Source organism: Myotis myotis, unplaced genomic scaffold (assembly GCF_014108235.1).
Source record: "Myotis myotis isolate mMyoMyo1 unplaced genomic scaffold, mMyoMyo1.p scaffold_m19_p_12, whole genome shotgun sequence".
NCBI lineage: Eukaryota > Metazoa > Chordata > Mammalia > Chiroptera > Vespertilionidae > Myotis > Myotis myotis.
Window position 1 is genome coordinate 37,074,040 of NW_023416316.1, and position 72,089 is coordinate 37,146,128.

General features: G+C 41.4%; 1 protein-coding gene across 5 annotated transcripts; it reads right to left on the bottom strand.

Annotated features, from left to right (window-relative positions):
• Positions 1–22,923: 22,923 nt before the first annotated feature.
• GCNT1 (glucosaminyl (N-acetyl) transferase 1) lies at positions 22,924–48,453 on the bottom strand. 5 transcript variants are annotated; one of them, XM_036330791.1, is made up of 5 exons: positions 48,322–48,453; positions 47,440–47,549; positions 33,828–33,998; positions 26,346–26,491; positions 22,924–24,739 (listed from the first exon to the last, which is right to left on the bottom strand). In XM_036330791.1, the coding sequence occupies exon 5, from the start codon at positions 24,588–24,590 to the stop codon at positions 23,304–23,306; it is 1,287 nt and encodes a 428-aa protein (XP_036186684.1). In that variant the 5' UTR covers positions 24,591–24,739; positions 26,346–26,491; positions 33,828–33,998; positions 47,440–47,549; positions 48,322–48,453; the 3' UTR covers positions 22,924–23,303. The 5 variants fall into 5 exon arrangements, with proteins under 5 accessions (XP_036186684.1, XP_036186683.1, XP_036186686.1 ...); XM_036330790.1 differs by lacking the exon at positions 33,828–33,998; XM_036330793.1 differs by lacking the exons at positions 26,346–26,491; positions 33,828–33,998.
• Between the last annotated feature and the right edge of the window lie 23,636 nt (positions 48,454–72,089).

Here is a 72,089-nt window from a genome sequence, read left to right on the forward strand (position 1 = left end):
GCCAGCAGGTCGTTATCTCCCGAGGGGTCCCAGACTGCAAGAGGGCACAGGCCGGGCTGAGGTACCCCCCCTCCCCCCTGAGTGCACAAATTTTTGTGCACCGGGCCTCTAATATATATATATCTTTGTTGGTGGTTAATTTGCATATCATGCTGATTAGCCAATGGGAGGCATAGCGAAGGTACAGTCAATTACCATGTTTGTCTATTATTAGATAGGATATATATATATTATACAATAAGCCTGGTTGGTGTGGTTCAGTGGTTGAGCTTCGACCCATAAACCAAGAGGTCACAGTTCTATTCCTAGTCAGAGCACATGCCTGGGTTCCTAGTTCAATCCCCAGTGGAGGGGCATGCAAGAGGCTGCCAATAGATGATTCTCATCATTGATGTTTCTATCTTTCTCTTCCTCTCCCTTCCTCTCTCTGAAATCAATAAGAAAAAAAATTTAAATTTATACAATAAAAGTAATATCATACTTCTTCATACTTTGATTTATTTTTGACTCAGTAATACATCTGTCCCACAACCACCCACACTTACAGATACATTTTGCTCATTCTCTCTTCTGAGGCCTAAAATACATCACAATTTCTCTCCTCTCATAATTCTATTAAGCCATTTGGATCTACCTCATATTCTGTATTCTCTAAGCATTTGTTGTTGTTTCTATATCATAATTCAGTAGCTAATTATACAGGAATCATTACAACATAATAGAAAGGAGGCTAAGCTTTTGAATCCAGTCATTTGTAGTATTTGGTCTCAGCTCCACTGCTAACTGGTTATGGAAGGGGTCTGTAGAAGTCCCCTTGGATGTTTTTTCAAATTTCTCTGAACTTCTTTTCTCATATAAAAGTTTAATTTTTTTAAAAAAAGGAAATACTATTATGATTTTTATCAAAATTATACATGTCTGTTATGTGCTTGTATTAATCAAGACTCTCTAAAGAAATAGCCTAATATACATATAGTTGTTCTTATGGAAAATAATTCAATAATTAATAACTAATAATATAAGAATAAACTGTGTTTCATGAACTCACAACTGTAAACCTACTTTTGCCTCACCCTATATATATGATTATCTAGCTATATATCTGAGTAAAAGAAAGAGATGGAATTTAAGGAATTGACTCATGCAGTTCTGAAGGCTGGCAGTCCAAAATCTGCAGGGTAGGCTGGCAGACTGGAGACCTAGGGAAGAGTTGCAGTTCGAATCCAAAGAGCAGTCTGCTGGCAGAATTCCTTCTTTTTCTGGTGAGAGAGGTCTTTTTATATTAATAACTTTAACTGATTGGATGAGTCCCACCCACATTATAGAGGATAATCTGCCTTACTCAAAGTCTACTGATTTAAATGTTGATGTCATCTAAAAATTACGTTCACAGAAATATCTAAAATGATGTTGAGCCAAATGTCTGGTACTATGGCCTAGCCAAGTTGACACATAAAATGAATCATCACAGTGGTTTTTAAATTTAAAAATACTGAAAAGGCACAAAGAAGCATTTTTATCCAACTCCACCCCAACTGCAAACATAAGAACAAGCAATCTCAGTCTTTAGTAACCACTATTCTCAAAATGTCTATACTGCTAGTGAGGCAAATAAAGATAGATAAAGGATAAAAAGCATATACTAAACATGCTATTTTTAAGATAAATGATTATAATTTAATATTTCTTTAATAGAAAAATTTAAGTGCAATTTTTTAAAAAAATGTTTCTTTGCAATAGGTAAGTTCATTCCTCTTCTGAGGTTCAGTAAATCCATTAAGAAACTGGAGTCACATGGCTTTCTTTACTTCTTTCTTTCTTTCTTTCTTTCTTTCTTCCTTCCTTCCTTCCTTCCTTCCTTCCTTCCTTCCTTCCTTCCTTCCTTCCTTCCTTCCTTCCCTCCCTCCCTCCCTCCTTTCTTGCTTTCTTGCTTTCTTGCTTTCTTGCTTTCTTGCTTTCTTGCTTTCTTGCTTTCTTCTTTCCATCCTCACCTGAGGATATTTTTCCATTGATTTTTTTGGGAGGGTGGAAGAGAGGGGGAAAGACAGAGAGAAATGTTGATGTGAGAGAAACACATTGATTGGTTGCCTCCTCCATGTGCCCTGACCAGAGCCTGAGCCGGGGAGGAACCTGCAACCGAGGTATATGCCCTTGACCAGAATCAAACTCAGGACCCTTCGGTCTGCAGGCTGATGCTCTATGCCAGCGGTTCTCAACCTGTGGGTCGCGACCCCTTTGGAGGTTGAACGACCCTTTCACAGGGGTCGCCTAAGACCATCGGAAAACACATATATAATTACATATTGTTTTGTGATTAATCACTATGCTTTAATTATGTTCAATTTGTAACAATGAAATTGGGGGTCACCACAACATGAGGAACTGTATTAAAGGGCTCGGCATTAGGAAGGTTGAGAATCACTGCTCTATGCCAATCTAGCTAGGGCCCTTCTTTCCTTCCTCCCTCCCTCCCTCCCTCCCTCCCTCCCTCCCTCCCTCCCTCCCTCCTTTCTTTCTTTTTCTTTCTCTCTCTCTCTCTCTCTCTCTCTCTCTCTCTCTTTCTTTCTTTCTCCCTACTTTTTTCAGTTTTTGACAGAATCTGCTTCCTATTATGAAAGGTAAAGAAATTGCCATAGTACACGATCTTCTGACTCCCTCCCACTCTCCATTTTCCAATATCCATTTGTATTTGTAAGCTAACAACATTAGCTTTACATTGTTAAGGTTTATGAAGCTTATATTATAAATTACACTGAATTTATAAATTATAAATGAATTATAAATTCCACTGTTATTTTAATTTTATACATAAATATATTCAATGCTAATTATCTTTTTTTAAAAAAAACAAATCTTTTCTATTTCTGACCTCTCAATTTTGATTCTTCTCTTGGTTGGCTAGGTTTTGATCAATGAACCTTTTATTTGCTTGTTCCCCATATAATTTTTTTTCATGAAAATTTTATAAGTGCTATGTGCACAATGACTAACCATCCTCATTTACCTGGGACTGTTGGGTTTCAGGACTGAAAGTCCTGTTTCTAGGGCAACCTCTCAGTCCCAGCCAAACAGGGACAGGTGGTCATCGTAGCCATATCCCCTAAGTTCTTGTTTTACACGCAGAGCAGCTGGGGTTCCCACTTCCTTGAGAACACAGTAACCGTTGCTTCACTGACTTCTGCTGCCAAGTGTCGATGGGCACAAGTACGCACCAGACCTACACTGTCCCCTATATACTGGTCTTGTCTTTTTCGGCTTTGAAGCCCATCCGAATCTTTCTTTAGTTTTGACTTTCAGTAACTTTTCTTCTCGTATTTTTTTTCTGAGGATGTACTCTCAGTTTGTAGCCTAATCTCTTTCAATATTTCAAGCAAGATTGTTCTTGTTTTACATCTTCCAACATTTTTTTTCTGTTTCATTTCATTCTTTTCTCATCTCCAGGAATTCCAGCTATGTGTATTCTTTCTCTGTGCTTCCTTTGAGTGAATTCCTGAGTCCTGCCATTCTTTCTTGATTCTGCCTCTTGCAACATTTCCCTAGTGAGATTATGGGACTCTCAAGAGCCATGATATTAGTAACTGAGGGGGACCAGAGTTTGTCACCACAAAATAGGCCTCTTGCGGGATGGCGATTACCTTAAACTGCTTATTTTCAAGAAATTTCAAGAAACAAAAGACTCAGGAGAAACCTTTGATCTTCTTCCTTATTGCCTAAAAGAGTTTAGATAGAGGACCTGCCCTAAGAAGGGAGCTAGTATAACTCACTATAGTTTAATCTGAGCCAGGTGTGATACACAGGGAGGAACCTAACGAGGCCCATTTGACCAAAATGCTTTCTGTGTCCCATTGTTAAAGATGGCCCAGCAAACATTTATGTTTTCCTACTGTTTGCTTTTCCATCTCCATGTGAATTGCCTTCCCGCCCTTTGAGTCCCAAACTACTACCCCTGCCTCTCTAACCTTAGTCCAGAATGGCAGAGAAGCCTTAACTACCCAATGTGTTCTCGGGCCCATATTCTTAGGGAGCCACCATATGTATTTATGTAAAAATTTGGTCATTTTCTTCTGTTAATCTGTTTCATGACAATTTGATTATTAGATTAGCCAGAAGAACTTAGAAGGATAGGAAGAAAATTATTTTTCCTGCCCCACATAACTGTCATCTACTCCATCATCCCAACTGTGAAAACAATGCTCTTATGTGTGCTATTCCATTGTATTTGATTCGTGCCCTTTGAAGCAACAAGGAAAATTGAAGGGACTTGATTCAATTCCTATTAACTAAATCACTCATTTGGCTTCTTTATTCAACACCTCCTACATGTTGAATATTATGCCAGGTATTAGAAATGCAAAAACATATAAAATAGAATCACTGCCCTCAAAGCAATTCCCGTCTGGTGGGTGGGAAACAAAATATAGACTAATAAACAAACAAATGGTCATCTTCTTTAGGAAGTGCCAAAATAGAAGAGTAAACGTAATTCTCATCAGATCACACTGCTGCGCAGGCATGTGAGTTGTTTCTGCTCAGATGAGGGAGTAAACATCAAGAAGGAGGGCTTATTCCAGGCAGAAATACCCTTGTGCTCAAAAAGTAATGAAAAACTTTGAGGTGGCTGGAGCATGAGCTACAGGAAATATCCTGGAAGACATGACTGGAGAGACAACTTAGGGCCAAATGGATTCTACTCTGTCCTAATTAACACTCTGACCCTAGAAAGTGGATGTTGATGAGTTTTAAAGTTCTTGGGAGGCTCATATAGACTCAGATCAAACTTTCTACATAGCACTGTATATATGAGGTCAGTTTTTGGTTTCTTTATTGTTCATATTTGATATTTTCAGCTGATTATAGGAGTGTCCTTCTACTTTTGGTTATCTTCATTCATCCTGTCTTCATTCATTTCCTTCTCCTTAAGAAATCAATCCAGGAATGACAGGTGTGGCTCAGTGGTTGAGCATTAACCTATGAATCAGGAGGCCATGGTTTGACTCCCAGTCAGGGCACATGGAAAATATTTGTTTTGTTCTTTCTTAAAATGATGTAAATAATTTGTATTCACCATAGAAATGTTTAAGAGCACTACAAATAAAATTTTATGTTTAAAAAAATGAAATCACGTGTGACCTCCCCCACCCACCCACCCAGTGATAACGATTGTCAACATTTTAATGTATATCTCTTCAGATCTATTTCTACACATTCATATATGAATATTCAAAAGTAGGGTCACACTATAGATAGTCTTTTGCAACCTGTGTTTATTTAACTCATAATATTGTGGACCTCTTTTCCTGTCTATAAATGTTTATCTCCTCCAGTGGGTCTCAATTTAGAGCATGCGTCAGGATCACTTCAAGAGCTTGATACAAGTTCCAGTGAACACTGATCCTCCCACTGGCCTGACCTCATGCCAAATGCAAGAGAGGCAAGGAAGGGAGGAAACTACCCCACCTTTTTTTCCTTGTTTCCAAAAACTGGTAAATAATGCTGGGAATAGTGACATGCTGGAAGCTAAATGTGCTTAGTCTAGTTTTCACATGGGTCTATCAGGCCATACAATGAGGTAAGAATTCCCAGCCATGCAAGCATTGCTCATAGCAGCTCTAAGAAAATCTCAATAGCAGATGCTCACAGTTATTAAAGGAGATTTTCTGTTGCTTTATCTACTTTGTACAAGAATCATGCATAAATTTTATAATTGGAAAAATGGTTATTATTAATTTAAAATAAGATGTTAGTCTCAGGTGGGAGTAGAAGGATCATACCTCAACATAATAAAAGCCATATATGACAGGCCCACAGCCAGCATCATACTCAATGGACAAAAACTAACACCATTTCCCCTAAGAACAGGAACAAGACAGGGATGCCCCCTCTCACCACTCCTGTTCAACATAGTACTGGAAGTGTTAGCCATTGCAATTAGGCAAGAAGAAGAAATAAAAGGCATCCAAATTGGAAAAGAGGAAGTAAAACTGTCCTTATTTGCAGACAACATGATATTATACATACAAAACCCTAGACTCCATCAAAAAGCTACTGGACTTAATACATGAATTTGGCAATGTAGCAGGATACAAAATTAACCCCAAGAAATCTGAGGCATTTCTATACACCAAGAGTGAACTTTCAGAAAGAGAGATTATAAAAACAATCCCGTTTACCATCGCACCAAAAAAATTAAGCTACCTAGGAATAAACTTAACTAAAGAGGTAAAAGACCTCTACTCAAAAACTACAGGACATTGAAAAAAGATATAGAGGAAGACATAAACAGATGGAAGAACATACCGTGTTCATGGATTGGTAGAATCAACATCATTAAAATGTCCATACTACCCAAAGCAATCTATAAATTCAACGCACTTCCCATTAAAATACCAATGGCATACTTCACAGATCTAGAACGAACTCTCCAAAAATTCATCTGGAATAAAAAAAGACCCGAATAGCTGCAGCAATCCTGAAAAAGAACAAAGTAGGTGGGATCTCAATACCAGATATCAAGATGTATTACAAAGCCACTGTTCTCAAAACTGCCTGGTACTGGCATAAGAATAGGCATATAGATCAATGGAATAGAATAGAGAGCCCAGAAATCGGCCCGAACCAATATGCTCAATTAATATTTGACAAAGGAGGCAAGAACATACAATGGAGCCAAGATAGTCTCTTCAATAAATGGTGTTGGGAAAATTGGACAGATATATGCAAGAAAATGAAACTTGACCACCAACTTACACCATTCACAAAAATAAACTCAAAATGGATAAAGGACTTAAATGTACGACAGGAAACCATAAAAATTCTAGAAGAATCCAAAGGCAACAAAATCTCAGACATATGCCGAAGCAATTTCTTCACTGATACAGCTCCTAGGGCACTTGAAACTAAAGAGAAAATGAACAAATGGGACTACATCAAAATAAAAAGCTTCTGCACAGCAAAAGAAACCATCAACAAAACAACGAGAAAACCCACTGTGTGGGAAAACATATTTGCCAATGTCATATCTGATAAGGGCCTAATCTCCAAAATTTATAGGGAACTCATACAACTTAACAAAAGGAAGATAAACAATCCAATCAAAAAATGGGCAAAGGACCTAAATAGACACCTTTCAAAAGAGGACATTCAGAAAGCCAAGAGACATATGAAAACATGCTCAAAGTCACTAATCATCCGAGAGATGCAAATCAAAACAACAATGAGGTACCATCTCACACCTGTCAGACTGGCTATCATCAACAAATCAACAAACGACAAGTGCTGGAGAGGATGTGGAGAAAAAGGAACACTTGTGCACTGCTGGTGGGAATGCAGACTGGTGCAGCCACTATGGAAGACAGTATGGAGTTTCCTCAAAAAACTGAAAATGGAACTCCCATTTGACCCTGTGATCCCACTTCTAGGAATATATCCCAAGAAACCAGAAACACCAATCAGAAAGGATATATGCACCCATATATTCATAGCAGCACAATTCACCATAGCTAAGATCTGGAAACAGCCTAAGTGCCCATCAGTAGATGAATGGATTAGAAAACTGTGGTACATCTACACGATGGAATACTATGCTGCTCTAAAAAGGAAGGAACTCTTACCATTTGCAACGTCATGGATGGAACTGGAGAGCATTATGCTAAGTGAAATAAGCCAGTCAATGAAGGAAAAATACCACATGATCTCACTCATTCATGGATAATAGAGACCATTATAAACTTTTGAACAATAATAGATACAGAGGCAGAGCTGCCTCAAACAGATTGTCAAACTGCAGCGGGAAGGCCGGGGAGGGTTGGGGGGCAGGAGGGAGGGGTGTAAGAGATCAACCAAAGGACTTGTATGCATGCATATAAGCATAACCAGTGGACATAAGACACTGGGGGATAGGGGAGGCTAGGGGACTGTCAAGGGCGGGGGGAAAAAAGGACACATATATAATACCCTTTGTAATACTTTAAGCAATAAAAAATAAAAAAAAAGATGTTAGTCTCAAAGTGCTGGTTTCTCCTTCAGTGAAATGCCTATATCATTAAAGCAAGAAGGAATAAGTCTGTTGAATGCAGATCATCTTTGCGTTAAAAGTGACTCCAGCAAAAAGCTTTTCTATGTCACCATGAAAAGCAAACCAAAGAATTCAAAAGAATAGGAATATTTAAACTTCATCTTTCCCTTTTATATTAGTGTCCTATTGCTGTTGTAACAAGTTATCACAAATTTAGTGGCTTAAAACAACACAAGTGTATTCCCTTACAATTCTGGAAGCCAGAAGTTTGAAATCAGATTTACTGAGTCAAAGTCAAGGTGACTACAGGCTGTTTCCTCCTGAGGGAAAAATTCATCTCATTCTAATTTCTACCTAGACTGCATTCCTCACATTCTTTGGCTCATGGCCCCTTCCTTATCTTCAAAACCAGCAGAGTAGCATCAAATCTCTGCTCTGTCATTACATGGCCTTCTCTCTGACTGACTTCTCCCATATGGAGACTCTGTGAGTACATCAAACCCACCCAAGAAAATCCAAAATTATCTCTCTGCAACAAGGCCCTTAATTTAAATACATCTGCAAAGTCCCTTTTATGATAAAAGGTAAAACAGTCACAGGTTCTGGGGATTAGGATGCAGACATCTTTTTTCTTGGCGGGGGGAGGAGGGGGAGTGTCACTGTTCGTTATTCATCCTACACAACCTTTTATTAAATTAACAGTATAAATCAAGAGACATTTACTTTAGATTAGTGAAAGTTTAATGAAAACATATAACATCTGGTGCTCCTTGTTGAGCTCCAGATTTTTTCTTTTACAGTTGTGTTCCCTGAAAAGTACACTAAAAGTGTTTGGTTTTTTTAAAAGTGTTTTTGTTGTTTGTTTGTTATTTTTTTAGGTACTGTTGCAGGTCAAAATCAGGTTGTTTCACAGGATCATGAGAAAAGCATTTAACAGACCCACGCACAGGAGATTGTGGTATGGCAAGGTTTATTTGAGAAAGTTGACCCTGGGTTTCCCAAGTTCCATCTCCCTCTGTCCCGCCATGAAAAAAGTCTAGCCATATCATCAGCAAGGCCAAAACCAAGGCCAGTGTCCAGAGTGTCCGTTTCATATTAAAGCTTGGTCCTTCGGAGCCCACGTGGTCTGCGGGGGTCCCAGGTAGCTGCTCAACCCGCATGGTTGCATGCTACTGGGCAAGACTCTCTTGAAAGCACAGAATGCACAGGGCGAATGGGAGAGAGAGAGAGTCAGAGAGCGGGGGAGAGGGAGAGAGAGAGGTTCTTTGATCCTCTGGGGATTATATTATGTGGGCACTCCCAGTTGAGGTGGAACAAGGCGAGGCTCTGCCTTCTTATTTCAGCTCTCATTCTATAAAGTGTACTTTTCATGATCTATTTTTCTCATTTTTTTACTTTTTCTTGGTGATTTTGTTGTTTAAAATGGCCCCCCTGTGCAGTGCTGAAGTGCCATCTAAGCTTCCTAAGGGCAAGAAGACTGGAGAAGATATGTGTTAGAGCGGTTTCTTTTGGGAATGAGTTTCAGTGTTATTGGATGTGAGTTCAATGTTGATGAATTCCCTTTGTGTCATCCAGGAAAGCAAAAGATTTGCCAATTTGTAGGTGAGGCTGCTCCTTCTAGTGCTAAAGTAACACCTATAGAGCATGAGGAAACTATGGAAAAGCACCTAAATTTGTGGAGTCATGAAATGACACATTTATAAAAAACAACAACATAGCCCTAGTTGGTTTGGCTCAATGGATAGAGTGTCAGCCTGTGGACTGAAGGGCCCCAGGTTTGATTCCAGTCAAGGGCATATGCCTGGGTTGTGGGCTCATCAGGGGATGTGCAGGAGGCAGCTGGTCAATGATTCTCTCTCATCATTGAAGTTTCTATCTCTCTCTTCCCTCTCCCTTCCTCTCTGAAATCAATAAAAAATGTATTAAAATTTTAAATAACCAACACATTATTTTGAGGCTGAAGCCAAATAAATTTATGGTCATGTTATCCAGAGTCAAGAAATGTTCATCTTTCTTCCACTAGGGCTGGCTTTCTTCCACTTGGGCTTCAAAAGACGATAAGGCACAAAATATGTTAAACTTGCAGGAGAGGCTGGTTCTGCAGATAAGGAAGCTTCAGAACAATTTTTTTAAATATCTGCTAAGTCTTTTACAGGAAAAAGGTTATGTGAAAGAGCAGATTTTTAATGCTGGTGAGACTGATTGGTTTTACAAAAAAGTTAATAGGCAAACCTATAGAGGGCCAATGGCACTTTGGTTGACAAAAAATGTTCTGACTGAAGGTTTCTGGAAACCTAACCCTGTATTTCCTCTAGGAGCAATAGTTCAGGAGTCACTAAGTTAGTGTTTGCAGTAATTTTATAGAACGTAATTACCATGAAGAACAAGAATCAACTATATCTGGTTCACCCTCATAAATTTTGCAACATAAGGTGTGGTTCAAATAAGCATTTTGTACCAAGCCTTTTCTTTGCTTCTGAAACAGTCTAGTATTTGAGAGTCATTGATATAACTAGTATCTAACTACCTACAAAAGCCCACCATATTTTCAATAGGTCTCTTTACTTTTTTATCTTTAGTAGGATTTGATGGTGGACTATTTGATCAGCCTTCGCATGAGAATTGCTTTTCCCTCCAGTGACTGGCTAGAGAGGAAGTTGTTCTGTGTGTTTTGTTTTTTTAACACTGGCTGATTCCTAAGAGAAATCATATCTAACTATTGGATGTGTCCTACATCCATCCATTCATCCTCTCGCCCCTTAGATTTAAGGTGCATCTGAATAGCAACCATGAATATTTGTTTGACCAGGGTCAATCAAATACCTAGTCAGTGATTTTCACGTAGTGGATGCTCTGCCCAGGCATTTTGATGGGAATTGAATCCTTCCTATACGTCACTGGTTCTCAAGCAAGGATAATTTTGCATCCCGGACAACATTTGGCAATATTAGAGGTATCTTTGGTTGTCACAACTGAGGAGGGGGCGTGCTACTGGTATCTGGGGCATAGGGACCAAGGATGCTGCTAAAAAGCCTACAACGCACAGAATGGCCTCTACCCCCATAACGATGAATTATATGGCCCCAAATGTCAGTAGTGCTCAGGTGGAGGAAAACCTGCTTAAATGGATGTAACAGTCACAGTGGGCAATTTCTCATCCGCAGACACTGCGCTTCTGCCAGAGTGTTGAAATGCCACAGCAGCACTGAATCGTGTCACCCTCACAGCCCACCTAACACGCCGAGGCAATGTGGAAAGATTCCTGGGGAGGGCTTTCCTTTCTCCGCTCCCGCTGGTTTGGTGTTCCTCGGCCTAAGCCAAGAATGCATGTCCGTTTTCCCCCCGAGTTTTTACACACATATCTTCCCATCCCTATTTCCTTGTTTGCACTTCAACAAAGTACAGCCCAGCTTTGTAGGAAACAGGTGCATGTTGACCCCCTTGTGGAGTTTCTATAAATGGCTTGTGGGGAGAAAATGCATCCAGAGGCCAGTGAACATGCTCTGCCTCCCCCTCCTCCTCCCTTCCCTTACCTAGAGAACGAAAGGGCCCTGGACCTACCAGAGACGCACACTGCACCGCACACACAAGGACTGTACCTGCTTTCCACTTACTTTAGTCACATGCTTCGGCAGTGAGGAAAGAACACCAGATTCCTAAAGATCAGATTTCCGGAACAGAGATATTTGTGGGCAGGGGAAAATGACAGGGAGCTTTAATTCAGGTGCAGTGTTTAGTTTTTCAGTAGCTTTGGTTTCACAGAGAGAATAAAGACAAGCTGAATATAGCCAAATGTTAGCCAGTTGTGAGTAAATCTATATATCTTTTTCCTTCTAGTGTTATGATTTCTGTCTATTTGAAAGGAAAACATATATATTAAAGGAGATTTTTTCCCTTAAGAAAGATTAATCAAGATTGAACAAATTAATTGTTTTTATCCATTTACCACCTTTTTAATGAGTACCTATTGTATATCATGCTCTGTGTTAGACTTAGAAAAACAAAAATGAAGAGGACACAGTCTCTATCCCCAAGGAGCAATGTCAGCTATTAATTTAGCAGTTTAACATGTGTTTTTCCATTAAAAAATACAGTCACAGGCTGAGAGAGGATATTGGCAAAAGACATAACTGATAAAGGACTATTATCCAAAATATACAAAGAATTCTTAAAATTCAATAAGAAAATGAAATTTTAAAATGGGTGAAAGGCCCTGACACCTCACCAAAGCAGATATAGAGATGACACATAAGCATATGAAAAGGTGCTCAACAGCATATGTTATCAAGGAATTGCAAATTAAAACAATAAGATGCCACTTATTGTTTTTGAAAACATCAAATTCTGGGAAAGATATGGAGCAACAGGAATTCTCGTTTATTGCAAAATGCTACAGACACTTTGGAAGACAGTTTGGTGATTTATTATAAAATTAAACATTCTCTTACCATATAACCCAGCAATCGTGCTCCTTGGTTTACCCAGTGGAGTTGAAAACTTGTGTCCACACAAACACCTGCACACAGAGGTTCATGGCAGCTTTATTCAGAATTGCCGAAAGTTGGCAATTGAGCTCAATCTCCCCGAAGCAATAAAAGACGGAATTTATTGGATCCTCTGAATGAACAGGCCTGGGCTCAGTTTGGATTAGGCTTCTCAGGTATCACCAGAGGATATCATCCCCTCTCTCTGCTTGGTTAGGATTCTCTCCTTAGTCAGGAGCTTCCCCTGTAGGTGGCTGGGCCTACTTGTGGCCCCCCTGTTCTTTCTTGTGCCTGTCTACAGGCCAATTTCTGAATTGTTAATGCCCAGAAAGCATCCCTTCCACTCTCAAAGCACTGATAGAGATTTTCCTTCAGATTTAAGGGGAAAGACAAAGCCAGAATGACCATTTATTCTGGCTTTGGCGCTCAAAATCCAGTGTCCCAGGAACCTCTCCAGTCTTGGGCAAATTGGAATGGTTGGTCACCTGAGACCAAGAAGGTTAAGCCTCCCTTCAGAATCTCCCTTGCCCTCAAGCTCTTTTCATAGGTTCCTGGTTCCCCCCCACTGCCCTACCCCAACAGTTTGGGGGTTTTTTTTGTGGTCTTTTGAGCTGGTACCTCCTCCCCTCACATTCCTCAGCAAAATCCATCCACTTGCATAACTCCCTCCAAAAGGACTCAGCCAAACAAAATTACCTGGTTCCTCACATTCCGCACGGCCCCCCCTTCTTTGTGTGTGAGTGTGTTTATTAAATTAGCTAGAGCAACAGTGGTCATCCACAGGAAAGTACACTTAAACCGAGACGGTCTCTGAACATTGGAGGTAGACACTTGCCATATATTTTATGCCAAAACATTTCCCTCTCAAACCTCCCATGCTTTCATCCAATGTTAAGACTGACAGGACTTCTTGAAACTATTCCCTCTGTGGCTTCTCAGCTCCTTTCTCTGGCTTTTCCTCCTGCCTTTTAAGACTACTATGTCTCAGGATTTTCCGCAGCCTCTCCTTGGTGACACGTCATTACAGACGATGTTCACCACGCTTTCCTCTCTTTTTTCTCCTCGCTCTCCCCACATGCGTCTGGGGGTGATTTAAGCAAGATTAAAAAACCAATTCTTTGTTTCCACCCCTTCTATTTCTCAATGCACTTGCTTTTTTTTTTTTTTTAAGTAGATCAGGATCTGGGGAAAGAGATGGATAGTTGAGATGGTAGAATGGAGCTGAATGGATCAAAGAAAAAAACATCTTTTAAGATGCCATTTGTTACAGATTCATGTACTTCTTTGCCCTCTTTGTAAATTGAGCCACCACAATGATGGTGAACCTTTTGAGCTCTGTGTGTCAGCATTTTGAAAAACCCTAACTTAACTCTGGTGCCGTGTCACACATAGAAATTTTTTGATATTTTCAACCATAGTAAGACAAAGACTTATATTTTTGATATTTATTTTATATATTTAAATGCCATTTAACAAAGAAAAATCAACCAAAAAAATGAGTTCGCGTGTCACCTCTGACACGCGTGTTATAGGTTCGCCATCACTGCACTAACAGCAACTCTTCCCAAGATGGTTGTGAAATGAAAACAGGTAATGTTGTAGAAAACTGAAGAAACCCAAACGGCGCTCAGAGAAATGGAGTTACACAGCTTTATTACACTGGTGGTCTCAGAGGAGTTGCCTTTCAAAGTCTGAGCAAACCAATAAGGTGGAAGCCCTTCTTTTATGCCCTTTTGGTTTCTTTGTCCCCCAGATATGGATTATACTTCTGGACCTTTCGTGGGCTTTGCAAAAAGCCCCATGTGTTGGGATGGGGGTCTTGAGATCATATCTAAGGGCCTGGCCTGGTGTCAGCGCTGATAACCCCCTCCGGTGGTTGTGTCTTGTTCATGGTTTATGGCCTCTGTAAAATGTGAGCATTTAGGTAACAGGTCTTGTAAGACCAGTTTGTGGAGAAAGGGGCAGTGACTTAATTATAGGTTATCAAGAATGTACATTAGGTTGCTAGCACAGATTCAGATTGCTAGTCCCCCCCCCCAAAAAAAAATCAGGGTTACATTGGAATTAGCCTTTTAGCCTTCTCAGTAATATGTACAAAATGTTTAGAATGTTCAATAAAAACATGCACATCACAATGCAATAATTAATACGGGTGATGTGTTACAGAATTGTACACTTGAAACTCATGTTATCAACCAGTGTCACCCCAATACATTTAATTATTTTTTAAAAGTTCACAAAATGTTAACTGTGGTCATTATTCCCTCAGTGGACTTTAAGAAACATACCTCAGGGGGCATTTTTCTTTGGGCAAAGAAGTAGGGAAAGCTTTTGGGGGTGGAGGGAGCAGGAAACATTTCTCCTTTGAATCAAGTTAAAGAAATTCTGACTGGGCCAGAAAGAGTTTACTAATAAGTCAGATGATAAAGGAAGTAAATTGAAATACTCAGTAACATTTAAGCTATGATTAGTTCTGCAAAAATAAATCCTTTTTAAGAAGTTTTAAAAAATATCATTCCCCATTTTTTCCAATATTTATTGATTGATTTTAGAGAGAGAGGAAGGGAGGGAATGAGAGAGACAGAGAGAGAGAGAAACATCAATTTGTTGTTCCACTTACTTATGCATTCCTTGGTTGATTTTTTGTATATGTCTGACCAGGGATCAAACTCGCAACCTTGGTGTATTGGGACGACTTTCTAACCAACTGAGCTACTTGGCCAACTCAAAAAAGAATTGTGAGTTTGTTTGTTTTTTTAAAGAAAGAATCTTTTAAAAAAGATTTCTAATTCTGTTTCTTAGCTAATCTTAAAGGCCATCTGAACAAGGCCTTCTTAAAGGCTAATTGCCTTCCCATGAAATGTACAAAATTCTTGAGTTAAACAAGATCCCCCTCCTGCACCAGTATTGCTCATCAAAGTTACTCCCACGATCAGATGTTCAGATGGATGCTACCCAGAGAACATGAATATTTTCAAGTCCTCCTGCTAAAGGGAACATCTGTTTTGCATTGGCATGCAGCTGAAAGAACCAGACCATTCTCACCTAACAAGCAATTAAATTAACATTTATCTGGTATCAGAAAATGAAATTCCATATATAGATTCTAAGGAGCTAGCTAGAGGCAAATCTGCTGCCAATCTAAGCATCCTGGGATCTTGAAGCCAGGTTGACAGTTCCTTGTAGAACTGGTTCAAGTATTCTTCTGGTTAGAGCTGCAAAGAATTTTCTCCACTCGGGATATACAGTTGGAGCATCTGACAGGGTTACCCGGAGTATAAGGCCTCAAGATGCATTGCTAAGCACTAAAGCTTAAATCTAAAAACACTGCTGTAGGTGAAAGAGGGATGAAGAGAAAACAACTCTCCTCTTCCCCCCAAGTAAAGGCTGGCCGTGAGCAGTCTTAGTAAGACTTCCCATATGTGGAAAACGCTCCAAATAAATATTTGGCAAGCAACAATTTTATGGAGCTAGAAGGAACCACTCTCAAAATATCAAGATGTGATATTCCAGGGAGATTCTGAAAGCTCCTTTGTGTTCAATATAATTTTTTTAAACATAACTGAAATCACATTACATGTAGTCTTCCATTTTGTTTACTTCACTGAATGTATAGTGATTTTCCATGGCATTAAGTGTACTATAAGGATATTTCATACCACGTCATGAATGCAAGAAAAACATATACTGGAGATTTATGTATTTTTACATTTCATCATAAGTAAGGATATGACAAATAGTGGGCTTAAATGTGAATTCAGATCTTTGATTATCCCTTAGGATATTTTCCAAGAAGTAAAATAATTTTTTGGGAAGCTTTAGCACTCCTTCTTGCAGTATAAGCATGTTTTTAAATATGGTCTCATAAGTATTGAGGATGAATATAAAACAAACAAACAAAAACCCTACTGCCCTAGCTCAGTGGCTCAGTTGGTTGGAGCATCATCCTGAACACCAAAAGATTGTGGGTTCAGTTCTCGGTCAGGGCACATACCTGAGTTGCGGTTGATCCCTGGTCGGGGTGCATAAAGGAGACAATTGATTAATATTTCTCTCTCACAATTATTTTTATTGTACTTCAATTTTTCATATTAGCCATTTGTACTTATCTTATTTCACCTTCTGTGAATTGATGCAGCCTTTGTTCATTTTACTCTTGGCATCTTCATGCTTTTAACAAATGTATTAGTATAGGGGGATTGAGGGATAATGGGGAGTGACCAATAGAGTATAGGGGTTTTTTTTTGCGGGGGGTGGGGGGTGGGTGATGAAAATGTTCTAAAACTGATTGTGATGGTTATACAAAGAAACCCATTGAATTGTAAACTTTAAATGGGTGAATGGTATGGTATACAAATTTTATCTCGATAAAGCTATTTTTTATTTTATTTTTTAATATATTTTTTATTGTTAATAGTATTACAGATGTCTCACATTTTCCTCCCTTTTACCCCCCTCATCCCAGCCCCTACTCACCAGGTCTTCACTACCCTGATGCCCGTGTCCATGGGCTATGTATATAGTACATAAGTTCTTTGTTTTATCTCTTCTCGTCCCTGACCCACCCCACACCCCTGCCCCACAGGGAGGTATGTCCATCTGCTTAAAGCTATTTTCTAAATATTAGCATAAATAATTTCCACATTAAGCTACTTATTCTCCCTCTTTCAAACTCTGTTGGCAAATTTTTCAATTCTGGTTGCCTTTTGCTTTCTCATATTCAGAAGATATGTATATACTTTTAGTTAAGTCTATAATCTGTTCCTTAATGAGCACTCCTGTTGCTTTTATTTGGAGATACCATCACATGCAGAGATAGTCACCAATATGTTCTTCTAGTTTTCTTGTGTGTTTTTCTATTTTCCTAATCCATCTGGATTTTGATGTAAAGTAGAAGGCTATAATATTTTCAAAATGTTCTCCAAATAGGTACTTATGATTGTTTACTCTTTCTTTCCTCACTTGTTCTGATGGTTTCTTTGTAATATTTTACATATATTAACACCTTCCTCTGCATTATTATTGGTCTAAGAGTTCAAATGTTAAAGAATAGTACACTTTTAATATTTTTTTGAAGTATGGCTTCAAATCTAGTGTTGCAAGACTTCATTAATTCCCTCTTTGGAAGTATTCCTAGCTATTCTTGCACATTGTTTCTTTCAGATGAAATTTAGAACAATTTTATCAACACTTTGAGAATATAACTGGAGGTTTTATGGCCTCATTCATCTAGCACCTTGAAGAGGGAACCCTGGCCAGTGTGGCTCAGTTGGTTGGAGTGTCATACTGTGCGCTGAAAGGTTGCAGGTTCAATTCCTGGTCAGGGCACATACCTAGGTTGCTGGTTCAATCCCCTTGTGGGTACATACAGGAGGCAAACCATGTTTCTCTCTCTCTTTCTCTCTGTCTCAAATCAATAAACATATCCTCTGGTGAAGATGAAAAGAGAGAGCGTGAGGGAATCTGTAAGAGTTTCCTGCTCAGTTTGAGTCCAGAGCAAAAGGTCAATAATATATTGCAATAGCATGAAGCTTTGGGTAAAGGTTGCAGAATCTAAGTTGGCTTTAAGGATTTGGGAAAATATTGAGGGAGACTCACAATATCCCTGAGGTATGCTAGTCCATGGTAACTGTAAATGCAAATGTAAATGCAAAAAAAAAAATTGTGAGCTGGGGTGCAAAGGGATCGAAAAGAAAGCTGAGCCGTGGTCAACTACTATAACCAGGCTGCATTAGCAGGAATTGAGGTGAGAATAGTAGTCAGATTTGGGACTGTAAGGTGCCAAGGAATTACGAGAGTGAATGGCTCTTAGGTCTCATACAAATCAAGAAATTTGAGTCTTAGCTGAATCAAATTTGCCTTCTTTCTTCACTGGCAAAATTAAACATGTACACGGTGAGGAAATAAAAAGCAATATACCCTGTGTTAAGAGGGAGTCTATTATAGGGTTAATACCTTGCTTTGTGTGTATATATAGTCATTTGATTATACAAACTTTTCAGCTCTGAGTTAACACCTTGGAAGGAGGTTGGGGAGGGTGAGCTTCCAGGTGCAGCCAGGAAAACTTTCACATGGGAGATTTCTTTCTAGCATTCAAGGTGACAGGGGTGGGTCAAGGTGCCCCTCGGGCACCAGCTGCTTATCAAGTAAATTTAATTCCAAGTAATCAATATGCCACTGTGGGATATCTGAGACAGCCTGTCTTGGACCCCAATACATTTTACAGAGCTTATTGCTATGATGAAAGGGAACATATTTCCATTATATCTTAAAACTTTTTTTTTTACTTAAATATGGGAAAACATAATTTTTTGGATATCTGGAGGTATTTGCTAGTTTCATATTAATCCCAAAACAAGATTCCTGAGCTTTTTAGACAATCCTATCATCTACAGTAATGAGAACAGTCTTGTCTGATAGTTATAACTCATTTTAGTTTGGACCTTAGTGCATCAAAAAAAAAATTAAATCAATATTTTGATGACAAGCTCTGAAAACTTTTAAGATAGCACATGTTAAAAAAATTATTTGACAAGCAGGCTTATAAAAGATATGTAAAGCTCTCAAGCTTTGAAGAATGATCTGAGGTCAATTTTGCTACTTTCTAGGCTGTTTCATCTGAAAGGGGGCTAAATCAGGGTTTTCAAGCGGGTGAGGTGAGAGGACTGTGGAGACAGCGCTCAGTATCTAGTGGGGAGAGGCTTCCCTTTTCCCTCTGCTGTGCCCTCCACATGTAAACCACAGCAAGTAGCAGATCCTGTATTTGTGGCCGTTGAGTAGAAAACCTGACTGGAAAACTGCTCTTCTCCCTCAGCAAAGGAAAGCTAGTAATGCCCTAGAACTCAATACTGGCTATTAAACTGCTTCCTTCTAACGCCCTTTGTCTAAGTCTTTTTGTATAACCTCTGCTATATTTCCTGCTCTTGTCAGACATTTCTGCCTAGGGAATTAATCTTGTATTTTTTAATCACTACTCACACACAACACCACATCAACTACTAAAGTTAACATTTGAGTGCTGGTAGCTAGTGAAAAAAAGAATAATTTGTGGAGAGGAGGCATTGCTTTTGGAATGGCTGATTTTAATGGTGGTATATGACAAGTTCCAAATGCATCCAGTCATGCCCACATTAAAAAGAGTAAACTTAACAGTAACCATGTTTACCATGAAACAGTGTTGCATGTATTTTATATTTAACATAATGAGAAATTATTTGTATTTTTTTAAGTAACTGGAAAAATCCAGTTCAATTGATCTTACAAATGAAATAAACTAAAAACATGGCTTTCACGTCCCCAAATAACTACAAAAGAAAACCCATTTATGTTATTTCATTTAAGTGAATTATACTTGACGAATGACACAAATACACATTTAGAGACCAATAACTTTCACATTCACAAGGCTGAGGGGCTGTTTACCATTGTCTGGTAATTGTCTATAAAAGAAAGCAATATTTTTGTCAACTTGTCCTTAATAAGTAATATTGAAACTTCTTGCAATACTTTATTAACTAGAATAATCCTATCAAAAAATTTCAGTTTATTTATGTTCAGGGATTCATTTGTGAATGAGTTATAATAAATTCCTACAGAAGCTCTTAAATGACAGTAAAAAGAAATTAGTGTTTAATAACTGACATGAAACAATTTAAATAACTTCTTAATCTTTCCCAAAGTACCTGTGTTTTGCCCCTCCTGAATGTAGTATGGGCTTCCTGTGTGTGTGTGTGTGTAGAATTTTTTTCTATTGATTTTTAGAGAAAGTGGGAGGGAGGAGGGAGGGAGGAGAGAGAGAGAGAGAGAGAGAGAGAGAGAGAGAGAGAGAGAGAGAGAGACATCGATGTGACAGAGATACATAGATTGGTTGCCTCCTACACACAATCTAACTAGGGCTGGGGATCAAGCCTTCAACACAGGTACATGCCCCTTAACGGGGAATCGAACCTGTGACTCTTTGGTGAGTAGGCTGTTTCAAAAGAACTTTTTGACTCTTTAAATTTTAGCTTGTCATAGGAGTATAAATTTCAATGCTTTAGGTTAAGCTGAAAGATATGAGTCCTGATAAACAAATTCTACATAATCCCTTTAACAGTCTTTAGCAATAGGGTAATGTTCAGACACATTTCAACAAGTACCATTCTAGAAAGATGAGGTTCCATGGCTACATAAAAGATGGTGGGTCTATAGTTTTAGTGTGGGGTTTGGGAAATGAACTCTAAAATCCTATTTTTATATCTGGGGTGAAGAAAAATCCCATAAAACCTGCCACTTTAAATGTAAATCAGATACAATCACACTACAATAAGTGTTGAAATGAATGATAACTTTGGATGATTGTTAATTTAAAAAACTTTGTCCTAACCGGTTTGGCTCAGTGGATAGAGCATCGGCCTACGGACTCAGGGGTCCCAGGTTCGATTCCGGTCAAGGGCACGTACCTTGGTTGTGGGCACATACCCAGTAGGGAGTGTGCAGGAGGCAGCTGATCGATGTTTCTCTCTCATCAATGTTTCTAACTCTCTATCCCTCTCCCTTCCTCTCTGTGAAAAATCAATAAAATATATTTTTTAAAAAACTTTTAAAAATTTATAGTTTTAATAAAATTTTTAAAAATCTATACAATTAAAAGCAAAGGGGACATGATATTAACATTCTATAACTCCAGGAGAGGGTTATATGGTATTCCCTGTACTACTGCTTATTGCTTTTTTAAAAAATTATCACGTGAAAGTATGTTTATTGATTTTAGAGAGAGTTAGGGAAAGAGAAACATCGATGTGAGATGTGCATGCCCTCATCAAACCCACAACCTAAGTATGTGCCCTGACTGGGAATCAAACCTCTTTGGTGCCCTGTACTATTGCTTTTAAGTTTCTTATTAATTTGCAAATTTTTGAAATAAAAAAATCCATAAAACAAGACACCATGACTGAAGTAGAAATACAAGACACAGACACAGAGTATGCACCACTGAACATCATTGGTTTTAAAGAAAAATGCCCTACTTATAGGTAAAATCTTTCTGCTGAAAGAATGGGAGAAACATTTGACATGCATTAAAAGAGCAAACTGGGTTAGAAGGGAACAGGGATGAAACCCCAAGCATATAGCACCCTAAGCAATGCTATCTCTTTTTGAGTTTTCCAAATATCAAATCATGCAAAACACAGCCATCCACTGACTTGCACGCTTATAAATGATAAAGGTTTAAAAAACATGAAACTTTTGTTTAGGACAGTCAGTATAACAAACTTCTCGATAAAATGAAAATGTTTTCTAACTTTGAGGAATAAAAACTTTTTCTCAGTGGAAGGCCTGAAAACTGACATTATGAATTTCTCATATATTATTTAAGTTGGCTGTGCTTTAAAAATAAAGTACATGGTTTGATTTTTGTTTAAAGTCACATTTCTTGTTAGCTCTTCGGCTGAACAGTATCAGCTTAGCAAAAGAGCAGGTTTGTTGTTGTTTTTAAATATCTTCATTTACTTTGAGATGAGACAGCAAATAGCAACCTCAAATTATCTGTCTTTTTGGTGAAAAAGTAGAGAAAAATCATATGCTCTGAGTAATACCGATACTGAAATAATCCGCCTCAAACCTAATGGCTCCTTTCAGATTCCCAGGCTGTGCAGTAGACCAACAGAACACCTCTTCCTTCCTCATAGGTTCTGAGAGAGAGAAACATACCCAAGGGCTAAGAAGCGACCAATGGGCAGGTGACATGAAGAAGCAAGGACAATGAAACCAGTTTCTTTCAAATGGAGATATAGGGGACACTAGGATGCAAGACTCTGGGAGGTTGGATAGAGACAAAGAGCAACAGCCTTCATTTCTGGGGACAGTGCCAACTGCTGGTTTTTAACCCTCACCGTGGGCCTCAGAAATGGGCAAAATATGACTCCTCCCCCTCCATACCTTTCTGTCTTAGTTATCTACACTAATTACTGTCAATCGATTCATATACTAGAACTGAGGCGGTACTATGGGGTAATGAAAAGCAAGTTTTTATATAGCTTGATAGCAGAGTCTAGAGATGGCGGAGAGCAGTAGAGAGACAAATATTTTCAAAATTGAGTGTTACTCTGTAGAAACTATCATCCTAAAGATATCTTAACTCTTTTAATAACCTAAGATATCTTTTCTAATAATCTAAGATGATTCATAGAATCAACTAAACCAGAAATTGCCAGGTTTTTTTTTGTTTTTAAAAACATACATACATTGGTAGAAGTAAAAATTACTCAGAAACATTTACATTCAGTCAAGCCCGTTTTTTCCAAGTTCCCTGAGATGACATAGATACAATACACAGCACAATGTTGCAGCAGACAGTAAATTATATTCACAAGAATCATTTACAGTAATGTCAATTTTCTAATTCAACAAATAGAACCTACAAAATAAATTATACCCTCTTGATTGGTTGCTGCTATAAATTTATTCAAACTGGGAAGACTGGCATATTAAAAGCTCTCAAAGCAATTTTGGCACAGGTTAAATCTTATCATTTTGTGAAGTCCCTGAGCTCTTTTAACAGGCTGGTTGTTGCATTGGGCCTCTTCGGGGCCACCTGGGTCACCTCTCCCCACAATGCCTTGCAACTTGCCTTGGCCTCACATTAACTCTAAGTCAAGGTTTAATGCCATAACCTTTCTAACCGGCTGTGCTCTGCAGAGACTATGTGAATTCTCTGAAAAGAAGATTTAGAGTCCCTGCTCTAAACCCCTAAAGCCGAAGAATCAGATGGGATACATCTCATGTAGCCGCCTTATTATTTCTAAAATTGCCTACAGTAAATGTCAGTGTTTTAACGTCTCCAGGGCTTTAAGCCTCAGATGCTCATCCAAACACTGGATGGCAAAGAGGTCAATGTCCATGTCAAACTTATTGGCAAACAAGTGGTGCTTGCGCAGTATCCAGTTCAAGTCACCTGCTCCAAAAACACACACGGAGCGCACGTGCACCCCGTTGCAGGGTGGATAGGGTGCGCCCTTGTAAACGTCACCTTCAAAGTACTGCCATTTGACAAACCTAGCAATTGCTTGCATATCGGACATGTCGTACTTATGACTTAAGGACAGTGAGCCAGGGACTTCAGGGATCCTCTGAATAGTGGCCCAGAGATACTCGTCCGGGCTGTAGGTGTCTTTCGCCCACTCCATAAACTTCTGGATTTTTTCATTCTCTAGCACATACTCTACGTACTTCCTGCTGACCACGAAATAAGCACTGCCCGAAAACAGAGGCGTTTCAAGAGGAGGCTGCACTTTGTCAGTCCCCGTATTTGTCAGCTTTCCGTCCACCACTACATAGTGCTTTTTCCACCTTTCCTTTTTATGGGACGGCATTCTCTCCGTCTCTAGGTTGTTTTCTCCCATTAGTGACTTGAGCTTCCTGACAATTTCCAGATTGGTCTTAATAGGAAAATCCATGCCGCAAAGGTTGATCAGGTACTTCCAGCCTGCGTTTCTTTTGTGGAGGTCCCGCATACAGTTGAGGTCGGCCTGGACCCGACTCCACGATGCGTACACCACAGTCTCCAGCTGACTGGCCACAAAGACGTTACTGAAACAGGATGCAATGCCAGTCACCGCGGCCAGGAAGGAATCCTCCGATTTCTTGTCCACATGAATGCAATAGAAATTCTGAGGCATGTAGATGGCCCTCAGGAGCCTGTCAAACATTTCAATTTTGTGATGAACCACTATGGAGTATGCTATTGGAAACTCTGCCTCTTCTCTGCTAAGAGGTTCTACAATGTATTTGCGTCTCTTGATGAAAGAAGTGCAATCACTAGTCATGTTTATATAGTCATGGGTTGTCCATCGAGGGCGCCTTCCAAATTGCACTGTCAGAATCTCCAGCTTTACCTTTTCAATTTCGGCCACATCACCCTGTAAAACTTTGGTGCAGTTGATATTACTATTAGGATTCTCTCCAACTAGATCCAAATGTTCAATGCTCAGAAATTCGGGCTTTTGATAAATTCTTAAAACAGAGAAGGCGACGAGGGAAAAAACTAGAAACAAGAAGTAGTATTTAGTGGGATAAGAAAAAAGTCTCCTCCTCAGCAACTTCCTTAGCATTTCCAACAACAATCGGGGACTTTCCTTTTTCTAAGGGCAGTCTTCCAGGTTTCCAGCAGTAATGATTTTATCTCTGCCGTGGCCTTGTGAGTTTTCGGTTTCCATTTATCAGAAGTGCGAAGGCATCTTTAAGTGGAAAAGAGCAAGAACTAGAAGAAAACAGAAAGGATACCTATAAGTACAGTCTTCCATGACATCTTCTCAGGCTCAAAACTATCCTCTTTGCTATGAGGTCAGGTTTTTAAAATAAATACAGTGAGTCAAGCAAAGGAAAAGGGGTATTGTAATAGAAACCCACAGTCTCTTGTATTAATGCCACATTGTTTTAAAAAAAACAAACAAAAAAACCGAGTATAAGGATGTGCTAAAATATCTTACAATAAGCATTTTACCTCTAAGTGTAGAGCACAGTTGAAGACCTAGGCCAGTGATGGCGAACCTTTTGAGCTCGGCATGTCAGCATTTTGAAAAACCCTAACTTGCCTTAACCGGTTTGGCTCAGTGGAAAAACCCTAACTTAACTCTGGTGCCGTGTCACATATAGAAATTTTTTGATATTTGCAACCATAGTAAAACAAAGACATATTTTTGATATTTATTTTATATATTTAAATGCCATTTAACAAAGAAAAATCAACCAAAAAAATGAGTTCGCATGTCACCTCTGACACGAGTGTCATAAGTTCGCCATCACTGACCTAGGCTATACGTACTGAACTCTCCATAGCTGGTGGGTTTTTGATCCTGTGCCAGTTCTAATTAGCACCCCTTACCTTGAAATTATTACTAATCTGGGTTCTTACTGACAGGTCCATTAATGCCCATCAGTTGACATCAACAGGCCCAAATATTTGAAGAGATCAGACCCATTCAAATCTTCTCCAATTTAGGATTGGGGATGCACTTAGGAGATGTTCAAAAATGGCTGTAACTTCTAAGGAAACTTTGAAGGAAAAGCTTGTCAATGGAATTTTCAAACTGGACCAGAAAAGCTCAGCTAAAATCAGGCCACATTTGGAACTGTTTTGGATGACTTCATTTAGTTCAGTTCTACGCCAGGCATCAAAGGAAGAAAACACTCACCAATTCAGAACAGAGAGACAGGTTTGCATTTCTTGCATTGATTATAACAGGTTATAATAATTAAGACTTTCGGAGAATAAAAGTGGTACACAAATTGTAATTTAGGACAAAATTTATGTCTCTATTCAAATTCCAGGAACCCAACTCACTTTTTTTAAAAATTGATTTGAGAGAGAGAAGGAGAAAGGGAGTGAGAGACATAAAAAAAAAACACACACACAAAAAAACACATTTATTTGTTGTTCTAGTTGGCTGTGCATTTGCTGTTGATTCTTACATGTGGCCTGACCAGAGATCAGGCCCTGGCGTATCAGGATGACATTCTAACCAACTGAGCAGCTACCTGGCCAGGCCTAACTCACCTTTAATTATATAAAATGTTTACAAATATTTAAATATTGTTTTATTGTCAAAACTCAATTTTATAACCTGGCAATTCATTCTATAACTAAGTGCTACTGTTCTAACAAAACCAACTACCATCAAGTACCTCCATATCAGATTTATAGAGATTTTAAAACTTATTTTCAACACCAGAATTGGCACTAGAACTTTTAAATACTTAATTAGGAAATAAATTGTGAATATTAATCATACAAATAAAAATAAATAATTGACAACTATTAGTATAATGTTAAAATAAGTGCTTATATATATATTTTTCTTTTTTACCATTTATAATTAAGGAAAGTGTGACTCATTTAGTTCTTTGAGTCAGGTAACATTCTCGCACATGTAGAGTGCCTCTCATGCAGTCAGGTTTCTTAATTCTACCAGGCATCCAGCAATGGTTATGTCCCATGAGGCTTTAAAAAAATCTGTGAAACGAAAAGGGACAAGCATGAAGGAATGTAATGCACACATAAGTATACAGACACTCAGTAAGCATGCTGATGAACTAATCCTACAAATTCACTATTTTTCCCCCTCAAAATTATGGCTGGCTGACTTCTCATTTTAACATGTCCTTCTCTCTAGTCTTATTTTTCCAGTGCTATGTTTGTGGCTTGCTAAAGGTTTGAAAACACCCCACAATTTAGTTCAAGTACTTTCAATGAAAACTCTAGTAGTATGTCCCAAAGTGTGTGTCAAGGAATAGTTTGATGGTCCAATATGATTGGAAAATCCAACATATCCTATCCCTACTGTGAAGGTGCCCAATGCTCACTGGCTCATTAAAGATAGTCCTGAAATTGAATTAGCTGATTTCCTCATCTTCTTCCAACTATCTTGTCTACCACCCTACTCCAATCCTCTACTAGAAAGCAAGAACTGGGAAATCCTGGTAAAATACATAACCATCTCAACCATTAAAACTTCAGATTCCTAAACAAATTATTCCTTTAAGCAAGTCCTGCTCCTTATTGGTTCAAGGCATTTGAAGAAATCTCTGTCTAATCATTAGGAGACCTCTAAGCTAACTGAACAGAGACTTAAGTGGCCTCACACAACAAAGAATATAGAGTTTAGAAAATTAACTCAGGAAAGCCACTAAACAAACAAACGGCAACAACACCAAACCCCAGGTAGAGCAGGGGTAGAGGTCTGATTTCCAGAGTTGACACATTGTAAAATGTCTACTTTCAACAACAAAAATTACAAGGCACATAAAGAAACATGAGCCCTAGCTGTTTTGGCTCAGTGGATAGAGTGTCGGCTTGCAGACTGAAGGGTCCCAGGTTCGATTGCAGTCAATGGCAGGCACATGCCTGGATTGTGAGCTCAATCCCCAGTAGGGGGAATGCAGGAGGCAGTCAATCAATAATTCTCTCTCATTATTGATGTTTCTATCTTTCCCTCTCCCTTTCTCTCTGAAATCAATAAAAATATATTTAAAAAAAGAAAGAAACATAAACTCTGGCCACACAAGAAAAAAGCAGTAATAAAACCTGTCCCTGAGAAAGCCCAGAGGTTGGACAGAGGAAAGACTTTAAGTTGGCTATTTATAAATATGTTCAGAGAATTAAAAAAAAAACAAAACTAAACTAAACTAAAAGTATGAGAATAATATTTAACCAAATTGAGAATATCAATAAAAAGATAGAAATTATAAAATAAAAAAAAAGGACCAATAGAAATCTGGAATTGTAAGTACAATAACTGGCCCTGGCTGGTGTGGCTCAGTTGGTTAAGTGTCATCCCATGTACCAATTCCCAGTCAGGGCACATGCCCAGATTGAGGGCTCAATCCCCAGTCAGGGTGTGTGCAGAAGGCAACCGATTGATGTTTCTCTCACATTGATTTCATAAAGAACATAGATCCCTTGAAGAATATGGGGTGAGAATAGTCAATGAGGCCAATGACTGAAGAATAAGAACCACTCTAAATACAAAAGCTCATGAATTCTGAAAGAGTAAGAAAAATACACACACCAAGTCTTCCTCACCAACAATCTACTTCAGGACTTGGCAACTGTCTTAGTGAGTGCCCTGGAGAAAATCCTGCACTAAAACACCCATGCCTCTCCTGAAAGAGAAGACTTCCTTGTGAATCCTGCCATGAGTATTTTTTAAGTAGAAAAACACAACCTAAGAAGAAACGGCGGAAGAAAAGAATTTCACCAAAGAAAAGAAGGGAAACCAGTACCTAAAGGCAATGGTTCTTAATTCGTGGCTTTTTGAAATTAAAACCAAGCAGCACAAGAATACTAAGTTCTATAAATACTGAAAATAAACTCTGCTTTTTTATAATGCTAGTAACAAGGAAAGCTAGTCCAGGAAGGGGACGAGAAGAAAAGTATCAAATGCACCTGACGTAACTACGGTCACTAGAAGCGTTCTAATATAAAGTGGACAGCTCCAATCAGTCAGCCTTAGGGTGCAGTTGAGTACTCACTGGAGTGGGAGGGCAGACAAAAGGACCTCGGAAAAGTGAGAGAAGAGGCAGCAAGTAAAATCTGAGAAGCAGATGGATGAAAGGCAACTGACTGAACGGACCTGGGAATCCCAGGCTTAACAGTAAGGAAAGAAAGAACCAGCTCTGTTTATGCTACAGGATCTTCAAAAGGTTCAGGGAAATGTTGGCACAGATACCAGTGGGGATTGGGAGTGTTGTGGGGTGGTGTGTGTGTGTGTGTGTGTGTGTGTGTGTGTGTGTGTGTGTGTGTTTAAGAGTATTGACTGGCAGCTGTTTAGAAAACAACTGGGTGTCTGCCACAAAACCTGACAGAGACCCAGCATTTAGCTACTGCAGAAGTTCTCCAGGCTGGGGCACAGCAAGCATAATGGAAAGCAGGGTTCCCAATCAGGAAACAGTGGAACTAAGCGAACCCAAGGACAAAAAGACAATAACTATTGAAATCTCATTCCCTATTTCCAGCTATCAGCCCCTAGAACTTAGGCAGTCAAGCCAACACAGAAATCTATTTACTAGGGAATCCAACAAGGTTGAGACTTAAATATGTTGCTTACGTTAGGAATTCTCCAAAAATGTTCAAAGGAAACAGACCGTGCACAGGAAAAAGAAAACTAATAATATTCTCAGATGAGAAAAGAGCCAGACTGGTGTGGCTCAATTAGGTTTCCAGGAGGGATGGGGGGGAAATAAACCATATAAAAAGGATTTGAAGCAGAAAATGTCTTCATGTTTCATAAAAATCAACCACAGAAGCCAGATAATGGATCAATGCCTTCAAAGTGCTGAAGGCAATTGAATTCCAGATAAGAATTCTTAAAACCATACAACTACTAAATAAATTTAGGGTTAAGTAAAAACATTTTAAGACAGGCAAGGTCTCAAAATATTTCACTTTATGCACCCTTTCTCAGGAAGATACTGGAGCATGAGCTCCATCAAAACTAAAGTATAAATCAAGAAAGGGGAAAATACCAGAATCAGAAAGGGTATCAACCATAAGAAGAAGAAAAGGAAACCCCAGGGTGATAGTAAAGGAGCATCCTAGGCTGTGGCAGGCCATCAGACAACCACAGCAGGCTTTGAGCAGATCAGAAGGCCCTGGGAGCAGTATCTCCAAGATGAAACTGACGGAGATAAACATGAAGCACTGATTTAAACAGCTGGCAGAGTTTGGGGGGTGAGTTTGTAATAAATACATTGGAAACAAAGCAAATGAAGGGGGTTGCGAAGATAACTATTGACTCCAAAAGAACCTACGGTCTTTTCCTCATCTAAAATTTCATGGTTTGAATGGCTAAGGTGTTACTTTCTATATTAGTAAATCCTAGTTATGATTATGAGAGAAACTAAGATTTATTATATGCATATAACACGCACATTATACTCCGTGGCTTAGCTCTGAAGAACATCAGTCTTTTTGTTGTTGTTGTTGTTAATCCTTACCCAAGAATATTTTTCCATTGTGTTTTTTTGTTTTTGTGGGTTTTTTTAGAGAGAGTGGAAGGGAAGTGGAAAGGCAGAGAGAAAGAAACACTGACGTGAGAGGGACACATCGATTGGTTGCCTCCCAAACGTGCCCCAACCAGGACCAGGGATAGAGCCTGCAACCTAAGTACGTGCCCTTGACCGGAAACGAACCCAGGACGCTTCAATCTGCAGGCCAATGCTCTATCCACTAAGCTAAACTGGCTAGGGTGAGCATCAGTCTTAATAATGTAAATACCGCCTTTCCCATCAAGATTCATAAACCATATGAGGGCACAGAGCAATGGGAAAGATGGGTGTGGAAAGAAAAGGGTTGTATACTTTGCATCACAAAACTGGGCGTGGGGATGTTTGGAATTGCTGCTCCAAGCGAAAGGCCTCTTTCTAAGTTTATTTCACCACCTCCCGTCTTCAACAGCTCAAAATGGCGAGGATCAGACAGAAAAAACACAGTGGAGGAAAACAGTACAAGTCAGTACAGGATTGTTTTCACAGAGATCAGCATATGAGATATGTGTAAGAGAAGTTCAAGAACCACTGATGAGCAAATCTAGATTTCAGCTTGGAATAGGTAAGAAACATTACCTATTTTTACTAATGTAAAAAACTGAAAGCTATAGAGGTTTTCAAAATTAAAATCTACTACATGATTAGTACATCTCTATATTTTAAAATGAACCAATTCTAAAAGATGATATTCATCACAGTCACACACTTACTAGTTTAATTTAGAGAAATATCACCATACAGAGAAGAAAATGAAAGAAATGTTTAAAGAAACGAGCTACATGTGGCTCGGGCTATACTTTTCATAATTCCTTTTTTAATAATAAAAAGAAGGCAAAGCAGGAAGAGGGAGGCAGGAGGGAATAATATGTATTTTGTTATATGTTAGTATGACATAACATATTCAGAACCTGAAGAGAGGAATTTAACGTATTTAGAGGACTACACATACACACATACATACCTCTAAGAACAATCAATCAGGATTTTCCTGTTCAGCCTCTCATTATACCTGAGCTTCTAGACAAGAAGCAAGATAGGAAGGGCTCTGCGCGGATTAGCTTTAACCTTTATGAAAGTTAAAGCTGGCAGATATACTGTCAACTGTAAGGAAAGGGGTAGAATTCAAAATAATAAACTCTTCTCAACAATTCCCATCGAAGTTATTCCGGTTTAAGTCCAAACAAAGGTATTAGAGAGAAGAATGATTTTCTCCACCAACTGCCTAATTTCCTTTTTTTTTTTTAAAGTAGAAGTATTCTTTCTTTAAAAAGTACATAGGCATGTGCACACACATATACGCACACATCCGTGTGTCTGCACAGGAATGCATAGAAAAGGTGGATGGTTACATCAGGTCCACGACCCATTGCCCTGGTGCAGCAGGAAGCGTGGTCTAAGTTAGGTCAGTTGGCCGTTAGTCCCACTGAACACTCTTCCAGGGCTCAATTTCACTGACTCTCCAAGGACTATTGTTCTGTGGCCCAGAGGCTGCTGTGACTGGAGCAAAATACCCACTTACTGTGCTTGATGCCAAAGCCATGCAAATACCTCCGAGGATCCTGACTCAAGTAAGGTGCCCAAATGCCACCCAAAACAGACCAAGGGAGAGAGCAGGGAGCAGCTCAGACACCAAAACAACCCCTTGCCATTCAGGGTGGTCTTTCCACCATCTGGGCCTCCGTGGCCTCACCTCTTCTGGGGGCACTTGGTCTCTGTTCCCATCCACTGGGTTGCCATGCCAGGAGGATAGTGTGTGCGGCCCTTGGTGACTCCCTGTGGTGAACTGCCTGGCATGTCTGAGGTCTCCCATTGAAACAAAACCAAGACCCCAACCATGCCGGCCCCTCTGGACTGGCCAGGAAAAGCCCTGGGTTCCTCATAACTGAGCACCATGGTTAAAAATACCAGGCTTCACAGTTTAGGCCATTATGTCCTCAAATTCATTCCAGAGTTTTCTTGGGCTCCAGCCAAGGACATATTGGCAATAAGAGGTCTTCGATAGCCAGCACAAAAAGGGGGCTTTCTCCATGAAATCAGGTATTACAGCTAAAGCTAGATGGGGGTGTGATGAAGGGAGAGGGTGGCCCAAACCATGTCTCTCTTCTTCAGACCCTCACATCCCAGAGCCAGGCACAGAATGTGGCACAGATAATTGTTGAATGAATAAGTCTCTTTCCATGTTCCTCTGCTAAAAACTAAACATTTGTCCTCTCTCCCTTTGAATGTCAGAGAAGAGTTGTTTCTGGTTCTCTACACTTGCAGCAAGGAGTAGCCTATTTAGAGAGTGGGACCTGTTTAAAGATGAAATGATTAAGTGATTTTTTTAAAAAAAGCCCAAGCCCCTCAAACACAAAGAATATAATCGAGGAAATTACATCAAAATTTTGAAAGCCAGAAGGGTGAATGGTCACTGGCTGGGCGACCTCATAAAGCCAAATCCTAAAGCAGGGAAAGCTTTACAATTTACAGCACAAAAGCACAAATCCAAATTATAGCTTCCACCCCCTCCTCCCCAACAACAATCACCACCCTCCTCCAAAGGCTCCGAAGTTGGCAGCACAATTCCTCTGGAAGCAGCGGTAAAGTGGCGTTAAAAACTAATGACTGGTTAAAAGTTCTATTTAAGAGGCAGTTAAAACTCCCAGGCCCCTCCCCTATTCATCAAAACCAGTTAAATACCCTTCCTGGCCCCAGCAGAAGACTGGAAAATGTAAAACAGAGGACATCCAACCTGGAGGGCACAAGGCACAGCTGAGAGCAGGAATACAGACCTGAAAAACCGGGGAATTAAGTCAAACTTACTTGTTCCAGAATATTGGCAGGCAGGCCTATTCTTCCCAGGCTTATGCCTCAGAAAATAGAGAACTGCCAGCTATCCAAGAATTAGCTCATGACCCAAAAGAGATGGAAACAAACAGAAAAATACACACACATAAAACTAGGGAGGGTATCAGTTAACTATTTCTATGCAATCAACCACAATCCTTAGTGACTTATTTCTCACCGCACATGCACTCTAATTGCAGCCCCGGTCCCCGGGCGTGTGCCCTGAGCAGGAATCAAACAGGCAACCTTTTGGTGCATGAGATGATGTTCAACCAACTGAACCACAGCAGCCAGGGCTATTTCTCACTACTTTCAGAGTTGGCTGGGCAGTATTCCTGGTTTCACTTGGGCTCATCTAGGCAGCTGCGTTCAGATGGAGGGCTGTCTAGATTGGAGGGTTCAATATGGCTCGCCTACACCTGGTACTGAAAGTCAGCGGGGGTGCCCCTCATCCTCCAGTAGACTAGACCAGCTCCTTTACCAGACAGCCTCCGGGCAGCATTCCAAGAAAACGAACAGCAGCTCCAAAGCCTAGTAAGGCCTAAGGTCTAGAGCAGGGGTCCTCAAACTTTTTAAACAGGGGGCCAGTTCACTGTCCCTCAACCGTTGGAGGGCCGGACTATAGCTTTAAAAAACACTATGAACAAATTCCTGTGCACACTGCACATATCTTATTTTGAAGTAAAAAAAACAAAACGGGAACAAATACAATATTTAAAATGAAGAACAAGTAACATGAAATCAACAAACTTACCAGTATTTCAATGGGAGCTATGGGCCTGCTTTTGGCTAATGAGATGGTAAATGTCCGGTTCCATATTTGTCACTGCTAGTCGTAACAAGTGATGCAAGTGTGCATCAGTTAGTCTAGATCTGGTTGGAGATTTCAGATGTTTCATTCTGGAAAAAGGCTCTCCTAACTTCAAAAAAATAGACCTCCTAACTTCAAAATAAAATAAATCCTAACTCGTTCTTACCTCGGTCCTCGGGCAGCAGCAGGCAAGCTCCTGACTCGTCCGATCACACCCGAGACTGAGAGGAGGAGTAGAGAGACAGAGAGACGGAGGGGAGTCGTAGAGTGTGGCGCACATTCCACACGAGCGCACTGCGGGCCCGGGACAAGTCAGCTACTAAGCAACAGGCAGTGGCTGCAAAAACACCCGGCGGGCCGGATTAATGTTTTCGGCAGGCCGCAGTTTGAGGACCCCTGGTCTAGAAAATGCACAACACCCCTGTCATATTCTATTAGTTACAGAAAGCCACCAGACCAGTCACAATTCAAAAGGAAACAAGGTACTAGATAAGAAGAGAAGCTAAGTCATATTGTTAAGGAACATATATACTATGATGGGAGGAATTTGGACCCATTAAATATTCTATTACATGGAGAAATTAGGATCAAGCAAAGAGTTGAAAAGTTTCAACAACCAAATTATCTACATTATCTGCAGAGACATAAGATAAACTATTACAGTCATGAAAATAGAACACTGTGAAAAAGAAACAGAGAACAAAAAATGAGTTTTTAGAGATCAAAAATATGATAACTGAAATGAAAACACCCAATTGAAGAATTAGAAATTAAAGTTGTTAAAGCTATATATATATATAGCTTATAGATTTATATATATAGATTGTTATATCCGATCTATATATCTATATATATATAAAGAGCCAGGGTTTATCACATCCAAACCAACCGAAGGCTTGACCTAACGCGCAGGCTGTGCGAGCAGCAGGCTCTGGCGGGTGGGGATTTGTGGCAGCAAAGCCAAGGCCGGGGAGGCAGGGCCAGCACTCACACTCACTCACAACCGCACACACCCACAGACACACACAGCACCCACCAGCTCACAGCCTTTTCTCCCTTTCTTTCCCTCCTTCCCACATCACTCTTGGAGACTCTCTCAGAATGAGGCCCCAGGCGGGCAGAAGGTGGAGCTGCCCCCACTGGCCCCACCCCCTCCCAGCCGGGAAAGAGGAAGAGGGAGGGATGGAGGCAGGGAGGCCTGGAGGACTGCTGAGAAAAACAAAGAGAGAGAGAGACTGGGATGGAGAGATGGAAACAAAATAGCAATATTAAAATATTTCCTCTAATTAATTCCTTTTTAATGTGCACAAATTTCGTGCACCAGGCCATTAGTATTCAAATAACAGGGAAAGAAGCAAACAAAGGGGAAAATTCATCAAAGAAAGACTTGATGGAAATGAAGAACACAGGTTTTATCAGATTGAAAGAGCCCTACTGGTGTCCATCACAATAGATTAAAAACAATCTTAACCAAGAAAATATCTAGTGATATTCCAGAACACTGAGCAAAAGAAGATCCTACAAGCTTCTAAGAGGTGATGCTAATAAATCCAAAGGATCAAAAACTTTAAATGGAATTAGGCTTCTTAACAGCAACCTTGACAACTATATTTAAATAGCTTAATAAAATAGAACAAAATGTAACATCTATCCTCTCTTTGGAATGCCAGAGAGTTCAAAATTGAGCTTAAAATTCTGAGGGTAAACTATTTCAACCTAGAGTTCATTACCTAAGTCAGGCTAGCTACGTTTCAAGTGTTCAATAGCCACATGTGACTAGTGGCTTCAGGATTGAACAGCATAGCCCTTGAGGTGACCATTTTTAACTTTTTAAATTTTTAAAATTGAAGCAGTACAAGTGTCTTTATATTGGATTCTTTTGATGGGACTCCATTTTTCTTGATGGCTGCATTGTGTTAGACATTACTGTTGTATTAGAGAACATGCATTGGACACTTTAAAGGTAATTTTAATACTGCATTAATAATTTTTATACTGCTTACATAGGAAAATGATTAAAAATTTGAATATACTGGATTAAATATTAAAATAAATTTTATGTTTCTTAATACCCTGTACCTAATTTTAAGTTAGATGAAATTAAGTTAAACTAGGTTTCACCTATGTGGTCACACGCAAAAGGAAAAAAAGGGGGGGGGGAGTGGTTCTCTATGTCTGAATTAATGGCATGAAAAGGTTCAGATAGGTTTTTTCATTTACTTATTACACTACTTTGGGACAAAATGTTGAGTAATTAACTTTCGTATTTCATTCATTGCTGGAAATAGTACTCATTTCTTTCTGTTCTGGTGGTTTTTCTCCCCTGGGGGAATAACCAGAGACACCAGTAGCTGACAGCCTGGGAAAGAAACTGAAACCTACTATTTCTGCCTACAGACTTGGCAGGAAAGATGAAATACAAAATATACCCCAGTTGCCCTGGCCAAGTAGCTCAGTTGGTTAGAGCATCACCCAGATACACCAAGGTCACGGGTTCAATCCCCGGTCAGGGCACATACAAGAAGCAACAAATGAATACATAAATAAGTAGAACAACAAATTGATATCTTTTTCTCTGCCCTCCTTTCTCTTCTCTAAAATCAATAAACAACAACAAAAATACACCACAGAGTGGAAGGCTGTAAGTCCATCCAGAGGAAAAGAAAGGACCCAAGAAGACTTCCTCAATTACAGTTGACCCAAATCTTTTTAAAAGGGGTAGGAAACAGGAGAGAAATACATTCACCACTTTCTGTGCTTGCTTAGGAAGTGGGAGCTTGAAGCAAAGGAAGTCTGAAAGGGAAATGAGATTGTGATGTGCAGAAAAAGCAATTTTAAAAACATGAGAAAGGTGAGTAAGAGACAATTACAGATAATGTTTGCCACTCATGTTCCATAACCCAAAGACCTCCTTTCCCATTGTATTGCAGCACTAAGTCTGTTTCTCAATACCATGAACCACAACAGTGAATAGCTTTCTAAGCACTGTGGAAAGAAAGGCAAGATTTCAGAAAAGAAATCGGAAGAGCGATGAGAAGCATCCCCAATGTGTGCACTGAAGCTGTATTTTTACCATGTTGACGTCTGTCAGTTCAAGTGTGCTGTACACAGTGTTTGTGGCCTTGGATGACATGAAGCCATTCTGTAAGGTTTGCTTATCAACTAATGACTTCGTGACCAAATTGTGCAGTACTTTGTGCAATCTGAATTTTAAAAGTTTTTACTATGCATTATATAAAATTTACCACTGTATGAGTGGAAAGTAAGACCATATGCAGTTTTTATATGTTGAATAGTGCTTCAAATAAACCGCTTCTACAAATAAATAAAAAATGATTAAAATGCTCCCCTATAATAAAGTGCCCCACCTCATCCTTGGCTCAGAATGCCATAATCTCATTTCCCCTTTCTGTCTTTGAACCTCTTATGAATGTGGGGTCTCTAACTCTCTCATGTATGTGGGTTTCCCATACATACACATGTAATTAAATTTGTTCATTTTCTCTTGTTATTCTGTCTTCTATTTAATTATTAGACCAGCAGGAAGACCCCTTAAGGGTTGAATAATATTTCTTCCTCCCCACATTGGAGAATGTAATTTTTGCTCACACTGACATTTTTTAAAATGGATAGGTATTTAATGCACCGATACAATATGTGTTCATTACTATGTGGTGTTTATTTTTTTCTATTTTCTTAAAAGATGATATTAAATTGATGGTGCAGCCCAGCCAGTGTTGCTCAATGGTTGAGTGTTGACCTATGAACCAGGTCATGGTTTGATTCCCAGTCTAGGCTCATGCCCAGGTTACAGGCTCGAGCCCCAATGTGGGGGGTGTGCAGAAGGCAGTCAATCAATGATTCTCTTGCTGATGTTTCTGTCTTTCTCTTCCTCTCTGAAATCAATAATATTTTTTTAAAAACTTTGGTGCTGTTATAATCAAAGTTATCTCAAAATTAAGGAAATTGTGAATGTTAGTAGTTAGCACGTATTTTGCCAAGCATTTTATATACATTTTCTCTTTAATTCACACAACGCTGTGAGTAGATACTTTCATTCCCACTTAGTAGAGAAGCTGAGAAACTGAGGCTTTAGCTGCTTTGAAAATGGTCGTTTGCTCCAGTTTACCAGCAGCAAAGAAGTAGGGTGGAGTTCAGCCCAGGGCTGACTCTCCAGGGGACCGAGGGAACAGAGCAGTCTCACTTTCTGGCCAAGAACAACACTGGGTCCAGTTATTAACACCTTTGGATTATACCTCACCCTACCTCACAACCTTTCAAGGAGCCTCAGCACCTTCTAAATTTTCCTGAGGGTATAAATATGACACTGTCCTGTAGGCTTCAGCCCTAAAATACATCACAGCAACCACTTCAACTCTCAGAGAACCATTTGTGATCTGAGCTCTGAATGTTAACCTTTAAGAAGCTTCACTTGAGTGGCAAACTTCGTCATTTTCATCTTATCTAAATTACTCTTAAGCATACTTGCTGAATTTAAAATAAGTGCCAAAGCCAAGAATGAAGGAATTCTCTATGTCATGACATGAAAAAAAGGTTCTTGAGATGAAACGTCATTCAGAGATGAGCGGTATTTCAGTCTGTACAGAACAAAACAAAACAAGCCAACTATAAATGTGCACTGGAAAAATCTGAGAAGCACACACCCCAAACTATCTAGTGACCTTTTTATTTGGTGGGGGAGGGAGCCGGCATTTATTCAAACATATCTGTACTGTGTGCAATTTTAATTTTCACTTCAGGAATTCTTTTAAATTGCAAATTGAGACAAAATGGCCCCAATGTTCCAACATAAGCTCCAGTTAAATATGTTTGCAAAGTCTTCCAGATTATTTCCAAACAAAGGAAAAGTCACAGCCCCACATCATTTCCATGTGCCTTGCTGATGTCTACCCAGGGACACTGCTGGCTTACATTTGTGCTCAGGTATAACAGCTGCAGGGATTCGGTTTCCTATTTTCCCTTTAATCAATATCAAAATCTCTTTTTTTTGGCCACAATTAGTTTGTGCCTCATGGTTGGATATGAAGGGTATTTCCAAATTATACTGTTATAAACGTGAGCTATGAACACTTTTAGCTTTGTTTTCTTTTGTCTTTTTAAAGGATTTCCTTGGAATTCCCAGGAAAGGGATTCCTGGATCAAAACCTCTAAATTTCTAGGCTCTTGATTGCCTTCCAAATGGACTATTCTTATACTGCCACCAATAATGTTTGAGTACCATTTCCTCTACACTTGGTATATAATTACCTCCATTACATACAACATATGCATATACTGTATAATTATTTTCATCAATATTGCAACAGTAAAATGGCACATCGCTGAGGTTTCATTCTGTGTTTTGTTTTTACCAGTGGCTCAATATTTTCTCTTGAGAATGTTTACATGTAAGAGGTAGGAGGGTTTGGTAGCAATGATTTCAGCTCTGGAGCCAGATTGCCCAGGTCAAAAACTGGCACCATCATCCACAAACTCGGACCTCTCTCCAAGCTTCAGCTTCTTCTTTTTTTTTTTTTTAAGCTTCAGCTTCTTTACTGGTTAAGAATTTAATTAGTCAATTTAAGTGTTTTAATTGGGATAGGGATCATACATACCGCTGTTTTTATAAAAAATAAGTCAGCCAATGTGTAATGTGGATACACTGTATTTGTCACATAAGGAGCCCAAAGGAACATTAGCAATTTATTCCTTATTATTATTATTGATTGATTTTAGAGAAAGAGAGGGAGAAGGAGAAAGAAACATTGACCCTGGCCAGTGTGACTTGGTGGTTGAACCAGAGATCGTGGTTCAATTCCTGGTCAAGGTACATGCCTAGGTTGGGGACTTGATCTCCCAGAAGGGGGCATGCAAGAGGCAGCCAATTGATAATGTTTCTTTCTCATCGATATTCCTATCTCTCTATCCCTCTCCCTTCCTCTCTCTCTAAAAATCAATAAAAACATATTTTAAAAAATATGTTATGCATTCATTGACTGCTTCTTGTATGTGCCCTGACCAGGGATCAAACCCGCAACCTTGGTATATCAGGACAATGCTCTAATCAACTGTTTCATTATTGTTTATATCTTTTCTTGTCTGGACTTTGTTCAAATCTTCAGTTCATGTCTAAATGTAACTTTTTCAGACCCCCCCAAATCAGAAACTGTCTTTCAAGTTTACTAACAAATACCTGTCTATACCCAATTTAATTCCACAACAAGCATCTCTTGTACAAAACAGAATCCTAGGTTCTGGGGTTAAAACAGTCATAGTAACGCATCTCCCAATACCAAGGAATTCACACAATGGGTATTTGCTGAGCCTTCTGGGAGAAATTAGAGGCTTGGTCAGTATAATTAGTATTTTTAGAACAATGCATCCACTGTAGAGCAGAAAGGAACTTTGGAGGGCACCTAGTCCTGCTAGAAACACCAGCTCTGGAGCTGTTACTAGGTTGTGGGGGTGGGATGGACTCTGATCCAATATTACCAGAAATGTGGTCATAAAGAAAGACAGGACTCTGGGCCTCTTATTTTTTAGCCTTTAAGTAAGGCTCCCTATGAATGTTTAAAGACAGGGACATGGTATTCAGCATTTCTCAAAGTTATGTGATCAAGAAAATATTTTAGAGAGGAGTATATTACCAGCCCACAAGGGAAAACTCCATCTAGTCCCAAGTCCCTCTCTCCTCTTTAACTCAAGAGGAAGCTGGGGCCCAGGAGTATAAGTGCTCTTCTAAGGGTCAACTTCCAGAGCCTGGAACTTCACCCTGTCAGAATGTGTCCCTTCACACTGTACTGCATTGCCTCAACTCAATTCTTTTTTTTTTTTTTTTTTTGGAGAAAGCGGGGGAGGGGTGTGTTTGGTGGGCCACCCAAAGAACCCCAGACAAGAAATCTGACAATCCTTTGTGGTCAATATAACCAAAGAAAAAAAAATCTGTATGAGTCAAATGTGAAATCTAATGTATGTTCTCTCTATATATTTACACTTTATTGTTAACCCCTTCCAAAAAACGGTATGACTGAGCATGATCAATCTACCTTGTAAGGCAGATTTTCTCTGTGTTGCAAAATCACACCCACCATCAAACACTGGTCTCCTTCCTAATGGATCCAATTTGGCACCAAGGACAATCCTCAGAATGGTCGGAAATGTCTACTGATACCAAGAAAGGTGTTTATGTTGAAGGCACTCACTTTGACCTGTCCTCGTATTTTAAAATCCTGTATTTTTACAGCCATGTCTCCTACTTTCTGGGAATTCAAAGGTTCTTTGAGAAAAGACAATCAAAACAACACTGTCAGGTTGTCTATAATGTACTTGTAAAATAGTTCAGCATAACCAGTAAGATACGGACAGGGTTTCATATATGCCCTGGGGGCTGGGGAGGCTAAGAGCCCAAACAGGATCACATTCCTGGGACAGCCACACTCCAGGTGCATCTACTGCTATCCATGTGCCTCAGGCATTTTCTCTGCAAACCGGAGGTTTTGTTTAATTAGCAGGAGTGTTACAACTGGATCTTCCTAGGTGAGTTTGATGACTTTGATTAGTTTAACAAATGTGCGAAAAGAATGAAGGAAGATGAGATCAGGGTGCTCCATCTATGTGGATGGGTTAGGGACATTCAGAGGCACATCCTGAACTTACAGCAAAAGAACAAACAAGTCTGGCAAATCCAATAGCCTGCGAAGATGCCCTAGGTGCATGCCTGGGTCCAGCTGCTGATTCCAGAAAAGGCATGTTTATTTGTCTCCAGCCCAATGGTCAGCTGACTCTTGTCACTGGAATGATGACAAATGTGCCTCTAGTGAACCTTTTGTAGGAGATGCAGAGCTTCTAGGCCAGTGATAGCGAACCTTTTGAGCTCGGCGTGTCAGCATTTTGAAAAACCCTAACTTAACTCTGGTGCCGTGTCACATATAGAAATTTTTTGATATTTGCAACCATAGTAAAACAAAGATTTATATTTTTGATATTTATTTTATATATTTAAATGCCATTTAACAAAGAAAAATCAACCAAAAAAATGAGTTCGCGTGTCACCTCTGACACGCGTGTCACAGGTTCGCCATCACTGCCCTAGGGGCTTTGATGTACACCTGAGAGGTAAGCTCTCAGTTAAGCATTACTGCCGTTAGTCTTCAAGTGCAAGGTCAAAAGTGGGAAATACTTGTAGAAAAGATGGTGAGAGGATTCAGGTGTATAGAGCTGAGCTGTTTTTACAACACTTCTGACACCAATTCAATCCTGTCATTACCCAGAGTTAGCACAGACCCCAGATTAAGGGATCAGTCACATAAGGCTGTCCCTTTCAGATGTCAACTGTAAATGGGTGCCCATTACCCTCCTTCAGGTTAGAAAAATATGCTAGCACAGCTAGGACTCCTGAAAACACTTTACGTACTAATGCCAGTTTATTAGAAAGGATTTTACTCAGGAACAGCCGGTGGGAGAGCCACAAAGGGCAAGGTACTGGGGAAGAAGCACAGGCTTCCATGCCCTCTCGTGGCACATCACGCCTTGAGGTGTTCATCAACCCAGAAGCTCTCCAGGTGTGACTGTTAAGACTTTATAACCCAATTTCTAGGCACCTCCTTCCCATTCCAGAGGTCAGTGTGCAGGTCAGTGGGTAGGGCTGAAAGTTCCAAGTCTCTGGTCTGGTGGCCAATCCCATCCTGAGGTTCCCTAGGGGCCCCCACACCTAAGTCACCTCATTAGCATAAACTCAGGTGTGGAAAGGAGCTTCTTTATGAATAACAAGGTGTTCCTATCAATCACTCAGGAAATTCCAAGGCTTAGCAGTTCTGTGTCAGGAACCAGGACAAAGACCAAATATTTCACAAGGGCCAAGCCTAGTAGCAATCTACATCATTGCTAATACTTTCCAAGGTGCCTACCACAATGTTTGGCACTAGAAAATGTTTCATAAATACTGGCTGACGAAACATTTGCCTTGGCACACAAACACGCCAAACTCACCAGATGCTTTTCGTCTGCTCCTTCAGAGAAAAGAGAAGTCCTTGAAATTCTGGTCCCCAAATCTAAGACCTCTTTACTCATCCTTTCTCTCCCTCTGTCCACCAAAGACCCATGGCCCCACCTGAATTCTGGAATCCATCCGCTTTCACCTTCTCTGAAACCTGGACCTGTTGTTTATGTCTCACTCTCTACCAGAAACTTCCCAGCAGCATTAGGATATGTTCAGCTCTCTCCAATCTCAAGTCAGGTAAAAAATGTCCTCCCTATCCTGCCTGCATATTTGCCTTCCAAGTTGCCTCAACCAGCTTCTCCTCCTCCAAACACAACACTCTCACTTTCTGGGGCCAGCCTCTTTCTCTGCTCCTCTGACACCCCAATTTGGATAATCTCTTTGTATAGGCATGATTATTGTTATGCAACAGCTCTCCAACATGGATTTCCCCCAGTTGCCTTCTCCTTGATTCCACTTGGGTGCCTCAGAAGCAAACATGTCCAAAGGGAATTATCTCCCTCCCCCACTTCTTGCCAGCCTGCTCCTCCTCCAGTGTTCTCTAGCACTATAAATGGTTTCACCATTCTGTCCCACTCAGTTCTTTATGCCAGAAACTTTTGAATTATTCTTGTTCCTTCTTCCATCAACTATAGCCAAATAACCACTACCTTCTCACTGAGTTTAACTACAAGCTCAGTCTCTCTCTGTCCTTGACAGGTTCAGCATCACTGCATCATCCCTGGGTGACAGCAAAACCTTGCACTATTTGCCCCCACCCCATCCCCGCTATGGTCCTGTGTGATTTCATAGGCTCTGCCTGTGCAGGTGACTGGCTCAGGGGGCTAGAGCCTTTGGCCTGGCCTAGCCAGGACCAAGCAGGACATCTTTTCTAACTGGTCCACCAGGAAGGGAAGCCTTTTCGTAGTTTGCACAAAGGCACTGTGTGTGCCAACAGGACCTCCCCGACCAAACCCTTCTCCACCCAGCAACGATGATCATTTACAAAACCCAAACCTAAGCGTCTCATCTCCCATGTAAAATCCTTCAACTGGGTTCCCACTACCTTTTTGTTAAAGTCCAAAATGCTGAAAATGACCCAAGAGGCCTCACCCCAAGCCACATTCCTGCCTAGGTCTCAGCCCTTTCTTTCTGGAACTTCAACCCCTAATTCACCTATTTTCTACTCATTTTAAATATCTATTTTTAGGGAGACCTACCCTGAGTAACCCTTTCCTCTAAACCAGGTTAGGACCCCAGGTTAAATGTTCTCTGGATATCTTGTGCTTTCCTGAATTACCACTTATAATGTGATGGCCTGTGTGACTGTGCACTGATCTGTGCGTGCGGACACACACACACACACACACACACACACACACACACACATGCCTCCTCCCAGCTACTGGATTAGTTGGCTCATAAAGGCAGGGACCTTCCATCCTGTTCCCAGCTGTAGCCCCAGAGCTGACAATGTGTGGAGTCTAACAGGTGCACGGTAAATAGCTGTTCAATGAATGAATAAATAGGTCACTCAGCCGCATTTTGGCTATCTCTTTAATAAAAGAAGAAAAGTTAGTAATTGGGGAAATTTCTTAGTATATTTAATGCACTGATTACCAAATACATGTAGGACTCCTGATGGGGAATGAATCAATGAATCAGAAACTCTGAGTGTTCTGTGGCAGCAGTAACATTTCCTTCTTTGGATTTGCGTCTGTGATCGCTATCTTCACTTGAGCTGCGGGCAGTTTTACCAAGGCCAGCTTCATGGGTGTGCAACCGGTGCAGTCACACAGGACCCTGCACTTTGCTTAATGCCCATCTGACTGTCGCCATCTTGAAATTCTCAGTGAGAAACTTTGAGGTCTTAGAAAACAAGGGGCCCCACAAATTATGTAACCTGTCCTGAGTCTTACAAATTAGTTTGATTTCTGGAAGGGACCCAATGGATAGCCCATCTCTAGCTAAGGATGCATTTTTTATAACCAGAGCTATGTTTTCAGCCTCCCCAAGCTTATGGTAAAAAAAAAAAAAAAAAAGAAGAAGGTTATAGTTTAAGGACATTTTTTTTCATCGATATGTTATCATGTATTATGTAGGGGATGGGGTCTTTTTCATAAAGTTAGGATTTTTCAGACCACAGAAATACATGATTACATTAATAACAGGGAAACAGTATATGGGAACTCTGTATTCACAATTTTTTGAAAGTCTAGAACTTTTTTAAAATAAAAAAAGCTTATTTTTTTTTAAAAAAAATACATGGTTTTCTTAGTTCTTGTTATTAGGTAAAAAGCTTTGTAATTTTTCCTAGAACTAAATTCTAGTCTGCACATGATCTACACTGAATCTCATTATTCAAATTTTTGCTTAGAATTTTTTGTTTGGGGTTCTAATATCAGAGATTGTGTCAATTTTCCCAAATTAACAAGCATGGGCCACTGATACTCTATCACCTTCAAAAGGAGAGTCTACTAAAAGGAGAAAATTGAAAACTACCACAGAATTTGTTTTTAGTTTCTAACATTTTAAATTTTAAAAATTTAATAACTATATCAGAATTTCTTTGGATACAACCTGGCCAGACACATGTAGCCATTCATGAGGAAGAACACTGGTTTAGTCATCTTTATTGTAAAAATATTTTAAAAGTCAGATATTTGGTTAAACTTTACAAATAGCTTCTCAAGTCATTAGAAGTTTAAAGTTAATTGTTTTTACTTAATGTTTAGTTCATACATGTCTCTAGACTCTAGAGCATTTTAAATATGGGCTGTTTTTTCTTGTTTGTTTTTTTGTTTTTTTTCTCAAGTGGGTGACTTTGTCTCCCAAGGGATGTATGGCCATGTCTGGAAGCATTTCTGGTTGTTATAACTGGAGGGAGGGGACTATTGGCATCTAGTGGGTAGAGGCCGAGGAAGCTGCTGCACATCTTACAATGCACAGGACAATCCCCACAACAAGAAGTTATCTGGCCAAAGGGTCAAAAGTGCCAAAGTTGAGAAACCCTGGTCCTCCATACATGGCATTCGCCACAATTTGACAACCGTAAGCCATCCCTCCTCTGTCATAAGGCAGTGTGGTTAAGAATTCAGTCCCCAGGAGGAAACACACCTGATTTATACGAACAGCCATGTGGGAACTGATTTATATATTTATATGAACAGTCATTTGGGAACTTCCTTTTTGAGGCAGGGAGTTAGGCATTTGACATCCTGAGCCAGAACCATGAGTACATTTTTCACTAGACTTAATATTAAAAACAGTGACACAATTCCTTGGATGCCCCGTAAAGGACTCAATGCAGCGGAAATAATGTGCATGTCATAAATCAAAAGAGATCATTTTTAATAGTATTAATTTCTTTCCTACCACCTCATTTCATGAAAAATGTACATTACCTACATCATAGAATTTTTCATTCACCTGAAAATGTAATTAGCAGGTATAGCAGTTTCTAAGACAGATGCATGAACCAAATTTGATTTGTGTTTTTAAAAAAGAAAAATTAGCCAATACTTATATTAAATCTGATTTCACATTTTTTTAAATAAAAAAATTCCGCTATTTTGGGGGCAAGGGGATGGGGAGAAAAAAGCTCTGGCCAAACTGGGCCAGAATTCCTGCATTGTTTCGTGGAGGAAATGGCTGATAGCCAACCTGATTTTAGCAAGTCCTCTGGAGGTCACCAGGGACCAGCCAAGTCCCACTTGGCTCTCAGGCCCTGCAGAGAGTTGATTTTGTAGATAGTTAATAGTTCTCAGGGAAAACATTTTTCTTAGTGTGTAGCAACTAAATTACAAATGGGAAAGAAGCAACTTGTGACTAGAAATAGTCCTAAAACTAGTCAATAATGAGCTGTAATTAGTGAAAGATGAATCCAGTACATATTCCGGGCCAAGACTAAGGAGGTCCTTGCCAGGGCCAGCCTGAAGGGAAGGAGCTGACAGGTAAACCTTCAAACCCTCACCATGAAACAGGAAAAAAAAAAAAAATCTTACCTGATGTGCCAGTTAAACTTTATAAAAGAAAAGTCATGATATTGTTTTTTAAAGTAGAGGATTTATGTGATGATTGGGGGAAGGTAGGAATAGAGGAGGGTAAAGGGGTGATAAATGTTGATGGATGGAGACTTGGCTTGGGGTGGTGAACACACAATACAGTGCACAGACAATGTGTTGTAGAACTGCGCACCTGAAACCTGTATAATATTGTTAACCAGTTCACCTCAATAGATATAGTAAAAAGGGCAACAAATTAAATAAATGGTTAAAGCCTAAATAAATAAATAAATAAAAGTAGAGGCGTTACCATTTCTAAGACCTCAAAGTTTCCCAAAGCTACCATCCTTAAGGCCTGCACAAAATTCATTAAGCAATAGCAGATATCCAGAGCTTTTCCTTCTTGCCAGAACTGAAATCTGTTACCAAATCCTCTGGCTTGTCTGGAACTGTCTGGGCTCCTAGCAGGTAATTTACACTGATCTTTGAAAACCATTCTCCCCTCCACCTCCCCTCTATAAAACAAGCCTGCCTTTCAGAACAGCTCTGAAAGGGGGGCAGGATGCCCAGAGGAGGGGACAGGTCCCTGAGAGAGTCCCTCACCTACCACTCACCGAATTCAGGCCACAAAAAGCTGTGGCCAGGTTCTCATCTCCAGACACTATGGCTTTCTCCGAGCACCCTATACCCTCCCGATTCGCCTCTTGTTCTACTTGTAAAACGAAGACTCTCTTCCCTCTAACAAAGAAATAGCAAAGCAAAGAATACGCAGGATGTCAGGTAACTACAAAACTTACCTCCACTGGGCAGCCCATAGGTCCAGCCTGGATCTGCAGGCGTCCACCGTGAAAGATGGTGTGTGGCAGGCAAGGGTGCCACTGTTTTGCTCTGTATCTGAGAGAAAGCGCTGCAAGGGGGGAAAGGGCTGTGAGCAAGAGCTAACACGTCGGAAGCTAATGACCAAAACCTGGAAGAATTGGAATCAGAAATTGGATGCTAACAAAAATTTTAAAAAGAATCCTAGGTAGGGATTAAACTGTGTTTAAGAAGAATCGCCTGTTTTCATAATAGACCCGGCAGCACGAGTTTCCCAGCCCTGCACATGAAGGACAGCGAGGGAGCAGGAAGACTGGGGAAGCCCCAAGACTAGCGCCTCTTTTCCAGTGGTTCCAGTCGCCCAGGTTGAGTTATTTGTTATCTGGCGTCGGCTTCTTTATCAGTAAACTAGAGGTAATGTCTCTTTGCAGGGCTATGGTTAGTGTTAAAGTCCCTGGCACCCAGAGGATGGCAGTGAGTAACTGTTTGCTTCTAGCCTGTCCATGCCTGCAGCCAACTCTCCCGATTTCTAAGCTTAGACTCCCTTTGCAAGGCCAGAAAATGTGGCTTCCAGGTGACACTGGGTACCAGAGTTCTGGACCCGGGCACCACTGATCAGGCAGAAGGGTAGGGTCAAGGGAGAGCGCCCTGCGCCATCCCTGGCCCAAGGCGCACTCGCTCGCCGCGGGTTCCCACCGCGCGCCCTCACTTCCAGCCCCGGATCAGCTTCCTCCGCCCGGATGGAGCCCATTCCACTCGGAGCAGCGGGGCCCCGACTAAGAGCCCGCTCCCTCCTCCCATCCATCCCATCTCTCCCCCGCCACCGGGCGGCGGAACGGGGAAGTCGGTGGGGAGTTGGTTACCTGCAGTGAGCGTCTGGCCCGGAGGCGCAAGAGGGTGCGGTACCGCGTGGCGCCCCAGAGAAGCCACGCGGAGCCGTTCCTCACCCGCCGCGCACTGGCCGGGGTCTGCGCTGAGCTAGCGGCGGTCTGGAACCGAACCGCACCTCTAAGCCTCCGGGCCCCCGCCCGCGCCACGCCCCTGGGACCGCCCCCCTAGGCCCCGCCCATCCTCTCGCCGCCTCGCCCGCCTCCCCGCGTGCGGGGCTTGGGGCTCCCTGCTCCTGGCCGGGTCCGTGCGCCCTCTGGGCATTTGCGCGCTCCCGGAGGAGAGCAGGCATCCACGTAGTTCCTCCCTCTGCTTCCTCAGGTTCGCCTTGGTTTTTAGTTCTCCGAAGGGGACAAGGGCTGGGCGCCTGAGTGGGGTCTTTTTCAGAATTTTATGTCCCCTTCCTCAGAGGCGGAAAACCGGAGGAAGCACTGCCTTTTCTGATTTTTAAAAAAATGAAAATGTTTTGTACCAAAAAGGAAAAAAAGTAATGCCAAGGTTCTTGATCTCATACAAAGTTTAGAGATAATCATGTATTTTTTTTCCCAATGAGCCTTGCTTACTAAATTTAGCATTTAAAAACTCCTTATGTCCAGGTGTATTTTCACATAAAAACTAAGATTAAGTGTGGAATAAACCACAGTGCCGAGAAAATAGTAAACACCTCTCTCCTGCCCTGACAGCACGTGGCCTGGTAGTCATTTATAAAAGTTGACACAGTCTCCTTTGTCGCAAGAGGAACGTTGTGCATTTGTCTTCTTCCGTTGTTCTTAATATTGGTGTCATTTATTAATTCAACGACATGCATTGAAGTAAATGAAGGAGCATACGCAGTCCCGCCCACCGTGTTCTGCTGGATCTCTATGGTAAAGCTGAGACCCTGTGAGTAGGTGGGTTTCCCTGTAACTGGAAGCTTGCTTGCTGACCGTCATTCTAACAAAAGAAGGTCATTGCTAGTCTAGGGAGACACAGGAAATGCAGAAGGCAGGGCTGGGCTGGCCTAGAGGGCACCGCTGAACTCACCCTTTTGGGCTTTCTACCTAATGAGGTTAAATGGGAGGTGGGGCATTCTGGCACAGGTCCATACAGAGCAGAGGTTGGCATTGCCCCCTAAGTGGAGCTAATAATAAGTGGAGCTAATGAAATATTCCTGGGGGAAAGTAAATCTTGCCTCCTTCCCAAGGAGATTCCTGCTCCAATGATAACCTTGGAGCATCTTGCTTTAATTTTATTTAGGAAAGTAATCTTTTTATAATACATTAAGAACTCATGAGCTCCTTTTAAACTGTGGCATATACATATATATATTATATATATATTTTTTTTATTGACTTCAGAGAGGAAGGGAGAGGGAGAGAGAGATAGAAACATCAATGATGAGAGAGAATCATTGATTGGCTGCTTCCTGCATGCCCCCTACTGGGGATCCTCTTGAAACTCAAGCAAGTGCCCTTGACTGGAATCAACAGGGGGACCCTTCAGTCCATAGATTGATGCTCTATCCACTGAGCCAAACTGGCTATGGCTAAACTGTGGTTTATATTTTTTTATCATGGGAACAAAAGTGTGAATCCTAAATACTTTCTGCAAATATACACAGAATTTGCATTTCGGTCAAAACTAAAAAAAAACAAAACAAAAAACACACACACACACAAAAGCACACAAGTAATTGCAATTTGTTTTCTCTGTCTATTGCTAATCCAGGCGACCTCTTTTTACTAAGGTACCTAATGATATTTTTATGTAAAGACATTATGAAGGCAAATATATTATAAAAAGCTTCACAGGGCATTATGGAATTAAATTCATAACTATTATTAATTCAATGTTTGAAACTAAACCTCACTTCTTTCCATTAGACTAACCATGTCTCCCTGACTCTCACCTGACCAGTTTTTTCATACTAGACTTACATCAAGGATATTTTAAGTTTGTTTCTAATCATCAATACTTAGAATATCTACAAGAATACCCTTTAATTTCTAAAGGGGTAATCAGATTTGCTTCCTTTTGAGTTACCTACTCATATCATTAAACATTTGTATCTGAAAAACGGAAAGAAAATAAAATGTGCACATCCTATGATCTAACAATTCTACTCTTTGGCATATACTCAACAATTGTATTGGCTAATGCAGTAGTCACTTAGCCACATGTGGCTATTGAGCCCATGAAATGTGTCTGGACTGCATTGAAATCTGTCGGAAGTGTAAAATACACATATTTTGAAGATTTAATATAAAAAAATTTTAAATACCTAATTTAAATGTATTTTTAAATATTGATTATAGTGGAAACAGGAATATTTTTGGATATAATAAAGTTATTAAAAATTTTTAAATAAAAAGTAAGAAGATGAATAAAACTTATTAGCACAATAGTTGAAACTTTGAATATGCATTTCTATTAAAAAAAGAAACCCAAACCTGGCTGGTGTGGTTAAGCCATTGATTGTCGACTTACGTACCCGGAGGTCACCGGTTCCGTCAGGGCACATGCCCAGATTGCAGGCTCCATCCCTAGTGCAGTGGGTGCAGGAGGCAGCCAATCAATGTTAATGGTTTTCTTATCGATGTTTCTATCTCTCTCTCCCTCTCCTTTCCTCTCTCTCTAAAAGTCAATAAAAACAGATTAAAAACAAAAAAGAAATACAGGCCAAAATGCAGTCACTTTGCTAAGCTATGTCACCAAACCAAAGCTTAATAACTAATTTAATTGCAGTTTCAGCCTCAGTAGAATTTTGAACCAATCACTCTGGAATTTTCTGATGAAATAGTGAAGTAAACCGCCTGATAAGACCCCTACCTTCCCAAAGAGAAGGTGGCTTTGCCTAAAATAATCCACTCTTTTAGCTTTTTTCTGCCTATAAAAACCTTCCATTTTGTACAACTCATGGAGTTCCTCCTAGTTGCTGCCTAATTCAAGAAACTATATATATAAAAGCCTAAGCAACCGTTACAACTGGTCAACTGAACGACTGGTAGACTGGTTGCTATGATGCACACTGACCGACAGTGGGCAGATACTCAATGCAGGAGTTGCCCCCTGGTGGTCAGTGCACTCCCACAGCCAATCTCCTGCAGCCAGCCAACCTCCCTCAGTCCCTCCCCCACCAGCTGACACCAATCGGCCCCAATTGGCCCCATCACCAGCCAGGCCAAAGAATCCCACCAGGGCACAAATTCATGCACTGGGCCTCTAATATATATATATGCCTAATATGCTAATTATCCCTCTGACCATTCGACCAGTTGCTGTGATGTGTGCTGAGCACCAGGGGGCAGACGCCCCAACTAGTAGGTTAGCTTGCTGCTGGGGTCCAGCAGATCAGGACTGGGCAAGACAGGCTGGACACGCCCTGGAGCCCTCCTGCAGTCCCTCCCTGGCCCCGATCATGCACCCGTGGGGTCCTTGGCCTGGCCTGCACCCTCTCGCAATCCGGGACCCCTCAGGGAATATTAAAGTGCTGGTTTCAGCCTGATCCCCACAGGCTAGGCCAAGGGACCCCACCAGTGCACAAATCTGTGCACCAGGCCTCTAGTTACTTAATAAAGCCAAATTTGTTCCACTGAATTCTGTTCTTTAACATTGCCAAAACAATGCTAATTCTGTTCCCTAACACAATTTGTGCAATGTTGTGCTTCAGATATACTATGAGCATTGGTGAATTGATCTGCTCATCAAATTTTAATGTGTAATATTGTTTTACCTAGAAAAATAATTTCAAGATTCAAACAATGGATTTATAAATTAACTTTTAGAATATAGATTTTTGTCAGTTGGACACTGGGTGTAGCCTATAAATGTCATTTAGTTACCACAATAACAAACCTATCATAAATCTATACAAGGAGTTCAAAGGGTATTTCTGAGTTTCTTAGGGGTGTCAGGGTCTACTCATAAAACAGAAATCTCAGCAGCTATTTTTACAGAAAAACTTTAAGGAATTGGTTAAACAGGCAATGGAGGGTTGGAAAGGCAAGAGGAAACATTGCAGTAACCGAGAGATAGTAACTGCAGGAAGCAGCTGCCACTGAGAGATCTGGATAGAGAAGTACTCGGATTATCAGAAACTAAAAGATGGAAGAGGGCCTGGAGGGAGCTGGGACTCAGGCTTCCAAGGAAGGGACTGTACCCCCCAACCCCCTACCCTGGGGTATTACTGAAGGTAAATGTTGAAGGTTGCTGGATCTGAGAAGGTAGATTAAAAATTAGAATTTGGAACCAATTGCTGCAGCCAGGGAAAAGAACCATTGCTGGGTGACGTGGCAGTTATGAAACCGAAACGTGCGGTTTGATTCCGAGTTAGTTGTCTCACGAAATAGAAGAATGAAGTCGCAGAACAAACCGGTCAGTGGAACCAAAGTGTATTGAGAGAAGGAAGTCCTGGCAAAGGGCCAGCTGGGGTTAGGAGTAAGCCAGTGCCCAGAGCTTCCTTTCCATGTTAGAGTCAGGCGTTTAAGTCTATTAGTCCATGTGCAGAGTCCCACATGGTCATAAGCCACGTGGGCGCAGGGGAACATATCTCCTGCCATCAACCCAGGAATCTAGCACACAGGGGTGGGGGGTGGGGGTGGGGGAGCAAAAGCAAATGCCTGATTTTTTTTTAATAATTTTTATTTCTTGAAGTATTACAAAGAGTATTACATATGTCTCCTTCCCCCCCCCCCCCCGGACACTCCCCCGGCCCCCACCCCCCAGTGTCTTGTGTCCACCGGTTATTCCTATATGCATGCATATAAGTCCTTCGGTTGATCTCTTAACCATCCCCCCCCCCCCAAACCCTCCCCAGGCTTCCCACTGTAGTTTGACAGTCTGTTCAATGCTGCTCTGCCTCTGCATCTACCCCTGTTAATCAGTCTATACTGGTCCCCATTATCTGTCCCAACCTCACTGGAGCCATCCCAACCTCACCGGGGCAGTCTCGACCTCACCGGGGCCGTTTCAACCTCACCGGGGTCGTCCCGACCTCACCAGGGCCGTCCCAGCCTCACCAGGGAAACACAAAGTTTGGCACTCTGTCCCTGCTGGGCGGCTCCCCACCAGACAGAATCTCCCGGCGTTCCTGGTGGCTGAATATCCAGCACTCCTGCTCGGACTTCACCCTCCACCAAGTGCACAGACTGCCCGTCTGCCGTACCCCAGCGTCCCACGCGAGACTGGAGCCAGTGGGCGTGCTTGTGCGCCTGCTGGTACAGCGGTTCCACAACACCGGCCCAGCGGGGCCTAGCCCCGGCCTGCCCCAAACCCGACTCCGCCCCCTGAGTGCGTCCCTCCTGGATTCGAGGAGCCGAAATCTGCAGCCTGCTGGGTTGGGCTCTGTACTTGGCGCCTCTGCACATCCTACTCAGTCTCAATGCTCTTCTTTCTATGCGAGGAGTTGAAATCTGCAGCCTGCTGGGTTGGGCTCTGTACTTGGTGTCTCTGCACATCCTACTCAGTCTCAATGCTCTTCTTTCTTTCCTTCCAGTTGCAGAGCTTCCACTGGGCCAGCTTTCCCATGGTTCCGTATGATAGCTGTTTGTCCTATAGTTGGTAGTTTCGATGTTGTTGTGGGAGGCAGCACGCACAGGTCTCTTCCTTACGCTGCCATCTTGGTTCTCCTGGGTCTGCTTCTTGAGTGTGTCTCCCATGGGTGCGAGGAGTTGAAGTCTGCAATTTGTTGGGTTAGGCTGCAAAAGCGCAGGTGGGTCTTTTTGTGACTCTGGCACAGCGTGGATGGGGATGTAAATTGAGTAGGGCAGTGTCTCAGGGAGTCGCATGGTGGAGCAAATAGCAATGGCGGCATCTCCGCGCCTCCTCACCTCTTTGGGACACCGGGACTTCGCATCCCCCAGTGCCAGCGAGCAGCTGCGCGCCAGAGCCTCCCTCGTTTTCAACCACTGCAAGGCTGTGCCACCTCTCCCCATGGGGTCTAGGGCCTCAGAGACCCGCCCCGAGCAATCCGATTGAAAAAAAACAGCGCTCCAGTTGCAGCCCGCCTGGCGTGTGACTGTGTACCTCTGTTTTTGGCGCCTCTGTAGCTCCTACTCAGTCTTACTGCGCTTCCTTCTCTCCTTCCAGTTGTAGAACTTCCACTAGGCCAACTTCCCCATGGTTCTGAATGGTGGTTGTTTGTCTTATAGTTGGTAGTTTCAATGATGTTGTGCGAGGCAGCCTGCACAGGTCTGCTCCCTACACCGCCATCTTGGTTCCTCCCAAATGCCTGATTTTTAATCTAGGGGGCTGGATACAGCCTTGCAAGCTCCTGCTTGGCCTTTTCAAAGAATTCTGCCTTAGCAATATCCTTGGGATTGGTTTATACGCCTCATTGCCTTGTGGTTGGTTATCTGAAACCTGCTTGTTTTAGCAACAACCCATACATTTTAAAGTTTGTCTCTCCTGTGTGCCCTTCTTTCCACGCCCAGTTGGGTTACCTAGCAATTCTGCCTAGCTGGGTTCCCCAGTTTTACTTCCTCTCTCCCCCAGCCCCAACACCACCATGGTCCCCATTCCTGACTACCAGCTTTCCTCTGTCTCCTCAGTTACAGCAAACTGATATCAAGAAGCAAGTCCCTTCTTCCCACTTCAGGCTTCCAGTCTCCCCAAGCACCCCTTATGGGCAAACTTTACAGGAAATATGGTTTGCTGTGTCACAGCCACAGCATCACCAGAGTACAGAAGGATGGGTTTGAACTTCAAGATATACCTTCATAACCAGCATAAGGAGTAAATCCATGATTACAACCATCAAATATCCTAATATAGATGCAGGGAAGTCCTAGTAAACAGAGCTGTTATAGTGGTAATTTAAGACAATTATAATATATTTTTTAAATATACTATAACTATGGTTAAAAGTACAACTTCCCCTGGCCATGTAGCTCAGTTAGTTAGAGCATCATCCCAGAGGCTAAAAAAAAATTTAAGTGTAACTTAAGTAAGGGGATAATGTTGAACTTGACCCAAACTGTGCTCCCAGAAGATAGTGATGGCTAAAGAAACCCCCACACGCACACTATTCTGTGTTCCAGAAGACAGCTTACTGGGAAGAACTACCACCTTTGCTCAAGACTCACTTAGAATAGACTCACAGAGAGCTTCCTGTTTACCTGTGATGAGGCCAGACACAGACCCTCCAAATTCTCTTTTTTATCTCATAAATGATTCACTGAGCTGTTTGTCCCCACTGGCCAATCTGCACAAAATGCCTGCTCACTTTCCTTGATCAAACTTTATTCTGGCTTCCCTCCCTTCCCAAACCTTTGAGCTTTCATCCACCCTCAGCCTAAGCCAGCATTGGGATACAGAACAAAGCCCTAATAGCCCCTTCCCATCTGAGCTTAAAGATGCCTCCTGCATATCCTGTTGTAGGCAGTGGGAACAATACCAGGTGTCTGACCAATGGGGTCAGACCAAACCTGGGTTCAGCAATCTCAGTACTTGGGTTCTGGCTCGGAAAGAATTTAGAGCCAAGACCCAAACTGTAAGAGAACATTTATTTGGTAAATCACAGAGGTAGAAGTAATTCCTAGAAGTGAGCTTAGGAAACAAGTTATAGAGGGAAAGGAAGGGCCCTTGGAGCTTGGGAATGAGGAAGCTAATGGTAACATGCTCCCAGAAGGAGAGCACTGGATCCTCCAGTCCTAAGGGTTTTAAGGGTGGGGTGTTAGGGGAGGCCCCAGGGGAAGATCTCAAAGGAATATTCAGCAGTGTGTCCTTTCAGGGTTGTGGTCTCCACTAACTGATTGGCCAGCACCAGGGCAGGGAGAGGGTCATTATTCAATGCAGTTGGTCCTAAGGCTGTTTTGTTGCTTGTCTGGGCCTGGAGCTGAAATACTTCAGAGGCCTAGATGTTATCTCTAGGTAGGAAAGGCCGAGTGGTCCTGGTCCAAACTGTGTGCCGGCAATATGCTAGGGGAGGAAAAGTCACCCTGGGGGCTAGGCCCCATCCTACAATGGGTTGTCTGGTGCTAGGCACCTGGGGCTTTCCACCCTGGTGATCTTCTGTACCTGGCCCATCGACCTTGCTCTGCTCTCCTCTGTCTACTGCCTACAACAATCCCACTCCCTGAGATAGGATCTTTCTAGCCATTGGACTCCTCCCTATAAGAGACCTTTTCTGCCTGGCCTTTCAAAAGCTTACATATCTTACAATGGAAGCATTTTCCCTATTACACCCTCTCCCCCTTGTAGTCCAATAGACCCCTTCCCTGTTGTGGTAATTCCTTTGAACAAGTCTTCCCTTCACCTAAATTCAGATTTGGTTTTATTTGACAGTTTAATGGTGCTGTGACCCAGATCAGGATTATACCTCCCCTAGGGACCCTCACATTCAGCAATTTGAGATCCTTTGGTGAGTTCCATTCTTGAGCTAGTGCTCAGGACATCTTGTCCGTTGAAGTTACTTTCATTCTTTCCAGCAAAAAGAGAATATTTTCCAACAAAGATTCTTCTTTGGCCCTCCTGTAAGACCTCTTCTGTTCTCCCTTTGTTCCTCAACCCAGGGATTAGGCCAGGGAATTAATGAAGTGGGATTCTTTCTCAGCTTCTTTAAAGTTTAGTTTTGGGAATTAACTACTGTTAATCCCACAGATAACTCTTACTCGATCCGGCACCCTCTATCTGTCTCTCCCACTGACTAGTTGTCACTATGGCATTAATTTAGTTTAATATCTTCAGGAATTGGCAAAATTTACCAAAGGCAATTCAGGACTCCCAAGGCCTTTTTGGGAAATTTGGTATCTTCCCAAACTAGCTCATCTGAGACCTTCCCTTCCCACTATCTCCATTTCTCCTTTTTATCACCTTAACATTCTCTTCAGCCGCCTGGAACCCTTTGATCTATCCTGTCAGCACCTCTACTGACTCTACCTCTTGTGCACACCTGTGATGCCCTTCCCTACCCACTCCAGCCCCTTGAGATATAGCCTCCTCTATCATACTCACCTCTTCTTTACCTCATTGGTGAAGGAAGAATGATCCCTGACCAAATAGTACGAGATGGCCAAGATGGACACTGGACAGATGAGACTGATAACAGTTTATTAGTCACAAAGACACAGCCTGGGGAGGAGGACACTGCATGCCTTCATGGAGACAGAAGGAAGCTAGGTAGACAGGGAGGGGACCATGGGGGAGGTTGGGAGGGGGTGGGGATGAAGAGAGAAGTGTAGGACAAAACCAGAAAAAATGTAGAAAGTTGTAGAAGTTTCTCAGAGAGGGAATTTTGTCATTGTCAAAGCTAGCTAAGGTGTTTTTTTTTTTTTTTGTTTGCTTGCTTTTAAAGGTTTGATGGTTTCATTTATAAGAAGTTTTTTTTACAGCTTTAGTGTCGAATATTATACTGATTTTAAAAAACAGAATTTGGGGTTCTTGCTGTTAAAATGATAAAATTTTCTTAGATTACTGGTCTGCTCTTAATAAGAGGTTGTAATCTAGTTTTGCTTTACCTTCTGAGTAATCTGCCTAGAAGGCAAAGATTCTGTCTTAGAATAATTTTCTGTGCCTTATGTTTATCATGTTCTTGGTTTTTTAAAAAATTCTTCTCATTTTTAAAAGAGCTATGGTTATTTATAATTATGTTATCCCAAATGTTTGCTTTTAATATCTTCCACTGCCACCTTGACTTTGGTTTGACTTCAGTTTTGCATACCACAAAAACAAACACATGTTCTTGCCAGTTGCATTATTTTTGGAAATAGTTCAATGATAATCGACAGGGCTAGAATTTATAACCCCAAAGGGTATGCTATAGACAACGTATAGTCTTTCACTGAAACAGCATCTTTTAAAAACAGTTTTCATTGATAGTGTAGGGGTTCAAAACAAGTCACCCAAGATGTGCCCCTCTGCCATGTGAATTATTTAGATCTGAAAATGGTCAAAGCCCAGAAGGCTCATGAAGAACCTTTGACGATCCCCCTAACTGCCTAAAAGAATTTAGACAAAGGGACTTTCTGTAAAAAGTGAGCTACCATTATAGATGAGTAGCTGTAATAATAAAAACGTAATATGCTAATTAGACCAGAAGTCCTTCCATACGACCTTCCGGATGAAGCCAGGGCTGCGAGGGAAGCCCGGGTCCTGGGTGCCAGAGGGAAGCCAGTGCCAGCAGCTGGGGAAAGGAAGGCCTACTCTTGCACAAATTTCGTACATCGGGCCTCTAGTATTTTAATATAAATATAAATAGTTTAATATAAACTAGGGTGAAACCTAGCAAATCCACTTTGATCCACGTCCTCTCTGTGTCCCATTGTTTCAAGATGGTTCTGTATACATTTGTTTACTAAATAATAACTCTTTTCATCTCCCTGTGAATTGCCTTACTGCCCCCTCCTTAGTTCTGAATGACATGTATACCTCATTTTGCTTCACTGTGTTTGGTATTTTCATGCTTATGTGAATTCCCCATATACATGTATTAAAACTTGATTTTTCTTCCTTTAATCTACTGTATGTCATTTAAATTATTTGACCAGCCAGAAGAACTAAGAGGGAAAGGGGAAAGTGTCCTTGACTCCCAACAGTAGAAAAATGGTTATTTGTGCTGGCATTATGTAGCTGTAAAAAAGTGGTGGGAATATCATTCTATATTGTCATAGAAAGTAATGTTAATATATTAGTGGATTTTTAAACAAGGGCATTCACTACACAAATTATTACTCATGATCAAAGATATAAATAAATAATGCATATTCAGTCATGTCCAGGGATTTTTACATTCTACTTCTTAAATGTTTGGATAAAGAAAAATATACATATGAATATTTTTTGCAACCATCATAGCTTTAAAAATATATTTCCACTTTGAAAAAGAGTATAAAATACATGAGTAAATAAACTAGCCAGTAATAAATTGAACATTTTTATCAAAAAGGAAAATAATTTACAGTGAGCAAATGCCTATCATGATGTTTATCAGAAAAATCAACTTAAAAGAAGTACCTGTCTGAATAGATTGTGACATATCCATGCAATGGAATACTACTTAGTTAAAAAACAAAACTGATTCACACAACAATATGGATAAATCCCAGAAACATTATGCTGAGGTAATGATGCCAAACACGTAAGAGCACATATCATTTGATTCACATTTGTGTATTTGGATTTCTTAATAGGCAAATCTAATTAGTAGTGATAGAAAGGAGAGTAGTTGGCTTTGACTGGTGTGACTTGGTTGGCTGGGCATCGTCCTGTGCGCTAAAGGTTGCTGGTTCGATTCCTGGTCAGGGCACATGCCCTGGTTTCAGGTTCAATCCTCAGTAGGGGGCGTTCAGGAGACAGCCAAATGATGTTTCCCTCTCACATCAATTTCTCTCTCTCTCTCTCTCTCTCTCTCTCTCTCTCTCTCTCTCCCTCCCTCTTCCTTCCTCTCTCTCTAAAAATCAATAAAAATATTTTAAAAAAGAAAGGAGAGTAGTTGTACCTGGGGCTGAGGGGGATGGACTTACTTTTTAGGGTGATCAAAATGTTCTTTATCTTGATCATGGTAGTAATTACATGGGTACATACATTTCTCAAAATTCAGTGAACTATACACTTAAAATGGATACATTTTAATGTATGTGACAAGAAGGAAAAGTAATTCTATCTCTATGCTTATAGGTTCTTGGCTGAGAACCCCTGTGGAAAAAGTCAGATTAACAGGACAAAAACAAACAAACTTTCATAGCGTACCTCCTGTAGATGTGGGAGATACCCAAGGAAACTGATGACTCCCTGAAATGGCCCAATCCACAACCTTAAGTACCATCTGCAGCTAAAGACAAAAGAAGATTTGGATGGGTGAGGGGGGTGGGGGTGTGCAGTATGAGAGGTTACAGGAAAAGCACAGTAAACACAGCTATGGTTGTTATAGAGATATAAGTCTTTAAATTGTTGTGTTCTCCCCTGATAATTGTTTCTAGAGTTTTAGTCACCCTGTGTTCCTGATACAGAGCAGGAGACACCCTTTCAAATAGAGATTTCCCTTGTAAACGTAAATATTCTTACAAAAGAGTCACCTGCTCAGTGTTCAGAGCTTCTCCCATGTTTGCTGTTTTAAAAAATAACCAGCTCAAGTTTATCCTTATGCCAAACAGGCATATTCTGGGGTCACAAATTCTGTTCCCCTTCATATGTAACCTATACCTCAATAAAACAGATTTTTTAAAATGTCTGTTTAAAAATACTAGAAGGGCCAAATAGAAAGGAGAGAGCAAATGTTGGGCATGATTTGGACACTGAGTTTGAGATGATGATGAACTCTCAACAAGAGAGAAGCTCTAGGCCTCAGAGATATGCCTGGACTCCAGTTTTCCTATCTAGAAGCCCCTTGGAAAGGGATGGCTGGTGCCACCAGGACACTAAATGCACTCTTTTGAGAGTGAGAGGGCCCAAGAGAAACTGTGGGGCATTTTTACAATTATGAGGCCCTGGCCCAGCAAAGGAAGGGGAAAGGGTTGGAGAGGGTGGAGGAGAAACAGATTAACACTGTGTCCTGGCCACCAGGGAGAGTGGGCTGACTTGCCCCAGGACACAGAAACATCAGGTAGGCTCACAGAGTATTTCAAACTAAAATGCTAACTGAACAAGAACGTCCCAGATATAAATGTATTTATTTAATACTGACTTTAACAGTCCAGTTTGAAATGTGGCAGAGGTGCCCTCTGGTGGTAGAATCCAAAACCAAATGTTTTACTTCTTTTTACTGAATAATAATAAAAGACATGTATGCCTCTATTCCTAGGAAAGCTGACTCTTCCACTTGGGCACTTGAACCCCACAATTCTGTCATAATCCAGAACATCACCCAGTAATTATCTCTTCTACAACATTTATTTATTCTTTCTACTGAATGTTTCATATCAGCATACAAAAATGTTACGCGCCCCCCCCCCCCCCTTTTTTAAACCCTTTCTGGAGCCCCTTGATCCTTTAGCCACTACACTAATTCATTCTCATTCTCTCTCTCTCTCTCTCTCTCTCTCTCTCTCTCTCTCTCTCACACACACACACACTCACACCAAAGCTTGGTGATCTTTTTTTGTGGAAAGAGCCAGATAGTAAATATCTTATAAGCACAGTGGGCTATGTGGTCTCTATTGCAACTGCTTAACTCTGCCCCTGTGGGTGACAGCAGCCACAGACAACACACAAGCGAGTGGGCGTGGTCATCTTTGCCTTAGTTCACTGACCCCTGCTTTACAGAAAGCTGATGTCATTCACCCTTGCAGTGACCTGTCAGGACAGAGCTCCAAGCTGCCCTGTGCCCTTACACTTGCAGGCATCTCACTGGGATCTCTAGAACATTACGGAGAACCCCAGGGGGCATAAACCTCTTGGGAGTAGCGCAAAGGGAATTTCTGGAAGAGTCTGATTGTTTGTGTCAGAAGAACTGTCTGTGTCTGCTGTCTCCAAATATTATAGTACTTCCCGCCATGCCCCTAGGGAAACTGCTCTTGTCAAATTCGGCTCCACAGTACTACATCCAGTAGGCATTTATCTGAACTCATCTTACTCGTCATCTCAGCAACATTTCCAACAAATAATCACTCTTTGTCCTTGTAAGCTTTTCTTCAACTGGACACTGAATCCTCCCTGTTTTTCTCCTGTCACTCCTCTAGGACCTCACCCAGCTCATGCTGTTAAATATACCTCTACTTCACATCTATATTTAAACTGACAGCTACCTAATTTTTATCTTGACCTCTCTTTGGCCTCCATCTTCTACTCTTAAAGACCCTGTGATTTTAGGGGTCCGGGTAGCTCATTGAGGGGAATCTCCCAATCTTAAAGTTAGCAACCTTAATTTAATCTGTTAATCTTTTTTAAAATATATTTCTATTGATTTCAGAGAGGAAGGGAGAGGGAGAGAGAGAGAAACATCAATGATGAGAGAATCATTGATTGGTCGCTTCCTGTACACCCCCCGCTGGGGATCAAGCCTGCAACCCGAGCATGTGCACTTCACCAGAATTGAACCTGGGACCCTTCAGTGCGCAGGCTGACACTCTATCCACTGAACCAAACTGGCTAGGATTGTTATCTTTTTATTTTTTATTTTTTTATTGTTCACACTATTGCAGATAGTCAGTGAACTAAGGCAAAGATGACCACGCCCACTCGCTTGTGTGTTGTCTGTGGCTGCTGTCACCCACAGGGGTAGAGTTAAGCAGTTGCAATAGAGTCCACATAGCCCACTGTGTTTATAAGATATTTACTATCTGGCTCTCTCCCCCATTTTCCTCCCCTTTGCACAACTCCACTGAGCCTCTGCCCACTCTTCTGTGGCTCTCACCACACTATTTTTTAAAAATATATTTTTATTGATTTCAGGGAGGAAGGGAGACAGAGAGAGAAATAAAAACATCAGTGATGAGAGGGACTCATTGATCAGCTCCTGCACGCCCCCCGACTGGGGATCGAGCCCACAACCTGGGCATGTGACTGAGAATAGAACCGTGACCTCCTCATTCACAGGGCCACACTCAACCACTGAGCCGCACCAGTCAGGCCCTCATCACACTATTGTCTGTGTCCATGAGCTATGCATGTGTGTTTTTTAGCTAATCCACTCACCTTCCTTTATCTATTCCTCCCCACCCCCTTCCTTCTGACATTTGTCAGTGTGTTCCATGTATTCATGCCTCTGGTTCTCTTTTGTACATCAGTTTATTTTTATTTATTAGAATCCACACATTAGTGAAATTATTTGGTACTTGGCTTTCTCTGACTGTTTTGTTGTTTGTTTGTTTGTTTGTTTTTTCACTTAGCACAGTAATCTCCAGGTCCATCCATGCTGTTGCAAAGGATAAGAGTTCCCTCTTTTCTTATAGCCTTACTAGAGGCCCAGTGCACAAAAATTTGTGCACTCCAGGGGCATCCCTCAGCCCAGCCTGCCCCCTCTAGCAGTCTGGGAGCCCTCACAGGATGTCCTACAGATATCTCTGTGGGGAGCAGGCCTAAGCTGCAGTATGGCCTCCCTCTGTGGAAGGCAACTGGCTGATCAGGTATATAGATACTTGCTGAAGGCAGCACAGACTCCTTCCTTATTTCTTTCCTCTGTGGTTGGAGAATAGGGGACTAAAAGGCGGAGACAGACCTGTGGCCGGGCCTGGGGCTCTTGTAAGCAGCAGAAAGAAGGAGAGGGCTGAGGAAAGTCTAGCCCTCGGTTTTCTTCAATTGTCCTCCCTTCCTCCGGGCCCCTCACTCTGTTCTTTCCTTGTCGTGGTGGACTCTTGGGCCTCGGACTGACAGGAGGCCAGCGACGGTGGAGTTCAGCCCCCTCACTTCTCAATTGAACATACAACCGCCTCACATTCCAAGTGGAGCTGTTTGCAAGTGGCTAAAGTGCTGGCAATTCATGCCTCCCGGCCTTTCCCCTCTTTGGTTTCCTCCTTGGGTCAGTTGCAAACTTCCCCGAGACACCGAAGCAACTCTGCCCTGGTACTTCTGCACTGGCCCCTGCACTCTTCCTTGAGGTTTCTGGGTCCACAGTCTGAGCTCAGGGAGGTCACCCAGAGCCCGTTCCCCTGGACAGGTGGGGCAGGGGGGCTAGTTTGAAGAGCTGGAGGAAGATGGTAGAGTAAGAGTTGGTATGAACCAGCGCCTGCTTAGCCAGACTTCCTAAGCTCCCCACCGGGCTCGGGCTGGGCCCCTTCCCCACACCAGGACGATCCCAGCTGAGGTCCCCTCCCTGCACCCAGCACTCTCCTCCCTGTTCTACCACTGGGGGAAGGGAGCAGCTCACCTGCTCTGGACCCTGCCAACCTGGCAGGCTGAGGCACAGGTGGTGCAGCCTAGGGTGCTGGTGGCTGTGAGCCTTCTCCCCCTCCCTGAAGCATGGGGTGGGGTTGCAGCAGCTCACAGACACCCCTGGGCATCATGCATAGAGACACTGCTCTCCACTGAGCCACCATCCACCTGGGACCTGTGAGGGTTGGGGTGGCCTCAATGGGCTCCCACTGGCCCCACTGAAGCCAGACTCAGCTTGGCCGGCTACCCGCCACCGCCCAAGGGCTGCACATGCCCCACGGGCCTCATAGCCCTCATGAATCACCGGGGTCTAGCCGTCTCATCCCAGGAAGTGGCCATCCGGATCACCATGACTCACTCCCTCCCCGGTGCAGTTGGGCCTGCCCAGCAAGCATATAGGCAGGAACTGGGCCTCTGAGGGGAAGGAGGAGGCATGCGCGGGACAGGCCAGAAGTGGGGAACTTGGTGGTATAAACAGAGCCCACACCCCCACATTGTGCCGGCCCCTCGGGCTGCATTCCCGAACCCCTGGATGCCCCTGCACAGCACTGTGCTCTCGGGCCTGGGGTGGGGGTGAGGGGCCTGGAGCTGTGGCCTGAAGGCAGCCCTCGCTGGCTTGGAATCACAGTGATCCATCAGGGAGGGATGTGGGAGGCCAAATTCCGCCTCTCTCTCTCTCTCTCTCTCTCTCTCTCTCTCTCTCTCTCTCTCAGTGGGCCCCATGTCTCCGGTGGGCGGGCAAGGGCTCGGTTGAGGAGATGGGCACCGCTTGCCTTCATCCCAGCCGCTGGGCATTGGTAGTGTCTCCGGTGGGCAGGAGAGGGCTCCATCGAGGCGATGGGCATAGCTTGCCTTCGCCCCAGCCCCCGCCCGCCCCCGGGTGGCATTGGGACGTGTCTCCGGTGGTTGGGCGAGGGCGAGGGCGAGGCGATGGGCACCGCTTGCCTTCGCCCCAGCCCCCGCGCATTGGGATGTGTCTCTGGTGGGTGGGTGGGGTCTCGGTTGAGGCAATGGGCACCGCTTGCCTTCGCCCCAGCCCTCACCCGACCCCGGGTGGCATTTCGACGTCTCCGGTGGGCGGGGGAGGACTCAGGCCAGGGGATGGGCACTGCTTGCCTTCGCCCCAGTCCCCCGCCCGCCCCCCGGGTGGCATTGGGACGTGCCTTTTATCAATTTTGAGTTTATTCTTGTGTATGGTGTAAGTTGGTAGTCTAGTTTTTTTTTTTTTTTTTTTTTGCATGTACCCATCCAATTTTCCCAATACCATGTATTGAAGAGAATGCTTTTCTTCATTGTATGCTTAGTTTTACCAAGAGGCTGCTGGTTCGATTCCCGGTCAGGGCACATGCCTGAGTTGCAGGCTCAATTCCCAGTGGGGGGAGTGCTGGGGGCTGCGGATCAATCATTCTCTCTCATACTTGATGTTTTTTTCTCTCTCTCTCTCTCTCTCTCTCCCTCCCTCCCTCCCTCCCTCCCTCTCTCTTCTTCTCTAAAATCAATAAAAATATATTTTTTTAAAAAGTTAACTGGGCACCCTGAGCTTTATCTGGTAAAACCCTAAGTTAGTAAGGAATAGGGGGTAGATATTGAGTGGGGAAACCCACAAATCTGTCATGAGGGAGGTGACATTTATTCCAAAGGCTGAACCTGTGTTGGAAGAATCCAGGCCTCAAACACAGGCTGGGGGTAAAACTCTTCTGTGACAAAGTCTTTAGGGTCGTATTGGCTTCCATTCATATAGTTGTAGGATATCCTGTGCAGTCTCCAGGTAAGCCAGGCTTTCAGTGGGGTTGACAGGAGGCGTCCACTCCAGTAATCCCCCAAATCAAATGGCTTCTCCTTCTAACAAGGGTCTGTCCTGCCCATCCCAGTGCAGAAATAGTTCAATAGTGGAAAGGAAACTAGGAAAGTGACAGAAGCAGCCAACACACAGATCTGCTCAAATTAATCTATGTCCTTCCTTTGACTGATTCACCTTCTGGTAATGATGGAGTTAGTAATTTCTAACTTCAGCCCTCAATTAATTGGAAAAAAAGTTAATTAAAAATATGAAGTTCAATTTAAAACATTAATTTTTTAGAATAAAAACTCTTCCCCTATCAACTCCTTTCCTTGAATATTCCCCCTCACCGCTGCAATTTAAATATTCTGTACCCCCCAGGATGTGGGTTCGGTAGCCTCACAGTGCCTTTGTCTGGCTGACATTTGTGTTAAGCCAGAGCTGTGAACAGAAGTGTCTCCAGAATCACACGGTGTGAATTGCTATGGAACAAGGTTAAACTATTTTGATGTTGATTCTGACCACATGTGAGCATTTCCCACAGCTGAGTCACATTTTATTATTAAAACCCAAACTATATGATTAATTTTTTTAAAAGCATGACCATGTTACTTCTTCAAATTTCAGGTTTCTCAGATATATAACCTTTCAGAAATTAATACATAAATTAATACAGGGTGATTCCATTCAAATTGCCTATATTATCTCCTGTATCACCCATTCTCCAAACTCTTTTTGTGGGGGAGGTATTTTAGAGAGAGAGGAAGAGAGAAGGAGAGAGAAACATCCATGTGAGAGAGAAACATCAATCAGTTGCCTCCCGTATACACCCCAACTGGAGATGGAACCCACAACCTGTGCCCTGGCCCAGAATTAAACCTACAGTCCCTTGGTGTACAGGACGATACTCCAACCAACAGAGTCACACCAGTGAGGGATCCAAAGTCTTTTTGGTCCCAGGAAACCTCAAAGAATAATACAGCATTTACCATGTTTTATGCTTAACTGGGAGCAGAGGTAGTGGAGTGTGACATCTCCTATTCACCTTTATTAAACAGTTCATCTGTGGTCTTCCTTGTATGAGTCACATTTTCTCTTTGTGTTTCACATGTAACATCTGTGGAACAGAGAGTGTGACGGAAATGTAACTCATTGTTATTTGAAGCACTTTGAACAAAATGGTTATAGCGTCTTGGCATCGTTTTTGATTTTGTACGCCACGTAGCCCAGCAGTTCTCAAATGGCTGCACATTGGAAATATGACGGGAGCTTGAAAAAAATACTGGTGCCTGAAGTCTGCACTAGGGATTCCAACGTAACTGCTGTAGGGTGTGACCTTTTTAAAGCTCCCCAGCTGATTCTAATGTGCAACAAAGCCTGACACCAGGGAATACTCCTCTGGGGTAGCTATAAATGTCTCTTTTGGATGTGCCACTTCCTGGACCCAAGTCCCTGAATTACAATGCAGCCTTCATTCTCCCAATAACCACCAGGAGGGAGGCAAATGAGTGGTTTGCAGGACCCCAACCACATGAAGGGGGACTCAGGTTGGAACAACGATCTAAAAGGGACCCTGGAATCTGACCCAAACAAATTGGAAACAGATACCATTGTAACTCAGGTTTCCTCCCTGCCAAGGTGTGGGAGTGGAAGTGGAAGTCACCTTCCCTCAGCACAGCCTTCCTGGGGTCTGGGGACTGGGATGCTTTTGTTCACAAGGCAAACAAAGTCTTCTGGCTCAATATATTTCCTTCCGTTTCTTTGAAGAAGGTGGGGGTAAAAACTTTCAAAACTTTTATGGGACTGGAACGGAACAGTTCTTCGAAGAAAAGTTCAGAGAGAAGGTGTGGAAGGAGCAGGAAGAGAAAGGCCACCCAGGAACTGCAAAGTCCAGAAAAGAGGTTTGGGAGAAGAGATATCCCAAGGCTGGGAGGTATTTTTTTAAAAAGCAAAATCCTGGTACCATTTTATCCTGCTGCTCTACTCTAAAATCTTTAGTATACTTTATATTCCTCGCTAATGCCCTAATCTAGCGCAAAGAGAGTATGGTTTTTGAAGAGCTCAAAAAAGAGTTGAGAACATCAGAGTATGAGTCACAATATAAAGAAAGGGACATGCAGCTTTTACAAAAAATATGCCTGCCCCCATCGCCACTAAATACATGCAGACAAATAATAAAAGACTGTTTCCTTGAAGGAATACCAGGTAGTAGCCTGCTGAGACAACTGCATGTTTCAATTCTGCATTAGGGCAGAAAAAGAAAAAGAGGAAAGGGTAGTTAGAGTTTTTAAAAGGCTGACAGCATGGATTCTCAAACTTTAGCGTGCATCAGAGTCCCCAGGAGGCTGGGTTAAAACCCAGATTGCTGACCTCACCCCCAGAGTTTCTGAATTAGTAGGTGGGACCCATTTCTAACTAGTTCCCAAGTGATGCTGATGTTGCTGGTCTTTGGACCACCCTTTGGAAACCACTGGTTCATATGCTCTCATGGAAATTATCTCCCAGTCTAATGCTTAGTATGGTCTGTTCTTTGAAATGTTAACAGGTTTTATGGAGAAAAAAAAAAGAAGATTGTTATGGTCAAATGAGTTGGAGAAATAGTGGATTAAATGAAATTTAACAAGGTTTCTTTTGAGAAATTAAAATAACTTACTGTCTACACACAAAAAGCTTACTGTCTACATTTATCTGATGTTACTATGCCAGGAAATTCTTACCCAGAAAGATGAAATGGCAAGTAATTTTATTGTTTGTTCCAGGAACTTCCTGAAAGTCCATTAATTCGAACACTAGACTGTTCAATTTACTCTCACTAGAGTAAATATACTTTCTCAGGAAAACAGACAACATCTAAAGATTGTTTGCTTAGAGGCTCACCTGGAAGTTGTCACCTTGCTGGGCCTACCAATCCTGAACAAGTGTGTCAGAAACCTGCCCAATTTTGATCAAGCTCTGCATCAAGATAACCACCTTAATCCAGACCCCAAAATCTCGAAAGTGTCTTGCCTTTGCTTTCACCCTTCTGAGAAACTACTAAGAGTCAGTGACGATAGCAATCTCCCTTATCTCAACAAGCACAGAACTCAGCTGGGCTTTCTTCATGAGTTATTCTGGCGTCATTTTGAGGCAGGTTTCAACCACCTACTTTGAAAGCTCCTAAAAGAGTAAATCTTAAAAATTGTAACTATGTGAGGTGATAGATTAACTAACCTCATTGTGGTGATCATTTTGCAATATATACACACTAGAGGACCGATGCATGAAATTCATGCAAGGGGCTCGGCCCTCGCAGCCCCGGCTTCATCTGGATGGTTGTCCAGAAGGACATCTGGAAGGTTGTTCGGCTGTCTGGTCTAAATAGCATATTACGCTTTTATTATTGTAGATATCAATCATCATGCTGTATAATTTATGCAATGTTATATGTCAATTGTATCTTAAGAAAATAGAAAAAAAAAAAGATTTATAACAACAACAAAACCAGCCTATTGCCTTGACTTCCTACACTCGGTTAAGTCCCTCCTCTTATTCCCTGTCTTATTCACAGTTTAGCATAGTGCCTAGAAAATAGTAAACATCCAATGAATATTATTTGAGCTCATGGCTGTGGAAGAACTTGGTAAAATACAAAGTAATATAAAAGTAATAATATAATTATCATCAACAAGAATTAGTTTAAGAATTGGTGTCTTAAACTGGTTCTTTAAATTTTGTTATCTAGGAGATTTACAATTTTTCACATGTATATACAGGGCTTTAATGAGCATCTTGTATAATGTTGATTATTTCCATATGATTCATTCTCAGAAGTATTATAATTGGTGGGTCAAAGTATTCAATTTTTAAGATTTCCAATATTATTTTCAAATTGTCCTTCAAAAAGTAATACCAACTTATTTTTATTTTTTTTAAGTATATTTTTATTGATTTCAGAGAGGAAGTGAGAGGGAGAGAAATAGAAACATCAATGATGAGAGAGAATTATTGATTGCCTGCCTCCTGCTGCCCACTGAGGATTAAGCCCAAAACTCGGGCATGTGCCCTGACTTGACCTCCTGGTTCATAGGTCGACGTTCAACCGTTGAGCCACACCAGCTGGGCAGTAATACGAGTTTATACTACTGCCAACAGTATATGAACACTTATAACAGCACTGAGAAAAATATTTGCTTAATTTCTCTTTACCGGTTTGAGAGTTGTAATTGCTGTTTTAATTTGCTTTAGTTGGGTAGGGCTGCCATAACAATGTACCATATATCCGGTAATCAGGAATTTTTTTTCTCACAATTCTGGAGACTGAAAGTCTGAGAACAAGGAGTAGCAGAGTTGGTTTCTTCTGAGGCCTCTTGCCTTATAGACAGCAGTGTTCTCCCTGTGTCTTCACATAGTCTTCCCTGTGTACTAGTATATGTCTGTGTTCAAATTTCATCAAACAAGGATACCACAGTCTTATTGCATTAGAGTCTATTCTAATGAACTAATTTTAACTTAATTACATCTTTGAAGACCTCATCTTCAAATAGTCTCATTCTAAGGTATTGAGATTTAGGACTTAAATATATGAATTTGGAGGTGACACAAGTCAACCCATAAGAGACAATCAATTGTTTTCATAAATTTATTATCCAAATGAATTTTTCTATTAAATTTTTTATATTTGTGTTCTTTGACCTTTTATTGTTTCTGGGAAGAAGTTTTGTATAGTCAAGTGTACCATCTTTTTCTTTATAGTTTCTGGACTGAGTATTTTAAAAGTTTCATGAATATCTATACACCTCGTACACACTAAGAAGCTTTTACTTAGAATATTACTTTTACAGGTTTTTTTTTTTTTTTACTAATAAACACTCAAAATTTTGATATCTAAATATGTTATGCAGATGGGATTCATTTCATGTTTATTATAAAGTGTGGAATTAATTTTATTTTTTTCTAAATATTTAGACAGTTGCCTAAACTTGGTAGCCCATCTTTTGGGTAAATATTAAGTATATTAAAAATAAAATAAAATGATTTACCCTTGTTAACCTTTTGAACTTTCATGGTGGCTCAATGTCCTCTTTCACTAAAAGTTCTGGAAAAAGTACATTTGACTGTTGATTTTACTTGTAGGCTGACTGATTTCATTTTTACCGTTTTCTGAGGTGGGGTAAATGAATCATGGTTTTCTCAATAGCAATATGTAACTTTTCGGCCTTTCATTTTGATTAGGGCACAAGAGAGATCTAGCTACCCATCACCCAGGTCTATATTATTCCGAGTACTCTGGAACACACAGGTGCTTCATCCTACAGGTTCTGTTTAGCTTTTGACAAAAGGAAGGACTTTTTAAGTATTGAAGTACTGGATACTTTTTATAGCATTAAACAGGATAGTAAAGGCTGATTTTTTTTTCTATTGATGAGGCTGCTTATTCATTTCACCAGGATGGGAAAGCACCTCTCAGTACCCGTCCCTTCCCTCCTCCTCTCCCACAGAGGGCTCCTTAGAAGCCATCACAGTTCAGGAAATATGTACACATTCTGCTGCAATCACCTTCGACAAACAGGTAAGCCACCCTTTGGAGGCTGCATCACCTGGTGCGGAACGCAAGGTAGAAAGGAAAATATCTACCCCTAGTTCTAATAAGGTCGATTTCACTGCGAACCTACCCTGTCAGAAAGCAAACCTTTGATCAAAAAATGTGTCAGAAACAAAGTATTCTCTCTCAGTGAGCACGCTGCCGTCCTGCATTGGAAAGTTTAACGATCGCATCGCACTGACTCACTTTTATGGTTTTCACGGCTTATGTTATTCTTTGAAGAGTTCTTGAGTCTTCATCTCATTGAGGCATGAAAAATATCAGTGACATTATCTGTCCCTTTCTAGTTGCAGATCTGCAAGGAACTTGTTATTTTGGGGGACAACTCTCATAATTCTTTTATTCATTAAAATCTCTTTGAAACTGGGAAGTATGATGACCTTGAAAGAGGAAAATGGTGACTAGAGGCAAGGCAGTGGTGGTGATGAGGGTGGGGTTAGTGAGAACTTACGCTTCACACCATATCATTTGCACCTTTTCAATTTTGTACCTTGTGCATGTATCATATATTCAAACTAAGTGGCTCTTTTAAATGTTATTTTTAAACAGTAACTTCTATGTTAGGACTTCAATTATATGTGGAATAAATGCAAGTCAGAGTATAATAGTATGATCTGTACCACTGCTCCAGATAGAAACCTTTGATAGCCATTTTAAAC

Excerpts from the sequence above, each read along its gene's own strand:
- GCNT1 (XM_036330793.1), bottom strand. The coding sequence starts at position 24,590 with ATGCTAAGGAAGTTGCTGAGGAGGAGACTTTTTTCTTATCCCACTAAA.